This window comes from Cydia pomonella, chromosome 26, assembly GCF_033807575.1.
Source record: "Cydia pomonella isolate Wapato2018A chromosome 26, ilCydPomo1, whole genome shotgun sequence".
NCBI lineage: Eukaryota > Metazoa > Arthropoda > Insecta > Lepidoptera > Tortricidae > Cydia > Cydia pomonella.
Window position 1 is genome coordinate 2,805,422 of NC_084728.1, and position 58,856 is coordinate 2,864,277.

A 58,856-nucleotide genomic window follows, 5' to 3' on the forward strand; every position below is an offset into this window, starting at 1 on the left:
TGTTTCTAATTTGATACGCTGTTGACATTTGGTTGGAAACGCCTAATAAAAATAGTTAAGTTTACTCATTAATCTTTCTTCAGTATTCGAGTAATTAATTAGGATAAAAGGTATGTTATTAAGTTTCTCGGTGATTGAATGTTCAGATATCAAATCTAACTTATGGCTGTTCATTTATTTATAAACTCGGCAATCGGCATACAATGACAATTATTCGTTAAAAAGTTAACCTGAATGACTAGATATTTGGTAGCCTAGGTAGGTATATCTGTTTACTTTTACTTGACTAAACGCCACTTGCACCATCCCACTAACCCGGGGTTAACCGGTTAAACTAACCCAGTGTCAAATTGTACAGGTAACCATGGTAATGTATAGTCGTTAGATTTGTAGCTGGCCCCCAACGGCTTATCCTTTGTCTATTGTTAAGTAAAGCGGCCCGTGCCATTACCTGCAAAAAAGGGCCCTATGGGGCCTAAAGGGAATCCTATGGTAATTGAAATAAGATTCTAAATGAACAAATGGAAAAATAATTTGCGATTTCTTGTGTGGTCCCTATACGGTTACTGAGTGCCGACGAGTCGACCGCTACCGACCCAGTCTAAAATGTGTCCTCGATATGCGTAACAAAGACGCGTTATCGGAGAGCACACCTACACTGGTTTTTTGAGCGTTGGACTAGCCCGCGCTTAGGTGCCAATTAGAATTATACGACCGCTTTTTGCAGGTAGTGGTTTTAGTTAACAATAGACAAAAGATAGATAGATAGATAGATAGAATACTCTTTATTGGCACACCTCAGTAAAAATATACAAGAAAAATAAACCATTGATTAAATTTAGAGGCAGACAACAGGCGGTCTTATCGCTAAAAAGCGATCTCTTCCAGACAACCTTAAAAAATTAGCCGCTTCGGGCCAGCTTCAAATCGAACGACTATATCTCCAGTTAACCCCGGGTTAATGGGATGGTACAAGTGGCACTAAGGGAAATAAACTTCGAGTGTGTTTCATTTAATCAGATAAAAGACCCACAGATTACAGGACATAGGTGAAGGTCCAGTTATTATGGAACGAAACAATTGTAGGTAGGTGGGAAGGTAATGATTTAAGGTTTATGTTTCTTTGGGTCCTATATAAAAACCGTCCGGTCCTACACAGCCATGAAAAGCGCTGCCGCCCTACCTGACACTGTTTGAATAGTCTGTAATAGACTCAAAGGCCAATGATGATGATGATATAAAAACATGTCTGTTTTAAACGATTTTAATTTATACATAATTTCATTATTTTGGACGACTGGGAAAACCTAGAAAAATGTAAGGAAATTAGGTATAAAAAGTAAAGAAAAAAGTAAAGTGTAAGGAAGGTAGGTAGGTCGGTAGTAGGTGTAGGTAGGTAGGTAGGTAGGTGTAACTAGAGTTGGACCAAGCATCTTTACGTGGAATTTGCAATAACAAAGTTTAGCCAATTCATCATTAATAACAAATTTATATTTAAAAAAATATGACACATTCTGACACTCCCTCACTTTTTGGGGGCAAATTAAGCTTAGATTAGACGAACTCTACTTAGCGAATCTGACGTGAATGATGATAATAGTACATTTAAAAAATAGGCATTACAAATTTTTTCTGCATAATTTTCCTTATAAAAATAACAGAACCCTTTCAACCATGAATATTCTACAAATCAGCAATTCAAATTACTAAAACTTAACGACATAAACCTTTTAAAACAACAATAAACGCATTAAAACGAAATAAGACTCCGAATTCGAAATCCGAATCGAACCCCTAACGTATCGAATGAATGTCATGTCACATCACTATTCTAGTAACTATCAAAAAAGTATAAAACACCATCCATTTTTACTTCCAATTTCAACCTTATTGCTATCGTGTTATAGTCCAAACTCAAAAGCGCTTCATTTATAGAATTAACCGTTTTGCTTTTGATTTCACGGCTAGTTGAGTGCACTTAAAGTGCGTTGCTAATCCTAATAACACTACCATGTTTATTTTTCAGTTACCAAATTTACAAACGAATCTTATTACATTGTATTAAAGCACATTTTAGTATAATTATTTATTACGCGATGTGACATTAAATTGTGTATTTGTATTTCGAACACACGGGTAACTTTTTCAATTAGGATGTAAGACGTGAATTCTTAACGTTATTTAAACAAGGTTTAATTTTCATTAGCAATGAGTTTTAAAGGGGTATTAAGAAAGTTGGTGTTTTGGAGTCAATTCGCGCCCGTTTTTGGAAAATGGCCGACTTTTGACGTTTTTGACAGCCAGAAGGGCGTCAAACAATGATATCCGAGTCACTGCGCAAAGTATCACTTTGATTGTTTGCTATTATGTTAATATTTTTTACGCATTGATTTTTGTCTTCACTTCGCATTGACTTTTGTTGTATTGTAATTTTTTAAAATTCAATGTCAAAGAAGATATTTTGATGTCTCGTAATTTGTAATTGACATGTATAATTAGGGAAGATCTGTCAACAACGTTATTAGAAACGTTTCTAAATAACGTTACAATGTGATAATAATTTTACTGTTTTTCTATCCTTTATCCTTTGCGCAATAAGAATGAAAGTCAATTTAATGGAAGTCGGTCCGATAATCCAGTGTTTCGGGATTTCAGAATACCGATATCCATCTCTAATCTGTAATCTAGGTATTCTTTAGGTTTCTACTGTATCACTACACTTGAGACCGTATCCAAACAGAATAGCCCACCCATCCATCACAGCCTGTTTGAACACTGAATGCTCTGACAAACCGCTCGTTAGGCACTGCCGACTTTGTTAATTGTTATTTGGCACCAAATTAGACTGTGACTGCGGCGAGCTTGACGTGTGTATTGATTGCCTTTTGTCGCTGGTATTTTAATTCGAATTCTTGTTCTGACTAATAGGAAGAAGGGTGTAACTATCAATCTTGAAATAATAGGGTTGTTTCAATTTTTTTGAAACGCTTGTATTACTTTCTATATTAACTAAAACTTGCCCTAAAATTCAACTTTTATACTAAAAACGGCTTTAAATATGTTAAATTAACAAAATATATTTTGACAGATGCTTTCGCGCCCAAAACGCTCTTTGAAAATTGTGTGACGTCACAGTTTACGGTTTGACACATAACTACATACACACGTAGAAGATACGAACTGTCAACTGACATTTGTCATATGTTGTTTATCGCCTAACTGTCAACAGTGTCAATCCGAGAGTAATGACGTCATCAGAATCTTCAATGACGTTTCGAGTTTGGTCACGTGACGTGTGCCAAAAGATATTTTAAATTCAATATTTACAAAAATATAGTCATTACAGGTCCCCTAAAAGTAGTTTAACATGTTCTTATAATCTAAAAGAATTTATTGGGATACAATTCTGCCCTAAGATTTGTAGATGGAAACAACCAAACAACTTATAGTTTCGCCATTGCCGTCTGTCTGTGTCTGTCCGTATGTCACAACCATTTTACTCAAAAACTATATGATATATTTTATAACGATATATGGAACGAAGGTGTATTATGTAAGTCGCATCTTAGTAAGGTAAATAATTAAGCTGTAATAAATACTTTTTCAGTAAAATGATTTTGAATATATTCTTATTAAAATGAAGGAAGTGCCACGAACATTCGCTCTTTTGCTTGACTGGCTTTTTGTATTGTATGAAGGTACGGAACCCTCCATTATACGTTGCCCGACATGCACTTGGCCGGTTTTTCAAGTACGAATGTGCACAAAAAGAGGTATAGTAACAAAAAACAAAATTAAAAAAGTTATACATTGTTACTAAAAAAACGTAATTATTCAGCGTTATGGTCCGTTAAATTGTGACAATGCTCGTCGTTTAACTGGTCAATTAGTGGCTTGCTGTCTTGTGCTTGTGTCTCAAAAACCACACCGCGAGTTTCGTCAAAATTGCATAGAAATGTTAGCATGAAATTATGTCCAATATTCCACAACAGTAATCCGCCACAGTTATTGTTTTGTACTTACCTACTGCTTTACTTTCTCCCGTAAACAAAAATATATTAAGTATCAAAATATCCAGTGTCATCTTACACCCACATCAAGTTAATTTAAGTTACATCTCAATAACAATATACACTCATTTATTAAATTTTCCGCAATAACAACAACCACAAAACGAAAAGAACCAAAGAACAAGTCATTACTGGCAACCGAGCCTATCCGATCCCAACACCGTATTTTATAAGTAATTGGCTTAAAATGTGAGTACGAAACCAATCAAAATCACAAAAAACCTCACACCAAGCGGGCGAAGCAACCAACGGGTGGCTTAGAAACGGGCCCTCGTGCGCGGTAAATTCAAAATCCACCAATGATAACTTATTGCCTAGTCTCGGTCTCGGCAAGAATCTCGGCCCATTTTGGCCGAGAGCCGAGACCGAGATCTCGGCCCGATTTTTGGCCGAGAATGCCGAGACCGAGACCGAGACCGAGATCTCGGTCGGACCTTAGAGCGTAGTTATAGTGATGGTCTACTTTTAATTTGCGTATACATATATAAACATACCTGAGGGCTTGTGCACAAATGATGCGAAGTTCTATAGGGAGGAGGGGGGGTTACGAAAAAATCACGATAGATCACGTTGGGGGAGGAGGGTAAAAAGTAGCCAAAAAACTTCGCGTGATTTGTGCACAAACCCTAACACAATATAATAATTTTAAAATTTAAATTAAATTGCGAATTTTGTAGCAACTTTTGGAGCAAAGAAGTCAAATCTTATGGTAAATCTTTATTGCCTTGTAACATGTAAACTACGCTACGGAGCGTTAACGATTGGCATGTTGGCTACGCAGGCTGTTATTCGAAAAAATGCTGAAATTGAAGAACTCATAGCCAAACCGAATATATTTGGTGAGACCAAAGCACATCGTCTCCGTTGGCTTGGCCACCTCGAAAGAATAGGACAAATCCGTGCTGTAAAAAGAGCATATTTGGGTCGACCGACTGGACGCCGCCCTGTGGGTCAACTGGGCAGATAGAGTGGAGGTAGCTCTCCGTGAGCTTCGTCAGTGAAATCTAGCCTGGCGGGTATGCACTGAATATCGGATAAAATGGCTTGCTCATGTGTTAAAGGACGAAGTCCCATTTTGTGTCTTCGCGCCAACCAAAGTATCATTTACGCCCTTCTTTCCCCAGGCAGTTGCGTTGTTGGCGTTGGCACACATGTCAGGATGTCGGTGACAGGGCGTTTAAGTTTTATTATGGCGGCCAAATGAGTCAATTAAAGAACTGATTAAAAGTAAATAGCTGTAACGTATTTTTGTGCTGTGCTAGTGCACAGTCACGTCAAAAAATATCCATACGAACAAAGTCCCAAAAATATGTATGCACGAGTTACACCACCTTATTGCGCATATGTTAAGGTGTATACATATTTTTGGCACTTTGTCGCCCGTGTCTATTTTCAGACGAGACCGTACAATGTAAGTTGGGATTTGTGAGTTCCAATTTGCATATTTTAGAACACGTCCTTGTTAAATTCTTTCCCTTCTTATGGCCTAGGAAAATAGCTATGTAAAATAGATAGAATAAGACTAATGTCATTAGCTGTCATATTGTACTGACATGTATTACAGAGACACAAACATATACAGTGTGTCCCTAGCCATTGGACAAAGCCGAAATGTACATATGCGTTAGGGTATTTAGAACCAGTGTACAAAGTATCATAGCAGCCGGTGTAGCGGTTTCGATGAAATTAACAATTACCATTTTTCACTTTGGAGCAGCCGTATGTGCTAGAAGCTCCTAAGGTAATATCCTCAAAGAATAGTATGGAACCTTCTTCGACCATTTTGATTATCTTTTTTATTTATGACACTAATAAGCTTCTGACTTTTGAAAAACGTCATCATTATCAAATATTTCAAACAAATTGTCAAAAACACTGCCAAAGATTAAAACAGTGTGTTTCTTTTTGTTGTCGATTATTGCAAATAACTTTTGTTCGAAAAAAACATTATTTTATCTTGTGTTCTAATTAAAAATATATTAATGTCAGAGCATTCCTGAGAAGTAACCCTACGTGGGATTTCAGGGTTTGTCCAATGGCTAAGGTCATCCTTTACATTTAGATTAATTTATTTCATAATACAGATTATATTATAAATTGCAGGTAAAATAACATTTATCAATAATACAAGAAAAAAAACCAATACAATTATAACCTATAAAACTTAAAATCTAAATCTAAAAATAAATAAAAAGTGTGGAACACTTTGGCCAATCAAAGTCGGCACAGGGCAGGGATAGGTGCATAATATCGAATCGAAAAGTTACAGAAAACTTAAAACATTATTCTTACATAAAGGTTCAACCTATTCTGGTTGTTTATACTAACGGTATGAAATGTCCAATGTAAAGTAAACCATAAATGGCTCAACAATTAAAATCCGCGACTATACTAGTAACTTCCGATAATACATACCTATGAATAAAGCAATAAAATGTATAAATAAAATACCAAAACTGAGACAGCCTTTTAAGTGAAAAGATTTAGATGGCTCGGCAATTTATTATGGACGCGGTGAACTTTTGTCGTAAATCAAGGACAAGGAAAGTCGAACAGATAATTTAATTTGTCGGTTTTACCGGCTATTTGTGAAGATAATATTATTTAAACCTAATTATAGAGTAAAATTGAGTAAAAACGTTAATTACATAATTTAGAAACCGTTATGTTACTCTACACTACTCCAACTCAATAAGTAGGTAACTTAAGAACTTCCAAAATGATTCTGAACTAAAATATCTCACTTGGGTTATTCTACTTTTCGGGATAACATTAACAAATATTCAGTTTTAAGTAATACAAATTGCTGCTTATAATATTTAGAGAAAACAAATAGGTACTTTAGTTTTACCACGAGTTTGACACAGACATACAATACAATACAAATACTGTTTATTGCACACCTCAATACAGAAACAGTACAAATAATACAACAAATAAAGAAGAGGTAAACAACAGGCGGTCTTATCTCTAAAAAGCGATCTCTTCCAGACAACCTTTAGGTAACCGAATTAAAAAAAAATGTCATGTCAGTATGTGTTCCAGATGCAATAAAAAAAGTCTAGCACAGAATAAACACAAAACAAAACAATATATCATATACAAATATAAATAAAAAAGATATATAAATACATACAAATACAAATACAAATACAAATAATTTATTTATAACGCCAAGTTACATGTCATGTTCATGATGGTTTTCATATCATTAGGTAATTAATTAATTTTATTCAATTTAATTATTACACATTTAATTTAAGTATCTATGCTTTATACAAGTGACTAGATTATAGTAAATGAATAATATTTATATGTTAGGCAGATCAAAGAATTCGTCTATGGAATAGAATGTATTGCTAAGAAGCCACTTGCGCAATTTCAACTTAAAGGCCACCGCAGAAGCCGCATCTTTTTTTATTTCATCCGGTATTCTGTTGTACACTGCCGGGCCGACGACGTACACCGACCTTTCGGATTTGCGTAGCTTGTGTACGGGGGTGACGAGGAGGTGGGCGAGCTTGTTACTGCGCATCTCGCGGGATGGGTTTACGCCACGTTGACGGAACGTACTCAAATTGTTGTGCGTGAAGAGAGCTATCTGGTAGATGAACTCGCAAGGAAGGGGCATAATCTTGAACTCCTTAAATAGCTCTCTGCACGATGCATCGTCGGGCAACCCGGCAATGGCGCGCACAGCCCGCTTCTGCATTCGGAAAGCTCGCCCGGCGTCCGCGGCGCGTGCCCACAGTTCCACGCCGTAGGTGAGGAGACTGTGGACAGTCGCATAGTAACACGACAATACTACGTCGCGCGAAGCCGTGCTCGCTAGACGACGGAGCGCGAAGCAAGCGCGCCCCAACTTGGAGCAGAGCTCTTCTATGTGGTGGTCCCACTTTAGGCCACTATCGACATGAAAGCCTAGCAGCTTTGTCGTTTGGACCATTTGCAGCGCTGTTTGCTGGTCAGTAGTGACCCGGCAGGGTGGCTGGGATGTGCCATTAAGCTGGAATACGAGAAACATAGTTTTTTCCTTATTTAATGCCAGGCCATTTAATTGGAACCACCACTCCAGCCGCTGAACTACTGAATTTAATTTTATCTCCAGCTCCTGTGCCGTTTTCGCACTCACAACGGCGGCCACGTCGTCGGCATACATATATATTTCCGCTTCGTGAATGACACTAGGCAGATCATTGAGTAGCAGGCTGAAAAGGGTATTTGATAAACACGAGCCCTGTGGAACGCCCATCGTATTCATCATTTCGGTCGATTTAACCCTTCCGTTGTCGCCGACAACCTTTTGCGACCGATGTGACATAAAAGATTTATTTTATACATACATATATTAAAATACATATTATATATATAATAAATGCCAGCTATAAGTATGGAAAAGGAAAGTAAGACACCTATTCGCTAACGCCTAATGTCTGGATAACTTACTTTCTACACATCTCGCTTGCACTAATATGCTAGTACTACCGAGATGCATAGAAAATAAGTTACGAACACGTTAGCGAATATGCCAGTGTCAACTCGTGGTGCTATATACATTTGTGTAAATAAATAAATAAAATAAAATAAAATATAAATGAATTGTAGATCGGTCATTAGGTAGATGCACAGGTTATATAAATATAACCCTTTTTTACAGATAAGATCATAAACCTAAATTACCTTGAAATTCTTAACCTAACCTAACCTACCCTAATTACCACATTATGGAATAAACTGTTGCCCGTGGTATTTCCGGGCCGATAGAGTATAAGATCTTCAACCTTCAAGATATTAAAGGCAGGCAAATCCCAAGGCTCAGAAACCGGTTAAATTTCGAAACCGTTATCACGTACTTGGCGTAAAAAATAATAATTTCGGTTTCGCTCGAAAAACCGTTATTATTAAACCTGTTTTTTTGAGAACAGTTTTTGTCTTATCAACCGGTTTAGAACATTAAAAACCGGTTTCTTCCTGTGTCGGTGTCTATGTTTACATGGCACACCACTAGGCCGGCTAGTCGTTTCGTTTCTCGTCGAATGAACCGGTTTTTTAGGTTACAATAAAGTTCTTATAAAAGTTCGGAGGAAACCCGAAATAAACCGGTTCTGAGTCTTGGTAAATCTTATGGTATTGTAGTTATCATGGGCGGTAATTTTTGGCCGTCGAGCGTTTCGTCTGCTAAATAAAATAGCATATGTTATATATAAATACTTACAATAAATAGTAGAATGGCCCACATGTTATGACTCTACCCGCGATAAAACAATCCCATCCTTCAGCTGTCCGCCATCTTATTTTTAGAGCTCAAAGGCGCGAAACCGTCGCATTTCGCGCCCCATTGCGATTTCAGCGCGATTTTCGGTTCCATTTTCAAAGACGCTAAAATGTTGCCAGGGCTATAAAATAATGTTAGTCGAGCGTGTTGCCAGCGGCGGTGACAAATTGGTTAATTGCGTTTTAAAAATAGAATTCGTTTATAATTAGGGATGTTGACATGTGTGTTAATGTTTACCGACGTAGGGTTCACACTTGCGGCACTTGACTTGATGGAGTATAATGCTTTTTTATGGTTGCAAAAACGTATGCTGTCCATTTCGATGTGCTACATACAAATTGCTGATCATTTAATAATTGACGAATATTTTTTGTACAAATTATTGTATAAGGCAGTAAAAAAACGGTCAATACAAAAAATGCGACATTTGCCGATTTTTTACAAGCTTTTATTAACTTGCCCTGTTAGTATGTTAGTGTGTTATTCGGGTCAAAATAATTTTCGTTGTCTTGTTTTTTGTCCCCAAACAATGTAATGGAGTGGAGCTTTTTGTATGAGATGACATTTTGATTTTTTTTCATGGAAAATGTAAATAATATACAGCGAGAAACACAACACATGCAATTACACTCTTCCTTTGTTATTTATTTGATTAAATACAGAAATAAGCGCGTGGCAGAGTGGTCAGCAACAAGACCAAGAAAATAATGTTTACCTAGTTAGTGTGGGTATAATTTTTGACCCAGTTAGTGTGGGTCAAATTTAAGAAGAAAAATTTGCACGTCCCGATTTCCGATTGCGCTGTACACAGATATACAGGAGGTGGCCATGGGAACTCAAATTAATTGTGTTTGGGGTTGTTGGAATTGTCTAAACGAGTATTAGTTGCCTATGAAAATAAAAGTACAATCAACGATAAAAGCTTGTGCAAAATGATTTTTTTTAAATTCTAATTCCAAAACAAAATAACATTCAGAAATTTGTTAAACAAAACATAACTCACAATTCACAAAACACTAACTATCAATCTCAATCAATAAGGAAATAATTAAACAAACTATCAAAATTACAGATAATCGATCAACATTTATTCAATGCTACTCCAAAACAACTTCAATGCAAACTAAACTTTATCTTGTTAAAAAAACGGTTCATTTTAAAACAACCGGAATAACTTACTCACAATACAAAAGACACAATTATTTACACAAACGTAATCAATTTTGCACCGTACCTTATATACTTAAGGTCGTTATTAGCTTGGTATATTTCAGCAGATACGTCATTTCGCTTCAGGTTGTATAAGGGTGGCTCCCCACAAGCGTAGCTTCTGCTCGTTAACAAATTATACGTTTTGAGTGTTTGTGTGGACGTAGACTTAGGAATGGATAGAATGCTAAAGTTTTAAACTAGTCGTCTGTCGCGCCGATTTTTAATCGGGTGTCGGCGTCTCTGTTCATACTAGTCGTCTGTCGGGACGATTTTTAATCGGGTGTCGGCGCCTCTGTTCACACTAGTCGGTTGTCGGGACGATTTTTAATCGGGTGTCGGCGCCTCTGTTCACACTAGTCGGTTGTCGGGACGATTTTTAATCGGGTGTCGGCGCCTCTGTTCACACTAGTCGGTTGTCGGGACGATTTTTAATCGGGTGTCGGCGCCTCTGTTCACACTAGTCGGTTGTCGGGACGATTTTTAATCGGGTGTCGGCGCCTCTGTTCACACTAGTCGTCTGTCGGGACGATTTTTAATCGGGTGTCGGCGCATCTGATCACACTAGTCTGCTGTCGGCCACGACCGCAGCTGGTGCCATTTTAACGACAGTCAAACGAGGCTTCTGTACACGACGTACTTACGCAACAACTCTGCTTGCGCGCCAAAATGTGTATGCGCGATGCGATCAGCGAGCGGCAGCGACGCTCGGGAGGCACAGGGGGTGCGGCGCGGGCGGGGTCGGCCCGACATCCGACATCATGTGAACAGTGCCATCCGACACGATTTTTTTCCGGACGGAGGGCTGACAAAACACACGATATTTTATGTCGGATCCGACACAAAATCGTTGTCGCACGAGTGTAAATAGTTTCATATAAAATGTTCTGCCGCTACGACACACGATAAAAAATCGTCCCGACAGACGACATAGGTAGTGGGAACGAGGTCTTAGTGGGATGGTGCAAGTAGCGCTTACCGCTTACTTACTAGTCATTTGCCAAATTCACTGAGATTAACTGAGAAACCCCAACGTCTAAATTTAAACATGATCCACATGTAGGGAGTATCTTTCTTCACTTCTCGCTCTCGCTGTATTCGAGCGCAAGAGACAACGATAAACGTGTCTCTGTTGTACAACTTGTACTGTACAGTATAACAGTAATTCCGTTTGATACCTATAGTTTGGCAAGCCATTTCCGTCTGTAGAAAGAGGCGGCAAATTTAAAATCGTAGGCGTGAATAGAAAATTTGATTTCGTCCTTTTCTACTCAGAAGCTTGGTGTGCTAGAGTTTCGTAATTTGCAGCAATTATAATGCTTGGCATAAGATGGCCGATTAGGCCGTGATCCAAATTATAAACCCTGCACTGCACCTATATCTAATTATAAGTAGGGTTGCAATTAGTCGTTTATGTGACTGCTACATAATAAAAGGTATTTAAATACGAGTGTGGATTTATGAAACGAATGAAATGAGTTTCATAAAAGAATCACACGTGTTTTTTAAAGCCTAATTATGTACAGTTACACACACTTTAAGATAAAAGCATTAATATCCTGGCATAAGTCCTTACATTAGCCTAAAATTCCTAACATATCCTGGACGGTCTTTTCTGCATAAAAAAATATACATAAAAGAAATTGAAACATTATCTAGTTATTTGACAGTTGACATCAGTAAGACATTTTTGTTTCAGGAAACTTGACATTCATAGAGGGAGATATCGTTTTTAGTTCTCTTCGAAAAACATTGAAGAAATAATAAATCACGATTTTGATTTTTACTATCCTTATTTGTCATTGACATATATCTAAGGGCGAGCCTTTCGGGTAATAAGAATGGGGCCAGGGGGCCTACCGGGAAAACCGAACTTCGCAAATTGCGGGGATCTTTCTCTTTTACTCTCATTAAGACGTAATTAGAGTGACAGAGAAACATGCCCGCCATCGCCATTGATGAACTTCGATTTTCGCGGTTATAGCCCAGTACAGCGGTGTCACGCACACGAATTCGAGCCAATCGTGCAGTCTAACGCCACAACGCGATTGGTTGTTGAGTTCGCATCACGCGGGCGATTGGTCGCAACTAGTTGCTTTAGACTGCACGATTGGCTCGGTATTGGCACCACTGAACTAGCACCATTCTTAGCTCCCGTAAGGCCCGTTTAAGATATGTCAATGATATTTTGTGATTGACGTCTTGCGGCTTGACTGTATGATAATCCTGATATTCCTGAACAAACTTTTGCTTAAGTTATAGATTTTTTTTCGAAAAAAAAAACCAGCAGAGCCGAGGTTTAAAAAGTTATTTGACCTCCACATACATATGAAAGGTCAATTACAAACTTTCGTAACCTTAATACAATGTTTTCATATAAATAATTGGTCATGTCTATTCGTTATACAATCAGCTCCGTAAAGGGCATTCAATTAGTATGGCCATATCAAATAACTCATATCGCTCCGCCCACCAGCCCCTAATTGTGGACAAACTTGCACCAACATTTGTCCAAATGTTGAGGAAAATCATAACGAAAACTTTTCCTTTGTGAGAGTGATCTGACCATTCTCTGACAAGTCAGAGCCCCTAGTGTAAATTTATTCGATTTCGAAACGTGACGTACGCGTTTGCGTCAAGTCTCATTTAGTATGGGATTTGGGCACAGCGCGCCAAGCGGAACGTTTTGGAAACTCAAAATCTCATACAAAATGAGACTTAACGCAAACGCGTACGTCACGTTACGCCATCGAATAAATGTACACTAGGGGTACTGATTTCCGGTTCTACGGGAAAATTACATTGAAAATACGGGACAGGCCTAGGCCGTTTTTTATTAAAAAATTACTAAAATTTGGCGTTGTATAGGGTGACCAGATCTGATTTCCGGTTTTACGGGAAAACTGCATTGAAAATACGGGATCGAGGTCAAAATACGGGACAGGCCGTTTTTTATTAAACATCAATATTCATTTTTTTATTACTAAAATTTGCTATAACCTAATTGCTAAATTTCTTAATGAGAGAGTTTAATAAAAACAATATTGAATATTTAAAAACACAACAATTTTTATAGTATTAGGAAAGGAAAATGTGAAATAATCATCTAAATAACCTATATTTACAAACTTACATTTTCTCACTCACTCACTCACTCTCAACTCTCAAGTCTCTTAACCACGTCATTCGATCGAATATGCATTCGAGCGACCGCGCAGTGTTCACCGCTGTGTGCGAGAAAATACATATTGTTCGAATGGGTATTTTTATCATTAAATGCCATTGAATCATACAATTACGTATTGGTTTCGCCAAATTACGGGACAATGAAAAATTTGTCCCTGAAATACGGGGCAACCCGTAAAATACGGGACACCTTAGGGCTAAGATGGTCGCATCTTTATCATTTGTAACCATACCTGTCACGTTCTAACAAGTATGTAAGAGCGAAAGTGACGGGCATAGTGACAAGTGATAAAAATGGATCCATGCTGGCACCGCTGGTCACCCTAATTGTATATAATATAACACCGTAATATTTTACACCCGTCAGTTTACAATGTAACGTAGTAGGTTACGCTATACTTGCCGCAAAACTAACTGGCCACTAAGATCATAATGCTATCTCCTTTACCCTTGTTAAGACCAACCAAGAGTGAAAGAGATTGCATTATGACCTGACCTGACCGGCCCGATAGTTTTGCGGATAGTATAGTTTATAATCTACCTACCGTCATGCCGCTCGGTCAACGCAGGTTTTTGCCATGCCTAAAAATACCAATCGAATATACTCTGACCACGCTAACTTTGCATAAACTTGCCAGTAGGTAAAGGAACCCACTGATTACCAGTTCGCCGGACGATATCGGAATGTCAGTTATTCGCGATTGTCAACTTTTGCTAATAACTGTCAGGCCCGATGTCGTCCGGCGAACTGGTAATCAGTGGGCCCTGTAGTAGAAATAATACATGGTATGAACTTTTTTTTATAGAAAAACAAATTGAATGCCACTAGTACAACACGCCATGGCCGTGTTGGTCTAAGAAGGAAGTTAGAGAAAAAAAGTGTTGCCAGGCAATATGTTTGGCCACAGACAAAAAAAACAAACAATTTTTTGTTCTTGAACAGGCCCCTTAAGAGGGAAGAATAGCTTTTCGAATATAGCGAAACAACGGTAATTTTTCTATGAAAAATCATCATTCATTTCATTTTGGGAGAAACTGTTTTCCACTAACTAAATCTTAACAAATCACTTTAATTTTGATGTCGATCGCTTCAGCAGAATATATTCTAAGTTTATAGGTTTCGCTTTTATAGAAAAATCTTTTTTTTTGATTTTCAAATTTAGAAAAAACCTGGCTTTTTATTGTGGCAAATAATATACTAAAAAATCATACAAATACAAATACGTTTATTTCATTACTGTTTACATCAGTTCATAGGTACCAATATTAGGTAGGTAAGTAGTCCATCTTAGGTACAAAGTGGGTAAGTTTTTAACTCAACAATGTGCAACAATTTAATTGTGTAAGTAATGAAAAAAGTGCGTGTACAGCTTGCTGGATTTTAACCCGCCCTTGGTCAGTCAATTGAAGAGTTACCGGTATTATTGGTTGGTATTAAAATCATGGAAAATGGAAAATATTTAGAAGTGGAAAAACGTTTTTTCTTTTTTTATGAACGATCACTTAGTATACTTCCCTCATATCCGTATAAACTCCATTCTTGATGTATCACTTGGCATGAAAACTTAGCGTGGTCCGACACTGGCTCGTAATAAAAATATAACATTTGAAAGCCCAATGACGTGCACCAAATGTTGCCAGCCTGTCATTAAGTACAGTTCCAATATTCATTCGATAATATACCATAATTGGCAGGCAATTTGTGAACGCCCCCTTAATTCTAGCTTGTTCTGTTTGTTTTATAGGAAAATGTTGTACTTATTCATTGTGTTTGCCTTATTAAAAAAGGTTTAAACAAAACGCGAATAAACTGCATTTTAACGTTTCTAAATGTTGCGTTATGTCCTATACTCGCTCGCCAGAACCTTTAATTGCACAGTATGTCCATGGGTCGGAAGTTATAACTATCAAATATCAAACATTTATTCAGCAAATAGGCCACAGGGGCACTTTTAAATGTCCATTTTTACAAACAATAAATTAAAAAAAAAAAAACAATTACAAATATCGAATCTATGAAATAATAAATACTTTATTAGAGATGTATACTGTCTCTAAATAAGATGTAAACTGGCGTAACGAATGTCAAAGACCTGGGGGTTACATACGACGTCTCTCTTACTTTCCATGACCACATAAAAGGATTAGTTGGCAATGTTATAACCGACTTGGTTTCGTCATTTTTTTTTATACTACGTCGGTGGCAGACAAGCATACGGCCCGCCTGATGGTCAGCAGTCTCTGTAGCCTATGTACGCCTGCAACTCCAGAGGAGTTACATGCGCGTTGCCGAAACGCCCGCCCACCCCCAAAAACGGCTTTAAATATGTTAAATTAACAAAATATATTTTGACATATGCTTTCGTGCCCAAAACGCTCTTTGAAAATTGTGTGACGTCACAGTTTACGGTTTGACACATAACTACATACATACGTAGAAGATACGAACTGTCAACTGACATTTGTCATTTGTTTTTTATCGCCTAACTGTCAACAGTGTCAATCCGAGAGCTGTGACGTCATCAGAATCTTCAAAGACGTTTCGAGTTCGGTCACGTGACGTGTGCCAAAAGATATTTTAAATTCAATATTTACAAAAATATGGTCATTACAGGTCCCCTAAAAGTAGTTTAACATGTTCTTATAGACCAAAAGAATTTATTGGGATACAATCTGCCCTAAGATTTGTAGATGGAAACAACCCTATTCGAACAATGCTTAAAACTATAAGATGTCACAGCGATACGATACCGATCTGTCAGTGACAAAAGTGACATTTTGGTGACATTGAGGTGGTCGATCGTCCTACATTACCAAAACATAGATTTGAACCTTAATATTATCAAGTTACAGTTGCTTTTTAAATGACATTGTTGCTTTTACAAATCCCTAACAACGAGAGCCGACCGCTCGCATAAACAATGGCTTTTCGAGAGCTCGAACAGGGTTATTTTGCTGCTTAAAAACAGTGAGCAAAATCGCATTTTGGGATGGAATCTAAGTATATGTTATCTTTATCTAATAAAAATATTTTTTTGGGGGATGGTCCGGGTTTCCTTACGATGTTATCGTGTATCCTTCACCAAAAAGCTAGTGGTAAATATTATGAGCCAGGATTTCAACCCGCCACTCGCAAGCTCCGGATTGACAGTCAGACGTCAGATCCACTCACCCACCACCGCTTATATCTATAACTATGTTACACTAAATACACCCTAATAACCGTAATCTGTAACATTAACAACAACATCTAAATCTTCACCGACCACTGACTTCCCTAAGAATCTCTGTCTTCCCTTACAACATTAAAAACAATCGAAAACCACCCATATCTCTTTCATACAAAGTTCAAATTTCACTAGCGAAAGGTAAGCGTGTTTAAGTAACCACAACATTAAATAAAGAGGGTCTACTCGAACCGGTAATGGATTGTGCCGTGCGTAAAACGGAACGCGGCCACGCCCCTTCCGCTGGGGTGACAGTTGGCGATTAGTTTTTGGACTAAGGAAATAAACTACTTAAACTAGACATCCTTATTACGATTAATTAAGGTTTCGTAAAGCCACCGAACTATAGTTTGGCGAGCCATTTCCGTCAAGCCAAGTCGATAAAAAGGATTAATAGAATCAGGCGTTACTTTGCGGAAATCCATGCTAATTAAAACAAGAAATATTATACATATACTTTGCTAATCCGCGAGAAAATAATATGCTAGTCAATTAGTGCTAACCCGTTATACTTACTTGCGTATTTTTACATGCAAGTAATTAATGTAACTAGATTTTTCTCGCGGATTAGCAAAGTAATATTTCTTGTTTTAAATTAAGAAAAAAAGGTATTTCAAAATTAACGACACATTAAACAAATAACTAAATAAATAATGGAATAAGTACATATCAAACTAAAATTCTAGTAGCTATCTCATAATGTAGTATTTTTATCTCTTGAATTACCAAAAAAATTATGAGTAACTTCTAAAAATGGCGTGATTTTTGCTGAATATAGCATGTTGAATACAAGACGCAAGTTTTTGGCATCTCGTTCGTTTGAGTTTCTCGCTATGCTCAGCATTCAAAATAAGAATAATTCGTCACGCTCCTGATTCTGCAGAACTCAATATTGACCCTCGCAAAAATCGTGTTGCAGAAATACCAACTTTTGGGGCAGATTTGTGAATTTCGAGCGCTCATTCACCAGTTAAGGCATAATTAGAGTGCACATGTCCCTAATTTGCGAACTTCGGTATTCGCAGTAGACCCTCTGTCTCGGTGGCTAGCTAGTCACCTTATCACCTTCCAAGTTTATATAAAAAACTCAGAAAAGGTTAACTAGTGCTGAAAGGGATTTTACTGCAGTAGCGCCACCATCCCGCTTTTCCCATTCTATTTTACCTGTATTTTCATCGGCCACCTAATGAGGAGTATATTTATAGACGCTGCTTCACTAATTGGGTATATTTTAGGTTAATTTGACGTTAATTAGACGTATCGATGACATGATTTCTAAAGCTAATTATAACCGTACAAGAAAATATGGTTAAACTTTTCATTGCTGATAATGCCGTACACTACGCTAGTGTATGTGCATTGCAACGTTTTTGACACGATGCCCTTGGCAAGAAATTAAATAGCATGTTCTCAAGGAAGTATTGTTGTTTGTATTCTAATAAGGCTTTCTGAGCCCCTATGACTCCTAGGGGTCTCGACCTACAAGGTGAAAACACTACCATTCGATAAAGTACAAATTTTGACAATCGAGTGATTAAATTAATGGTGTGTGTGCACTGCTTGTGCAGATCTGGCGTCGCAAATTAAAGATAAAGAAATAATTGGTCGAAATGTAGTTAATTAATTTTAAATACACGTAAATAAAAATGGCGATATACCTGCCATCTTGTGATAAGTAGACGTAAATTAAATTTATGAATTTTTGAGTATAGCGCCATCTAGTAGCGAGTAGCAGTCTAGTTATGTCACATGAAGTATTCCATAGACAACGTTCACATCATATAATCCGTATGACAAAATATGACATTAATATAAAATATAAATATAATAAATTAATTATCATAAGATTATGGGTAAATCCGTTTTATTTTTCTAATTATAATATGTAATTTAACAAATTTTACAATAGACAGATATGGAATGACTTATTAAAAAAAAATAACGTCAAAACTGTCAAAATTTTGGAGTGTCATGTCAACGTAATATTTTCGTTTTTCGTGCAAACATAATCGTTGAAAATTGCAAAAAAATAGCAAAATAACACTGTGAAAGTTTGTAACTGTGCTAGAAAACTGTTGTTTTAAGTGTTTTCAAGATGCATTGGTACGGTGGCAGCATAGCTGAGGCAGTTACACTGTCTAAACAGAAAAATGCTATTTTTGTAGTTTTTGTTGAAGGTATAGAACATTTTAGTAATTACTTACATAAATTAAACCGTATACTACACACCTTCGGCCATACACTTTATTTGCCTATAAAACAGATGTAAAAAAACGTTATTTGATTGGGACACGTAATCTTTAAATAGGTTATATTAGTTCTAGATTTTCGTAGTAATTTCGTCATTTTTAAGTATTTTTTTGTTATTAATAATGATTTTACATATCACCGCTTTATTTAAACGCTATACATAGTGTTTATGGTTAAGGAAACAGATATTTAGAACATTTTGAGGGATGACAATATTCTTTGCTTATGACTAATCTTATTCAACATGTTACCAGTAACTTTATTAATTATTTCTTTTCCAAATTATATTGCATTGTTGTTCTCCAATAGCTGTAAAAAATACACTATGAATTGAACCAAATTGTTTTTTATTTTATTTGAAAATTGTACAATAAAATATTGCTAATGCATAGAAATTTAGTTTTCTTGCATTGCTGAAAGACCTTCAGGTAATTTTCCCCCGGTTTTAATTCTATGGGAAGACCGGTTATTAACCTGTTGTAAGCCAAATACTTAAATTTCATACAAATAAAAACTAATTTGCATTCCCTACTTGATGAATATGTTTTTGGGATTGAAAAACCTAGTATACACAGGTTTTGAAGTAGCAAGTGCCCTGGACTTCATGTGTCCATTGTTCAAGGATAGCTCTTGGTGTGGTTGGGTGCTAGGAAACAACACTTCTTTAGCAACAGAGTGGTCAAAGCTTGGAACGAACTCCCAGAGGAGGCCCAAAGTTTCAATGAGTTTAAGAATAAATTAGATAAGCAGAATGTGAATTCTACTCAACACTGTAAACATTATTGATGACTCGGATGATGGTTGCCTTGGTTGCCACTGATATCATATAAAAATAACCAGCCAAGTGCGAGTCAGACTCGCGCACGAAGTGTTGCGTACTATTATCTATAAAAACAGCAAAAATCACGTTTTTTGTATGGAGCCCCCTTAAATATTTATTTAAGTATTTGTTGTTATAGCGGCAACAGAAATACATCATCTGTGAACTTTCAACTGTCTCATTATGATGGTTCATGAGATACAGCCTAATGACAGACGGACAGAGAGCGGAGTCTTAGTAATAGGCTCCCGTTTTACCCTTTGGGACAGAACCCTAACAACTGTCTATATAATTTTGCAGGTGATAATGATCTGTCGTCAGAGATGACGTCAGTGCTGGATGATGCTGCGGTGCTGCAGAGGCTCGGCAACAGCACTAACTTCCTGGCCATCCGGCTGAAGAGTGGCTCCACGGACTACACACACTTTGCACAGATCTGTATCCTTTCTCAAAATTTTGATAACATAAGAAAAATCAGTAAAGAGAGGGGATATTTGTAATTTATACGTTGGGAAACTAAGTGTAACAAATATCACAAGAATTACTTTAAAATAAAAAAAATACCGGCCAAGTGCGAGTCAGACACGCGCACAAAGGGTTCCGTACCATTATGGCAAAAAAATCACGTTTGTTTGGGAGCCCCCATAAATATTTATTTTATTCTATTTTTTTGTATTTGTTGTTATAGCAGCAACAGAAATATATCATCTGTGAAAATTTCAACTATCGAACTATTTCACAGCCCAGTGACAGACGGACGGACGGACAGCGGAGTCTTAGTAATGGGGTCCCATGATACCCTTTGGGTATGGAACCCTAAAAAGAAGGCTAAAATAAGAGGGACCCTGCATAATACAGTAGCATTTTACATTAGTGTTTGTGTCAAATCCAGTAGTTCTGATTTTTTGCAGACTTGTTTATGATGTTGACCCAATGAATAATCCAAGTTTGTGACTTCAAGCGCTGAACCTTCAGGGGTAGGCACAGTATGATCTCGTGGCTGCCAGACCAAATCAGCTTTGATTGACATTAGGAACAATCGTGCCAAGCGGCATCGCCGGGGACAAAAGTGTACACTCACTGCATTTAATCTACGAATACAAGTTCGAAAAAGTTATAAATTTAAAAAGTTTATAATATACAGAGACAATTCTAGTCTCGTATTGTAGCAAGTTTAGTCTACTTTAAATAAATAAAGGCTATTTTATTTTATTTTATTTTTATTTTATTTCTTTAAAAACGCCTTGAGAAAGTACTATCAAAAACTAATCCTTTAGGGTTATAATCGCCTGAATTAAAAAAAAAATCCAAATTTTCGCGTTATTTTTTCGATTTTTGACAAAGTTGCGTTTAGCGCTCGAGATCGCCTACTTGGATTATTCATTGAGCCAACATCATAAACGAGTCAGCAAAAAATTAGAACTACCGGATTTTACGCAAAGGAATCCCGTTACAAAAGGCGACAAAGTTACTGGATTAGTAAGAAAATCTTTTATAATACATATTTCGTTTCCGTAATTTTTTATCTCCTCAAATTAACTCTCAACTTAATAACGAAATATATACTGCATTCTTAAGGAAAAGGCAGTCTTAAGGAAGAAATAAAATAAGTTTTTGGCAAAAAAAAATTTTGGTACAAGCTTTTATCGCTGACTGTACTTTTTCTTCCACAGGCAACTAATACTAATAAATAAATAAATTTTCAGCTTCATCGGAAACCGGGAAGTGGGTCAAATTTAACTTGCAAGATTTGTCCTATACATACTAACAGGGCAAGTTAAATAAAAGCTTCTAATGATGAATTCCTTATAAATAAAGTGAAAAAATATTGTAAGAGAAATTTCATTTCTTACTATTAGGTTTTTTCACAAAGTTGTATGTTTGTACTTTATGAAGCCACTGAAATGCAACCTTAACTTAGCAAGCAATCAGACCAATTCGTCCCCGTGCCGTCTCTATTCTTCATCGGCCGTAACGGTACTCCATTAGAGGTGGTCTGCGCGGGAGTGCAGCCAGGTAACCTGGCCACCAGGATCGACAGGATACTGGAGGAGCATCGTAAGTGTTTAAAGTCTAGTACACTTGCATATCTATAGAACAGAATAAATTATAGTACTACCGACACTTTTTTTCAAATACTACGTCGGTGGCAAACAAGCATACGGCCCGCCTGATGGTAAGCAGTCTCTGTAGCCTATGAACGCCTGGAACACCAGATGAGTTACATGCGCGTTGCCGACCCTAACACCCTCGTTGAGCTCCTTTTCCTCTAGGGTGCCTTTCGACCAGTGATGTGCTATGCTTGCTGTACTATGTTTTCATACATTTGAAACGCAGCTCCAACTACAGCTACGTTTCAAATGTACGAAAACATAGCATAGCACATCTTTGATCGAAAGGCACCCAGAAGTCTGCTCTATAAACTTGGAACACAGTGTTTTACTTTTTTTTTGTTTTTTTTTTAGACAAAGAAAAACCGGCGCCACCGCCGTCCAACATTAAGGAGCAAACGGCCAATTTGCTGGCATCTGAATCAACCCCCGCCCCCACACCAGGGGGGAGCAAAGTGCCTGCCACCGCACCTGTGAAAGAACCAGGTATTTATTTTTCTTTTAGTGGACAACAAACATCCATACAATACATCTTATAACGTGCGTGCGTGCGTGCGTGCGTGCGTGCGTGCGTGCGTGCGTGCGTGCGTGCGTGCGTGCGTGCGTGCGTGCGTGCGTGCGTGCGTGCGTGCGTGCGTGCGTGCGTGCGTGCGTGTGTGTGCGTGTGTGTATGTATGGATTAATTTATGTGTTCAGCCTATATCTTATGTATAATTAATAATTCACGCGGTACAATAATGACTCTGTATCATCATAAATTAGTTGTTTCAGCCATTTTGTGAGTTCTATCTTACACTTATACAACAGTAATGGATGGATATGAATTAGCTTATTTATATTATTGTAGAGAATCAGCGCAACAAAATAAAGATTATTCTTTAAAAATAGTAAAAGTTGCCCAGTATGACCACGCGTGCACCACGTAAATTATTGCAGGTGACTAAATAAACAGCCTTTAGTATTTATTTATTTTGATAGAGCCATCAGAACCAGCCGCAAAAATGGCCAAACTAGACGATCAAGAAGTGGTGTGCAACGATGGAGTTTGTATCCGCCGCCCGCGCGCCGACGGAGCCGGGCCTAGCAAAACTCCTGACGCACCACAAAAGGTACGTACAGTATTTTTATTGTTTATTTATTAGGAAAAGGTAAGCGTTTGACCACAATCTCACCTGATGGTAAGTGCCGATGCAGTCTAGGATGGAACATATACCTAAAAGATGTCTATTCACTCTCTTTTAAAAAGATCCAAGTTATAGTGGATTAGGGGGCGTTAAAATATTAGCCACAGAAGATGGGATCGCCGCCGAAGCCGATACCGATTGTGAGAGCGATTCTGATTTACCTTTAATAGAATGTATTAAGAAATGGAACCAAAACCCGTTAATAGATGATTAAATTTCTTGATTCCTTGAAACCACAGTTTAATGATTTATTAAATAAAACAGACAGATTTTTGGTTAAAAAATATCTATACTACCACCACTAGTTACTAGTTACGTAACGGAATTGAAGGGGGGGGGGGGGGGTCCCAGATAAGCGTGACGGTCCTGTTACATGAGGGGAGGGGGGAGTAAAAAAATTAGGAATTTTGCGTTACGTAATTTGTGGACGCCCCCTTAGCAGGAAGTGAATTCCACTCCTTAGCCGTTCGCATGATAAAGCTGGGTGCGTAGCGTTCAGTGCGAATCAGCGGCAGAGTAACGACGTAAGGGTGAAACGCAAGTCCGCGTCTAGTCCCACGGTGGCAGAACAGAGATGGGGGGATTTAATCATATTGTGATTAAAGGTTAGATTTGACATCTTCTGATGGGGCTTCTCCAGTGCCGGATTAAGACATTTTGGTGCCCTAAGCATTTCTAGACCATGGTGCCCCCTCATCAAGATTACATTGAATTTTCTTGGTAAATTGAATGACGTTTATTGCCGCATTACTTCTGAGAATAGAATTTTCAATCCGTCACATCATTTTATCACGGAAATTGACAGAACTGCAATAGTAATGTTCCAAGAGTAGGTAAGGTCAAGTGTAAGCAAATTCGAAGACCGTGCTTCGCATAAGTCCGGAGGCCAAGCCAACCATGGTCCAAGTGTAAGCGAAGACGTAAGACATAGGCAGTATTCCGCACAGGATTTTGCAACCTCTAGAGCATCCCTACGAAGCTCATTCATGTAAGGGCAAAGGCCGAGCTTCAGTAGGGGCTTAGCCATTGGCCATTGGTTTTCGTCAGAACAAGTACCAATGGCCACAAATGTCTTAAATAGCAAATTATTGTTTACGAAAACGGGACTTAATAGGGTAAGTTTTAAAATTACCTCTGACCCGACGTTTCAAGGACGGCGTTGTCCCCATGGTCTCGGAGAAGACTGTAAAGTCGACATCATTATTTTGACGTTGGAGGTAATTTTAGAACTTAATCAAACGCGAATAAGTCCCGTTTCTTTAAATAATAATGTGTCACAATTAGGCCAATACAATTAGATTTTTTCGACCTAAAAATACGTGTAATCCGAGTTTGCTCCATTCCAGAAGGTGTGCATAAATGTTTCCTCTTTTTCAGTTTTTTTGCTTGTAAATCGAAAACGGTACGGCCGACGGAAAATTTGTTCTCCGATCTGAGGATCTGAAATGTAATTTACCTAACTATGTTCTTGCAATAAAATATATTGATTGATTGATTCATTTAAGGTATCTTAATATGTATTCGTAGTACCTAAATTGTAAAATAGGTCGACATTTTTTATTTTTGATAAAATCATGTTAATAATCCGAAAACGCTTTCTTACCATTGTCTGATCCACCAAGTGCTATTGTAATTGATAGTGGGTTCCTTCTACATCGAGTGGTTTGGCAATCCAAAGGAAAAAAATATCTCCTAAGGATCCCAAAATGTATGCACACCTCCTGGGATAGAGCAAACTGGGATTACACGCATTTATGACCAAATAAATGTATTAAAACAATTTCCAGCTTGCTGGGAATTAATTCCTCAAAACGCTATTTTTGGATCTAATTTGATTGGCCTAAATCGTGAAGTATTTTTAAAGGCAACGTCTAAGGCTGAATGCGCGGAGCGTTCGATCAGCGCTTACGGATGAGGCCAAAGGTCGAGCTGGAAGAAAGCAAGGCTTGAATTTGACCAATGGCGAGGTATGAATAGCTGGACGTCCGGAGCGTTCGATCGTGGCGCGTTATCATATAATACAACTAATGGCGAGGTGTGAGCAAGGCAGCCCAGCTGCGAAAGAGGACAGCATGGATTTGGATCCATGGCCAAGCGAAAGTGGGGCAGCTTGCATAAAGTAGAAGGCCTGGCGTCGCATAAGACCTAACGCCGAACTGCAAAAGAGTGGCTTGAAATCGAACCTATGTAATCACGGTCCTCCTACTGCTCGGCCTTTGCCTTAACTCGAAAGCGCAACTTGATAAGATGCTTTTGTTTTTCGGCCTTCGCAGGGCCCTTTATTACACTTTGACAATTAGGTCTCAGGATCGCGGCTCTGCAGCAACTCGGCCTGGCCGACACATCTGGTGTGCAAGAGACCAAAATACGCTACAAAATCGGTAATCTACGTCGAGAAAATCGGTTGGCCACAAGCCCGACGGTAAGATTTTTTGGCCATGAGCTTTGATGGCCTCCGCGTAAGGTTGGAGATATGCTTATGTCCTCACTCTCTTACGACCCTTCGTTATTAGATGGGTACTTGCACACGTATCAAAAAGTTTCGTGTACATAAGTACTACACTACGACTGCGATGCTGATGAAGCCTGCGCGTTTTTTTTTCCTATGATTTTGATGCCCCCCTAGACGTGGTGCCCTAAGCAAGTGCTTATTTTGCTTAATGGTTAATCCGGCACTGGGCTTCTCGGCGGTGAAAAATCGATCTAGCTAAGTCTTATCTCTCATCATTTTGAGTTTATACACCGTGTTTTTATTGAATTCCGTTAACTTCGGGGTGTCGGTAAATACGTTTAAGGAAACTAAATGGCATAGTTAATTTACGCAAAAAACTTTTTTTTTGTTAATTATTTTAATTTTTATAAAAAGTAATTAAATGTTGCATATAGCGTTGTTACAACACGGACATTACATTGAACTCAACTAAACAATTGAAAACTGTGATATATCAATGTCATTTCGAACCTCGATCGTCCGAGATAGTACTAATAAATATGTAAACAGACCCTAAGGCAAGTGTATACGCTCGTAAGGGCTTTATAAGATAAAAATAAATTATTGATTATCTCCGAAATGGAATTAATTAGAATACCGGTGTCTTTGAGAAAGGTACCTACTTAATTTAAGCTCAGGAATGCATCCTTGAAATTAACGGAAAAAAAAACACGGTGTATATATCCATTCGTAGGAAGGTACCATAGACCTTTTATACTACGTCGCCTGCCTGATGGTAAGCAGTATCCGTAGCCTATGTACGCCTGCAACTCCAGAGGAGTTACATGCGCGTTGCCGAACCTAACACCCTCGTTGAGCTCCTTTTCCTCTAGGGTGCCTTTCGACCAGTGATGTGCTATGCTTGCTGTACTATGTTTTCATACATTTGAAACGCAGCTCCAACTACAGCTACGTTTCAAATGTACGAAAACATAGCATAGCACATCTCTGGTCGAAAGGCACCCAGAAGTCTGCTCTATAAACTTGGAACACAGTGTTTTACTTTTTTTTTGTTTTTTTTTAGACAAAGAGAAACCGGCGCCACCGCCGTCCAACATTAAGGAGCAAACGGCCAATTTGTTTTTTATACTACGTCGGTGGCAAACAAGCATACGGCCTGCCTGATGGTGAGCAGTCTCCGTAGCCTATGTACACCTGCAACTCCAGAGGAGTTACATGCGCGTTGCCGACCCTAACCCCACCCCCCTCGTTGAGCTCTGGCAACCTTACTCACCGGCAGGAACACAACACTATGAGTAGGGTCTAGTGTTATTTGGCTGCGATTACCTGCTAATTATTCCCTCTATTTAAGGAACCTGAAGCGAAGTTGGCAGCATCAGAGAGCACTCTGAGCGCAGAAGAGAAGATGGAGAGAGCTAAGGCTCTTATCGAGGCTAAGAGGAAAGAGAAAGCAGAGAAAGAGAGACAGGTAAAGATGATTGAGCGTTAAGTTTTTGGCAAAAATTACATTTTTGGTACACGACTTTGGCGCTGACTGTACTTTTCTTTCCACGCGTAACTAATACCATAGAGAATTTAATATAGAGGCGTATTGTCAAAGTAAATTGTCATCTTTCGACACAGGACTAAAAATTATTGACCTGTGTAATATGTAGTGCTGTAATAAAATAAAAATGTTTTTTTTTTTTCTTTTTTTGCAAATTTTTTTTGAAAACCTGAAGCATTTGAGGCTTAATTTTTGGTGAAAGCACTACATATTACACAGGTTAATAATCCAGTAAAAGGAAATTAATTTTTTCGCTAAGGACAAGTTGGCCATGCTTACCCGGGTATACCCTTTGTCTTGATTTTCCGAGACACGTTTTTTTCTTACACTTTGTCTTATACGGTGTTATAAATATCTTTGCTAATACTCATCGAGACAATTCTAAGAACCCCAAACACAATTATTTTGCGTTGTTTTATCACTGAATTCCCATGGCCACCTGTCTCCATCATCAGATCAGCTTCATGTCATCATAATATTGCATTGTCATCCGATTTACATAATATATATGACGACCGATCTGGCCAAGTGGGTCCCTGCCTATGAAGCCGATGGTCCGGGGTTCAAATCCCGGTAAGGGCATTTATTTGTGTGAGGAGCACAGATATTTGTTACTGAGTCATGGATGTTTTCTTGTATACACGAGGAACCCGAAACAATTTAAGCACGGATGCAAAATAAGGAAAAAATGTTATAGGTTTATGTAAATTTTGCCAAAAAAACATTTTTTTGTTTGTTTTTTTTTTGTACCTAAAACTCAAATGCCATTTGTAAAACTATCACTTAAAATGATTTTTCCCTTTTTTTTCGTAAAACCTAATTGCAAATTATTGTTTGTCACTTTCTTACGAGCTTTTATTTACTTTCACCTGGCCGTTGTCTGTTTGTAATCAAATCTTGCAAGTTAAATTTGACCCACTTCCCGGTTTCCGATGAAGCTGAAAATTTCCATACATATGTAAGTCTGGTGACAATGCAATATTATGGTACCATCGAGCTGATCTGATGATGGAGACAGGAGGTAGCCATAGGAACTCTGTGATAAAACAACGCAACCTAATAGTGTTTGGGGTTTTTAGAATTTGCTCGATGAGTGTTAGTTGCCTGTGGAAAGAAAAGCACAAGTCAGCGATAAAAGCTTGTACCAAAAATGATATTTTTGCCAAAAACTTATTACATCTTTCAGTAAGGTTATTTAGACTACGCCCCATAATGGGACCATCAAAGAGGCGTTTTGCACTAAGTAAACATACGAATATGTTTTTTAAAATTAGTTTTAACTCTGAAACTAGGCGAAATCCCGAAAAAAAATGTGTTCAGGAATACACTGTTAAAATCTTTCGGGTTCCTCGTATGACACCGTGTATAAGTATTTATACGTATGAATATAATCGCCTTGTACCCACAGTACAAGCTTTGTTGTTAGTTTGGTTTGGGGCTGGTTGATCAGTGTAAAATTGTCCCCAAATATTTATTATTATTTATAAGTAAAAATTTAACAGGAGGTTTTTCTTGTGTTTATCATATGGTAAAAAATATTGTTTGAAGCATTTTTGAAGTGAAAACTTCTTTAGCGGCGCTGTGCACTTTTTGTGATGGGGAAAAAATGTTTTCCTACTCCTCTACTGTTATCTGTCATTTATGCATTCATTAACACGAATATAAGAACATACATAAAAGGTTTCAAGAAAAGTCTATATTGTCTATTCCTCATAACAGCACTTGTGCTTTTAATCGCTATAACGTTACTGCGATTAATGGCTACCAACCTAACAAAATCAAAACGAGTACAGTTTTAAACTAAGTGCATTGCTGCCAACTTACAAAATATTCATTTGGTTTCATAGTAAAAATAATTACTTCATAAGTCAGAAACCCGCATGTGACACCCGTAATATAGCAACACCCATAGATTACGAAGACCGCTTAGCGTTGCTTGTTAGTCTCCGTAGGCTACGGTGGCCAAAATTGAGAAAAAACTGTCCAAAAAATTAATTTAGCAAGTAGCAAGTACCAGGGCCTCATGAGTTACGAGGAGGTGTCGCCGACCGGCCGGCCGCGGCCCGGGGCGGGCCGGGCGCGTAACAAGGTATGCTCGCGTATCTTGGCTATATACTTTTTCTTTGTTTACCTAAATTAAGATTTATTTCTGTTGACTCGTAGGAAATAGTACATTACGATACAAGTGCGAAAAATAGGAAATTCGAAACGAGTGGCGATAAATTAAAACACGACCGAAGGGAGTGTTTTAAATCGACACGAGTTGCGAATTACCTATTCGCACATGTATCGTACAACGTTTTACAGTACATATGGCCCTTTAAATGTTCGACACAGTAACATAATATGCTACTTCTCGCACTAGTGCTATAAAGTAGCCCCATATGTACTGTAAAGTATTGTATGCAACGTTGTATAAGTAGGTCAAAAAATGCTCGTGGCGTATTCCTTTACACGTAACTGTAACTCACGCCACTCGCCTTTTTTGACCCTTCTTATACAACTGTTGCATAACATACTATAAACTGACCTGTCGCGAGTTTAACATTTTTTCCCCATCACAAAAAATGCACAGCGCAGTGACCGACAGATTCGTCAGATTGAAAATTCGTAAGGCGGACACGTGACCAGATCGAAAAACTGTTACAATGTCATTGAAGCCAGTAGACCGCCGGCGCGGCGTAGAAGAGGAAGTATTGTATTTTACCACATAAATGATAGTACTTTTATACTGATAATTAAAGCAATTTTTTTTTTCATCAGCTCTCTTTTCTTTTCTGTAGCTAGAGAAAGAGAGGGAAAAAGAGCGACGCAACATTGGACAAGGGGTTGCGGAGCTGAAAAAATGGCAGGCAGAGCAGGAGCTCAAACAATTGCAGGTGAGTGAATCAACTAGGTTTGTGTTGACCGGTATGGCCTAGTGGGTGACCCTGCCTTTGAAGCTGATGATCCCGGGTTCGAATCCCGGTGCGGGCATTTATTTGTATGATGAGCACGGATATTTATAGATACTATGGCGCACCACATACAAGCCGCGTGCGGTGCGTTTTATGAAGATAACCTTCCCCAATCTTTGTACTATGGCGTTAGGGACCCCCATAAAATTAAAAAAAAATCAAATTCAGAAACACCCGACGACCGGTTTGGCCTAGTGGGTAGTGACCCTGCCTACGAAGCTGATGGTCCCGGGTTCAAATCCTGGTAAGGGCATTTATTTGTGTGATGAGCATGGATATTTGTTTCTGAGTCATGGGTGTTTTCTATGTATTTAAGTATTTATAAATATTTATATATTATATATGTCGTTGTCTAAGTACTCTCAACACAAGCCTTATTGAGCTTACTGTGGGACTTAGTCAATTTGTGTAATAATGTCCCATAATATTTATTTATTTATTTAAAAACATGATATCCGCGATCCCGGGCACGCGCAGCCATCTCGCTAACTCTCAGAGTGAGAGAAAAACCTAAACCAACCGGGCCTTAATACATTTTTTTAATACTACGTCGGTGGCAAACAAGCATACGGCCCGCCTGATGGTAAGCAGTTTGCGTAGCCTATGGACGCCTGCAACTCGTGAGGAGTTACATGCGCGTTGCCGACCCTAACACTCCTCGTTGAGCTCTAGCAACCTTACTCACCGACAGGAATACAACACTATGAGTAGGATCTATTGTTATTTGGCTGCGGTTTGCTTTGTTTACCTTTAGCGCTTTCCCACTTGCATGTCTTTCAACTTGACTTCAATGTTGGAAATTACTTGACAATAAAAAAAAAGTAATTTTGTATTTGTATTAACAGGAGGAGCGTAAACGCGAGAAGATGGAGAACGACCTCGCTAGACAGCGCATTTTGGAGCAAATCGCACAAGATCGTGCCGAGCGACGTGCCAGGGAGTCCAGGGACGTGCCACAGCCGCAAGAGTGCCATCGGAGAGACACTACCGCCCCAGCCAGTAAGTACTGACACTGGCATACTACAGGCATTAGATTTTTTAGAAAATTGGACACGACCGCGCCGAGCGACACGCCAGAGTCGTGCCACAGCAGCAAGAGTCTGAGAAAAACTGGCACTGTCAGTAAGTACTGATATTGGCATACTATAGACAACGCATTTTGGAGCAGGTAATACAACACCGCGCCAGAGACGTGCCACAGCCGCAAGAGTACCATCGGAGAGAAACTGCCACTGTCAGTAAGTACTGACACTGGCATATTTTAGACAACGCATTTTGGAGCAGATGGTAGAAGATTGCGCCAGAGACGTGCCAGAGAGTCCAGGGACGTGCCACAGCCGCAAGAGTACCATCGGAGAGAAACTACCCCTCCAGACCGGGATGTATACACCGTGTTTTTGTTGAATTCCGTTAACTTCGGGGTATGGGTAAGTACGTTTAAGGAAACTAAATGGCTTTTTTTTTTGATAGCCTACATTGTGTCCCACTGCTGGGCAAAGGCCTCCCCTGTTTTCCGCCACTCGTCACGGCTTTATGCATGCTCCGGCCAGTCGTCTCGCCATCTCGTTTTTGGTCTTCCTCTGCCCTGGGGTGATCTGTGGTGCCCATTCGGTCCCTATTTTGGCCCATCTGTCCGGGTGCATCCTACAGATGTGTCTCGCCCAATCCCATTTGAGCTTTAGCATAGTTAATTTTAAAAAATGGATAGAATTTATTTTTATAAAAAGTAATAAAATTAAATGTTGCATATAGATGCAACATTTAATTACTTGCCACACGTTGCGTTGTTGTAACACGGGTATTAGATTTAACTCAACCAAACACTGAGCCGTGACCCTTTTGTCCTGCTGCAACGCACACAGTATGTAGGTAGGTACTTTTATTTTATTTTATTGTTTATTAATTATGCCTATTTTGTTGTCTCAATTTTCTTTTGTGCTATTTTTATTTTGTTCCTGTAATAATTTGTGTTCTTTATGATATTGTGTGTTTTTGCAGCTGCCAAATAAATGATTTATCTATCTATCTATCTATCTATCAAACAATTGAAAATTGTGACATACCAATGTCATTTCGAACATCGATCGTCCGAGATAGTACTTACGTTTAGTAGCAAATGTATAACTCGTATTCATTACGTAATGATCATTGTTTAGTAGGTAAAGGTCCTAAGGCAAGTGTACACGCTCGTAATTATCGATTTACTCCGAAATGGAGGTAATTAGAACACCGGTGTCTTTGGAAAAGTTGCTTAATTTAAGCTCAGAATTCCCCCTAGATATTAACGGAAATAAAAAACACTGTGTATATCCGTTAGTTTATAAGAGCCTTAGAATTAAATATTTCTTTAAACGTCATAATATATTTATTGTCTAACAGCATCCGGGGACGGAGCCCTACAAGCTCGCGTGCAGTTCAAACTACCGGACGGCACCACCCATACAAACCACTTCCCTGCCGAGGCAAGGCTGGCCGAGGTGCACCGATATGTCGCCGATAATTTGGATGTAAGTTGTATTGTATAACAGCAACTCAGGAGGGCGCTGTAGCTCACGTATAATTCAAAGTACTTGTCGGGACCACCCATGCAAACCACTTCCCTGCCGAGGCAAGACTGGCTGAGGTGCACCGATATGTCGCCGATAATTTGGATGTAAGTTGTAATGTATAACAGCAACTCAGGAGGGCGCTGTAGCTCACGTATAATTCAAAGTACTTGTCGGGACCACCCATGCAAACCACTTCCCTGCCGAGGCAAGACTGGCTGAGGTGCACCGATATGTCGCCGATAATTTGGATGTAAGTTGTATTGTATAACAGCAACTCAGGAGGGCGCTGTAGCTCACGTATAATTCAAAGTACTTGTCGGGACCACCCATGCAAACCACTTCCCTGCCGAGGCAAGACTGGCTGAGGTGCACCGATATGTCGCCGATAATTTGGATGTAAGTTGTATTGTATAACAGCAACTCAGGAGGGCGCTGTAGCTCACGTATAATTCAAAGTACTTGTCGGGACCACCCATGCAAACCACTTCCCTGCCGAGGCAAGACTGGCTGAGGTGCACCGATATGTCGCCGATAATTTGGATGTAAGTTGTATTGTATAACAGCAACTCAGGACGGCGCTGTAGCTCACGTACAAAAATTCAAATTCAAAAATTTATTCTGCAAGTAGGCCTCAGGGGCTGTTTTACAAGTCAATACAACATTATAGTAACATCATATAGTGACATGAAAAATACATAAGAACATTAATAAATAGTTCTTGGGAAATCGATACTATTCAACTTTGTGCGTTTTCTCGGCGTGTGGGTATCTGCGCGGGCGACGAGGGGCAGTCGCCGCTTGGCCGTCGGACGGGAAACCTGTGTCACTCGACGCGAGGCGTGCGCAATTATTCTCTTCAGAGATTATGACTTTTCAGAGATTTGAGTGATAGGACGCTGTTTATTTAAGATTAAAGGGAGTGAGTGAGTTTTAAGTGAGCTATAGGGAGCGTGCATGAACTGTAGGAGGCAGCACAGGAGCCGTCAGATTTTTGGCGCGAGGCGTAAATGTGATGTTTTTTGTTCCGATGTAGCCCACAAGATGGCAGAACCTACTATGCACAAGAAAGCACGTGACGTGTAAATGTGCATGTTTATGGTTCCGATTCAGGCCACTAGATGGCAGACCCTCCAACGCGCACGGTCCCTATCAGACGCAATAATTTGTTTGCTTGTGCAAATTTAAGTTGTAAAGGTGAAGAATGAAGAAGGGAGGTCGAGGGAGTTTTGAAACGCGAGGTCATTCAGATAGAGGAAGGCTTTAAATCTTAGAAATACAATACAATACAAATACTCTTTATTGCACACCTCAATACAGAAACAGTACAAATAATACAACACATAAAGAAGAGTTAAACAACAGGCGGTCTTATCGCAAAAAAATAAAAACGTATAAAATACGTATGTAGTTCTTTCATTATTCATCATTATTGTTTTGCATTAACTAGGTATGTTTTGTTTCCAGCTACCCACCGCCCAATTCTCCTTATGGCTGGCGTTCCCTCGCCGAGAGCTAACGGACACAGAAGCGACACTCCGGCGACTCGAACTGGCGCCGTCCGCGGCGCTGCTCGTGTTGCCGCGCGCCGCCGTGCCAGCGCGACCGTCGACCGTCGGCAACATTATAGGTGAGACTTGTTTTACACAACAAATATCAACTAAGTTGATATCAAGACTAATATGTGAATTAAAGTGTCGTTCCCGCGACGAGACTTAACAGACACAGAAGCGACACTCCGGCGACTCGAACTGGCGCCGTCCGCGGCGCTGCTCGTGTTGCCGCGCGCCGCCGTGCCAGCGCGACCGTCTACCGTCGGCAACATTATAGGTAACACGTGTTTTAATTGAAAAATATCAACCAAGTGTCTCTGAAATTTGATCACAGTTGACAAACGCATGCTCCTAGCGACCGGAGCGAACTTCAATAATTACCTTAAGTCTCTATTTCAATACAACGGCGTTACCCGGGACCGTCAACTTCGCTCTTCCGGCAATATCTCTCTATCTATCCCTCTTCACCGCACTGGGTTCATGTCGAATTCGTTTTCCGTGCAGGCGGCCCGTCTTTGGAACAGACTTCCCTACGGCATCAAAATAACACAAAATAAGTTTGGTTTAAAAAATCCTTACGTGCTTTCTTTGCTAGCAGAATGAAAAAATAATAATGTATGTGTAAGCTCTCTGTATTGTCGTTATTTATGTATATATTATAAGAAATATAAGTATGTATATTTATGTATGTATGTATGGTATGTTATTGTATTATATTTGGTTGTTGTTGCTAAAGTAGCACCGCCCACAATCTCTCTGCTTTGCCTAAAGGTTGACTGGTAGATACCTCATGGCATTAAGTCCGCCTTTTGTACTATAAGGTTTTCTTTTGTGCAATAAAGATTAAATAAATAAATAAATCATCTCTATCTTTTGGGTATTAGTAAAAGCCAAAGAAAGTATGATTCTATCTGTCTATGTTTGAAAAGAGACAGTACTAAGCCAAATGCCATGCCAAATTAAACCCAGTAATGTTTTATGAATAACGTTATTTGTTACAGCCATTGTGTCGCAACTCCTGTCAACCATGATCTTCGAGCCGTCTACGCGTCTGTACACGTGGCTGATGTCGCTCGTCCCCGCGCGCGGCGCGCCGCCCGCGCCGGGGGGCGCCGCCCCCTCCGCGTCCCCCGCGGGGGGCGCCGCCCCCGCCGCCGCCGCCAGGAGGGGCAACGTGCATCGGCTAAGGGGGGAACGGTAGGTTACATTTTCAGAAATATCATTTACTATTTTTTTTTCTTTTATTTATCTAGGGACTTCTAATCTTAAAATTCCGCCAGTCCCATTGCTCCTTAAACTAAATTACAAACCAAGGAATATGAGGTTTATGAGTGCTAGGATAAGTAGGAAATTGATTGAGATAGGAGTTTTGTGTGTATTTTTTTTTTAATTTTATTTCTTTTTAGACGGTTCAAGAATTTGCCTTCTATTTTCTTTACATAGCGGTATTCGCTCGATCGACTGAATCCATTGTACTCTTCGATATTGAACCGCCTAAATGAGGCTTTACATACATTACATATACTAAATACATATCACTTACATATTTTTAGCAATTTAAAGTTTTTGATTGATTTCAACTCCAAGTTACGAGTATTTTTGTTGTAATAATAATTAGTGCCATTTTTTAAATATATTTTTGTTATATCTAAACTCGTCTAATTAAAAAATAATTTGTTATCCACACGTATTCCCAAAAACCTTTTGATCAAACCCAAAAAATGTTTTAAAAATAAGCCGACAATTTCGAATCGATCTTAACACATTCACTGGCAGTAATCTGCTAGGGCCCGCGGATTCTGTTTGTCACTGTATTTGCGCTAAAATTTTGTGTTTAGTATGATTTTTAAATTAATATCATCATCATATCAGCCCTTTATCTGCTGAGCATCGGCCTGTCTTCGAGTACGCCACTTGTCCCGTCCTGAGCTAATCTCATCCAGAAGTGACCTGTAATCCTCCGAATGTCCTCAAAGCAGTCACCACTCCGCCTTAGGGTATGCTTGGTTGCCACCGACGTAGTATATATATAAAAAAAGTAAATAAGTATTGTCAAGCCGTCACTTATACCCTATAACATGTCATTCTTTTTCAGACCCGATGATGACAACAACACATGGAATGGGAACTCGACGCAGCAGATGTAGACATTTATTCAGCATCAACAATATTAAGAAGTAAAGACACAATATATGGCGACCAAAATATCACAGAGTATAGAAATAATACCATACTTTGTAAAAGGGGCTATTCTAAAAATGAAAAAATAGGTTATTCCCACTTGTTACCACCAAGTTGTTACCAGTGGTAACTACTGGGATTTTTTTCCCAGTTACCAGTGGTAACTACTGGGATTTTTTTTCCCAGTAGTTACCACTCAAATTTTGTTAGAGTTCAATACTAATTAAAAACAATATAAATGGTATTGTATAAATACAGTATGTATATATTAACTAAAACCATTTACTCAAACCCGTTAATGTATATGTCATACTGAGTAACTTACTATGGGACCAACCCCGAAATAACGAAATAAAATTTGGCTATTTCGTACATTTTAGCTGGTCAGGCGTTGAAGTTTTCTATGAAAACGTTTTTTTTTCGCTCTTTCGCTGTTTGAGTAAATGGTTTTAGTTAATATACATACTGTATAGAGTGCTTAAAAAAAATATACAAGTCTATTCGTGTTTCCGTAAACTGCCTTAGTGATATGAAAAAAATACAGTTTTACCGATACAAGTGCTAACACTAAAATTAACGAGAGAAATTAACGATTGGATGAAATTTATCTTATTAATTGTAATTTGAATTCAGTCTTAAACCGACATATCATTATTTATTAAAGTACTCTATATTTATACTATTCTATTTATACTGATTTTATAAGTTTACAACTTTAACAAAATTTTGATGGTAACTACTGGGAAAAAAATCCCACATTTTACCTGTGGTAATCACTGGAAAAAATAAATCCCGGTAGTTACCACAAACTCTGTTTGGTTCGGTGTGGTGGTAACTAGTGGGAATAATCCGAAAAAAATAAAAATGTGCCTACAGTACAACTTTTGATATAATGAATTTCGTCATCATACATACCTAAATGTGTTTAATAAATTTAATAATTTGAATGAAAAATCGAAAGTAAAGAATTAAGTTGAATATTACTAGACGAGGGCACCGGAGTTGATCAGATATACATTAAATTTCATGTAAGGGGCAATGATATTATAAGGGCGACTTGCAATCCGCAGGTCGCGAGTACAAACCCCGGCACGTACCATCATTTTTCGGAACTTGTACGAAATATTATTTCATATTTACCAGTCGCTTTCCGGTGAAGGAAAACGTGAGAAAACCGGACTAATCCCAAAGGCTTAGTTTACCCTCTGGATTGGAAGGTCAGATGGCATTTGCTTTCGTAAATGCCTACGCCAATTCTTGGGATTAGTTGCCAAGCGGATCCCAGGCTCCCATGAGCCGTGGCGAAATGCCGGGGCAAACGCGAGGAAGAAGAGAATTTTTCATTGAGTAACAAATATTCCATACATTTTTTGGATGATTTTTTACGTTATTCAGTGAAATTGTGTTTTTATTCTACAGAAATAGTTAACTTTATATGTACAGACAAGTGTAAAAATATGGGTGTACACATCTTACTCAAAAATATGTCCCATAGCATCTTATTCCAGTGTAATAAGAGCGTAGTACCATATTTATGAGACGCTTATTTCGATACATATTTTTGCACTTGACTGTACCACAGAAAAAGTAATAGTACTACCCAATGGTACTACAGGGCCGAATCATGCTGTCCCTTTCTAATGTATGGCACTATCCCTTTCGGCTATTTAGGGTTGTCAAAATTCAAGTTATTATCTTATCTGTGGCCGTGCACGCAAAGGGACGTCAAGTTGTGCTAACCCTAATAATTGCTCGTAGCTATGCTGACCCGAACGGAGCCGAGATGGCCCGAAAGTATCAGTTTCCCCCCCTTTTTTGTGCCCTAAATTCTATCGAAATCTGGGAAAAAAAAAAAAACAACAAATTAAAAATCGGCCCATGTATACCTCAATTTGCAATTCATTCAATTCAATAGATAGTGTCGAGTTTGCATATAAATATTATATTATAATATAATTTATTTTATTTTTATTTAGGCATGCACTTATTGGTTGATTTATCACGGAATTACAGTTTTCTAGTATAGTTATAAACATTTTTAATGTTTCACGTTGTAATTTATGGATAACAATAAAAAATATGGTTATTTGGAAATCCTGTTTCATTGTATTATAAGTTATTGTGACCCTGCTCAATTTATACATAGAGAAATATAAGTAAGGAAAAAATGCTAACTGCATCAGTCCATGCATCTGTTTTCATACCAAAATGCGAGCTATTTCGTAGTCGGCATCTAGCGGCAAGTAGTGGATTTATCAGTACTGCTACTTGACACCAGATGTCTCGAGTGTCGATTGACAAAAATGTATTGCTAAAACAATTTACAGCTAATATTACAAGGAGTTGAAAATTCAGTGCCTAATCCGGTAATAACTTATAATATTAGCAGTAAATGGTTGAGCATTAGACTTTTCGTTCGTCGCGACATCTATTGTCAACTAGCAGTACTGATAAATTCGCTACTTGACACTAGATGTCGACTACAAAAACTCGCGTTTTATGTAATAGTCGTTCGATTTGCAGCTGGCCCCGACGGGCTAATCCTTTGTCTATTGTTAAGTGAAACCGCACGTGCTACTACCTGCATAAAAAATGGTCCGGCCACTTAAACCGGTTATTGAATAATATTGATAACGGTTATTTATCAATAACCTACCTATCAGTGTCAATGGGGTTGGCAACTGTCAAAGGTTTGCATAGATGGCGCCATCATAGCTTGCCCCTGTCTCTAGTTTTGTTCTATGAGATTTGGCTTAAAGTACTGGAATCCAGGTCACAAAATTCCAAAAAAAAACAAGAATTTGACACAATTCTAGGGATTGACAGGGCAAGCTATGATGGCGCCATCTGTTTAATACTTCGACCGGCCAACCCCATTAGAATTATACGACCCTTTTTTGCAGGTAGTGGCACGTGCCGTTTTATTTAACAATCGACAAAGGATCACGAGTAGCTCGTCGGGGCCAGCTACAAATCGAACGACTATATAAGAACTTATGTTAGCACTCGTTCCTTACTTTTTTTTTTACTACGTCGGTGGCAAACAGGCATACGGCCCGCCTGATGGTAAGCAGTATCCGTAGCCTATTTACGCCTGCAAGTCCAGAGGAATTATATGCGCGTTGCCGACCCCAACCCCCTCCCGCCCCTCGTTGAGCTCTGGCAAACTTACTCACCGGCAGGAACACAACACTATGAGTAGGGTCTAGTGTTATTTGGCTGCGATTTTCTGTAAGGTGGAGGTATCCCCAGTTGGGCTCTGCTCTAGATCTGGAATAACATCCGCTGTGCTGTGCCCTACCACACAGAGCGAGATGACATTCACAATGCCCATACCCCTCTTGTGGACGTAGTTTGAGGACGTACCCGGGTCCAAGGACTACTTATTTCTCTATGGTTTCACATGGTTTATATCAGGGGTCGCCAAATGGCGGACCGCGGTCCGCATCCGGACCGCCGACCCATTTTGTGCGGACCGCGAGAACACAGCAACTTTTGTACTACAGAGTACGTAATTTAAAATAAAAATGTATCCCCCGCATTATCTTTGTTGACGTCAATTTGAAAACGGCCGGGCGAAGTCACTAGCTAAGATAGTCCAGATAGTCCGCAACAAAAAATGACATTTTTCTCATTGATATGTAAAAAATACCTTTGTTATTTCTGTAATTACATTTGTTTAAAAAATATTTTTTCTATAAAATGTTGTGCGGACCGCGATGGTCATTTCATTTCTTAATACAGACCCCGAGCGAAACTAATTGGTGACCCCTGGTTTATATGAATGTCTTTCTCATAACGGAACAATGGTGTTTCGGACATTTGGAAGGCGTTAGCGGAGGCGAAGCCAAAACATAGAGGCCCTTTTGATTTTAAATTTAGGGCCACTCCACACAAGCGTCTTTAGAGCATCGGCGTCGAGTCAGCGCTATGGAAAATGGCGTCGCTGCGCAGTGACGCCAATGTTGCGTCGAGCAGCCATACAGTTGACTGTAGGCTCCTCAAACAGACTAACATTTGTTCAGCGACTTTTAAAAATAACTTATTTTTAAAAGTTATTGAGCAAGTGTCATCGTTTGAGAAGTAGGTACCTATGGAGTGTGGATTTAAGAGGAGAGAAATCTCTTATGATAGAACTGTTGCAAAAGTGTCCAGCTGGCAGCTATAAATAATAGTTCCAAATCTCTCCTTAGTAGCGCTAGAGTAGCTAAGAACCTAGGCGTTATTGACGGAGCGAAGTGTGCTGTCTATGATTTGATTTTTTTGTTCAAGTACTCTAGGTATTGTAGCGCCACCTATTTAAGGTTTTCTGATGACACTTTTTGGTATATGGAGATTACTTTCCTATAGGTACCTATAGTTCGTGTCATACACGATGACGCGTAGATTAGTCAAATCTAACCTCATGACATTACCAGTCAAGGCACGCGCCTTCGTGAATGGCATGATCTATACAATCTAAATTTTAATTATTTACTCGTGTTACAGGCCCCAATCGGTATAACGATTTGGCTCTGTCGGTGTAATATACACCGTGTTTTTTTTATTACCCTTAATTTCCTGAGCTTAAATTAAGTAACTTTCTCAAAGACACCGGTATTCTAATTAACTCCATTTCGGAAATAATCAATAATGTATTTTTATCTTGTAAGGCCCTTACAAGCGTATACACTTACCTTAGGGCCTGTTTGTATATTGATTAGTGTTTAGTACGAGTGTATACATTTACTACTAAACGTAAGTACCATCTCGGACGATCGAAGTTCGAAATGACATCGATATGTCACAGTTTTCAATTGTTTCGTTAAATTAAATGTAATGCCCATGTTACAACAACGCTATATGCAACATTTAGTTACTTTTTATGAAAATAAAATTTATTAATTTATTTTGCGAAATAACTATGCCACTTTTTTCCTTAAAAGTTACTTACCCATATCCCGGAGTTAACGGAAATCAATAAAAACATGGTGTATAGGAGGAAACCAGTTACGAAAAGGAAAATAGAAAAACCACATAATTTATCGCCTATGGCTGCAACCGCAACATAACACATTAAAAATTAATTGTATTTTTTTAATAATCTGTAATAAAATTTTAGAATTCTTGTAACTTTTCGATACAGGAAACACGCGAAAGATTTAAGAATACTATAAAATGTGTGTGACCCAACCAAATGTGATACAATCTACATGAAATCCCTAATCTTGATTATTGACCTGACCATAAAAACTGGTCTGAAGTGAAATGGACAACGCATCTTATTAAAAAAACGAACTTTCGAAAAAGGAATCCGCTTAATACACCACTACAAGCTGACACGTACCTTAGACGAATACTTGTAGAAATCGGAGATCTTCAAAACTGGTCGTATTAACAAGCGTTTTGCGTTCTATGAAATAGCTGTTAGCTCTTAACTATATTGAGTGAGAGTCGGGTTTTGAGTGTTTTGATGAGTGGTAGGTGTATATGTAAAATTGTTTTTGTCTACTGTGCATTGGTCTGTCCACTAGCGGCCTACTTTTCACGGTCAAGCGCAGCTGTGTTGCCAGTAGAGTGATGTTTTTCCGGAATGATGTTTTTTTTAATGTATCTTAAAGGTTATGTATAAAACTATAGGTAACGATTCAAAAAATACATCTAAAAATGTATCTTACCTATACTCTCGATTGTATAATGGCCAATAAATCAAAATATTAATAATACATTATTAAAACTGGCCAATATCATTGTTAAGCCGAATTAGGTATGCTGAGAATCATGTCATTATTTCTTTGTGTATTTAGGTACAATATAATAAAAAAATGTTATTGTTATGACACTTCTGAAACATCGTTACAACCCGCACAAATTTTTTTTTCACATGGAATAAAATAGGAAAATTCTCGATTTTTTGTATGAAAATCGAAATGTTCCATTTCCAAAATGTAAGTTCCTTTGTATCCTGGTTTTCCTGTATAACCGAGAACTTTTCCAACTGTTTGGTAAATTCCCGCACCTTGCACATTTGTACCTATATACTTAAAAAAAAATGTTGATTGTGTGGTTTTATGAAACCACGATGCAAATGAAACCTTTTTCGAATTGAAGGCATTTAAGTAAAAAATTTAAACATTGCGAATTGGCCTAGTGGGTAGTGACCCTGCCTATGAAGCCGATGGCCCCGTGTTCGACTCCTGGTAAGGGCATTTATTTGTGTGATGAACACAAATATTTGTTCCCGAGTCGCGGGTGTTTTCTATGTAGTATGTATTATTTACCTATATAATACGTATATACATCGTCGACTAGTACTCATAGTACGAGCTTTGCTTAGGGGCTAAGTCGATTTGTGTACGATTGTCCCCAAATACTTATTTCTTAAATGTAATTGCTACTACATACAAATATAATACGCTTACACAACACACGCGGACACAGTTGACTAAACATAATTACTAAAACAATACAAACACCTATTGTTTATATAACCAACCTTGTCACATATTATAATGTACCACACTTCAGTAACTTTTGAGGTCGGTCATTGATTTGAGAAAACTGGCAACACAGTCTCACGCACATCACTTGCCCGTCCGTCGCGGCACGCGATCGTTGTCTCAAATTAAAAAGTAAAAATTCAAAATGGCGCGCGTTTTCCGCGCTTTTCGCCGGCCGTTCTTTTTTCAAACTCGACACGAATCTACTATGGCGTCGTTGACGAAGGACGAGATTTTGATACTTATGCGACCGCCTTTTACGAATTGGAGCAATATTATAAGAGAGGCGGAGAAAGTTGTGGGATATCCTACTTCGTTTATGAATCTGAGGTGCCTGTTGAGTGACGAGTTTGCTAATATGGCGCTGTATCTAAGGAAATTGGTGAGTTTTTTATGTTTTCAGCCTTACATCTATTTTATAAATAAATAAATAAATATTATAAGACATTATTACACAAATTGACCAAGTCCCACAGTAAGCTCAATAAGGCTCGTGTTGAGGGTACTTAGACAACGATATATATATAATATATAAATATTTATAAATACTTAAATACATAGAAAACACCCATTACTCAGGAACAAATATCCATGCTCATCACACGAATAAATGCCCTTACCAGGATTTGAACCCGGGACTATCGGCTTCGTAGGCAGGGTCACTACCCACTAGGCCAGACCGGTCGTCAATATTTTATGAATTCATATCCTTGATCCTAGTCAATTTTATATGACGACCTGTCTGGCCGAGGTTTTTTTCGCCAAGAAGTAAAAAACATTTTTTTTTCGGCAAACTGCACGCACTATGCAATGGGTCCTTTGATGTAAAAACTAAAATCCGATACCGTGGCCATCCCATCGCCATCCCGCCGCGCCATGAGCCATCCGACACCACTACCCTCTCTACACGCTGGCCCATCTTAGTGGGCCAGTATGATGGCCCATCGTGTAGAGGAGCCATAAATTTAAATAAATAAATAAATAAATAATAAAAGAGCTTTATTTCTTCCACACATACTTTAAACAAAATAAATATAGAAATTAAAATAAAATAATTTAACTTAAAATTTGACTTAAAAAATATGTGGGCCCCTTTCGGGTAAAAGCCTCCCCCAAGCTATTCCACTTCTCTCTATCTTGGGCTGTCTCTAGCCATTTTGGACCCGCTGTTGCTACTAATTCGTCAGACCATCTGCCACATGGTCGACCTCTGCCTCTAGAGCCCTGTGGCCCAGGCCATTTTACGATTCTTATGGTCCATCTGTCGTCTCTATATCTGGCCACGTGTCCTGCCCATTTCCACTTTCTCTCGAGTGAGAATGTTAAGGCGTCTCTAATTTTAGTTTTTCTTCGGATATCATCATTCCTTACTCTATCCTTTAATTTTAAGCCTAGTAGGCTTCTCTCCATTCGCTTCTGCGTTATTTGTATTTTTTGCCTGGTTGTGTAATCGAACGTCCAAGTTTGACAACCATAGGTGAGGCATGGTAGTATTTCCGAATCCATCACTATTTTTTTGGTAGGCAGAGGGAGTTGTGATTTAAAAATTTCTTTATTTGCCCAGTATTTCTTCCAGCTAATTGCTATTCTTCGGTCGACTTCTGTAGAGTTTCTATCTTTGCTGAAAGAGATTTGTTTTCCCAGATATACGTAGCGCTCGACAAACTCAAGAGGTATATTATTTACTAAAATTGGTACATTGTGTGAATTTGTCATTACTTTCGTTTTTTCAAGGTTCATTTCTAGTCCAATTTTTATACTGGCTTCATTAAGGTCGTTTATCATGGTACTTAATTGTAATGGGCTTTCCGCAAAAAGTATAATGTCATCAGCGAACCTTAAGTTACTTAAAACTTTTCCCTTTATATTTATCCCTCGTTTTGACCATGGCAAGTTCGCCATTATATGTTGTAGCACGGCTATAAAGAGCTTAGGGGAAATCGGGTCCCCTTGCCTCACACCTCTGTTTATTTTAAACTCTGTGCCTAATCTGTCTAGTCTCACCCGGCTCGAACTGTTGCTATATATATATTTTAAAATGTTTATATATTTTTCATTGATATTTTGTGTTCGTAATGCCGTCCAGATGCTGCAATGAGATATGGAGTCGAAAGCTTTTTTGTAATCAATGAAAGCTATATACAGTGGTCCACGAAATTCCAAGTATTTTTCAATCACTAGGTCTACTACTTGAATGTGGTCCACTGTACTAAATCCGCTCCTAAAACCGGCTTGTTCTATCGGTTGGTGATTGTCAATGTCCGATGATATTCTTTCTAAAAGGCTTGAAGAAAATAACTTGTAAAGACAGGACATGAGACTTATAGGACGGTAATTTCCAATATCCTTTGGATCGCCTTTTTTATACAACAGTACGATTTCCGATTCTGTCCATGACTGCGGAACTACTTCTTCATCCAATATTTTATTCCACAGCAGCGTTATAGGTGTTAAGAGTAGAGTCTTTGCAAATTTAATACTTTCGTTGGAGATCCCGTCAGGTCCTGAGCTTTTTTCTGACTTGAGCTTTGTTATTTGTTTTAAAACTTCAGATTCCGTGAATTTCTGAACTGAAGAGGTACTCGTGCTTTTTGAAATAACTTCTATTTGTTCAATTGCCTCATGTTGACTGTAGAGTTTTTCATAAAATTCCGTTGCTGTTTTTAAAACTTCCCTTCGAGGTTCACATACGACAGAGCATGGTTGTAGCGACGGAATCCATATTTTCGATTTATTCAGTTCCTTGTAAGCTTTTTTGCCGGATCTTGATATTTCAAGGTACTTTTGTATTGTATTTATTCTGTGAGAGCTATAGCATTTTTTTATTTCCTTGTTAGTAGCTTTATACAAACTTTTAAGTTCTTCTTTTTCAGATTTGTTCAGTTTTGGTTTGTTTTGTAGAGTGTTTCTTTCTTTCATAAGTTCTAAAGCTCTTTGTGACAAAATATTGCATTTTTTGTGTCGTTCCGTACTCTGTAAGCTTTTAGATATAGAGAGCGTAATTTTCTGACAATATTCACTTGCGCTATAATTGTTGCAGGTCGATATCAGTTCTGGTATATAATTACTTAGGTTGTTAGTATATTTGTCTCGCTCTTCTAATGATTTCAGCGTTGATGAAGTGTTTGAAAACCTGCGCCTGCTCTTTTTTATTGTATTTAAGTTTACCGTTGATCTAAGCATTCTGTGGTCAGACCCGAAGGGGACTGAACAAAGAACCTCATATTTAGAAAACAGGTGTGGTTTTGTGGTTAGAATATAGTCAATTTCATTCTTTGAGCTTTTGTTGGGAGAGATCCAAGTCCATCTATTTGATTCTTTTAGTTTAAACATGGTATTAATTATTTTTAAATTGTACTCGAATGCGTATTGAATAAGTCTTTCGCCGCGAATGCTCCTATCGCCATAACCATTAGGGCCGGTAATTGAATGCTCTTGTATTTTAGGTGTCCCAATTTGTGCATTAAAATCGCCCATAGAGATTATATATTTAGTAAAAGTAGAGTCATGAGCTTTCGCCATATCTCCGTAGAATTTATCTATATCTTCTTGAGATGAGCTTTCAGTAGGCGCATAGGCCTGTATTATAGCGAATAGTGTGTCTTCCAACTGAATTTCGAGTACACAGACTCTTTCCGATATTCCTGTAAAAGTTTTTATGTTGTTCTTATATTTTTTCTTGATTAAAAAGCCCACTCCATACATGCCTTTGGTTTTGCCTATATGGTAGAAAATATAGTCTTCGTCTTCGATAATATTCTCTCCTAATCGTCGGACCTCGCTCAATCCTATTATATCGTGTTTGATGTTTTGTAATGCCGTTTTAAGCTCTATGAGCTTCTCTTCTGTCGATAGTGACCTTACGTTGTAAGTGCAAATGTTGAAAATTACTTTCTTTGGGGGGTTTTGGTCGAACTCTCCCGCGGTGACCAGCCGTGTTGGGAGATTATTTTTGAAATGTGTGTTTAACTTCTGAATTTTTTGGGGGGGCGCCGTTAATTGCTATTTATCTATATTCTGTTGTCCGTGCTTGTTTTGAAAACTTAGGGCATTGTTTATATTAGGATCTCGAATAACAAACGAGTTCATGTCTCTTTTGTTCTTTTTTACTGGTTGAGTTTGTGTAGTGCAGGCCGTGCTAGTACTCGCCGCTTCTTGAGGTGAGGCGGACAAATTTCTTTTGTTATGACGCTTGTCTTGCGGGCCCTGCGGCTCCAATTTTCCCAGTTTAACAATTTTGTCGTATTTTATTACTGCTCTATTGCCCAATTCTCTTTCTTTCTCTACCTCTGCTTGCAAGATCTTTCGTTTTTCCAAGATTTTTTGTGGGTAGTCTTCTTTGATATAGTATTTAGTTTCTTTTAGATTTTTGGCGTTTTTCAAAATCTCAAGTTTTTTGCCCATAGTTGTAACGGTCAAAATGACTGGTCTCGTTTTTTCTCCTCTCTTCCCTAGTCTCCTTACACATTCAATTTCAGTGTCATTGCAACGTACTCTCATCGTATTATTAATTAAATCAAGTATTGATTTTTGCATAAATTTAAATACTACCTAATAAATACTGTAACGGTTTGTCATGTCATCTAAATTAAGAAATTTCAGCTCAATAAAATGCCATCAAAATAACAATATTATTTACAGGATTTGAATCAAAATACATATAATGTCTCTTCTTCTTCCTCGCGTTTTCCCGGCAGTTTGCCACGGTTCTTGGGAGCCTGGGGTCCGCTTGACAACTAATCTCCAGTATTGGCGCTGGCACTAGTTTTTACTACAGCCACTGCCATCTAACCTTCCAAACCAGAGGGTAAACTAGGCCTTATTGGGATTAGTCCGGTTTCCTCCCGATGTTTTCCCTCTCCGAAAAACGACTGGTAAATATCAAATGATATTTCGTACATAAGTTCCGAAAAACTCATTGGTACGAGCCGGGGTTTGATCCCGCGATCTTCGGCTTGAAAGTCGCACGCTCTTACCCCTAGGCCACGGCCACCAGCGCTTATAAAAAAAACGCTTAAAATACATATAATATAAAATTATACATATAGGAAATACCAGCTAAGGGACTCGGCTTCTTCACACTTCAAATTTGAGAATTTTTATAAATAGTAAATAGGTATCTCCGTCGCGCTGACGGGGGCGGCTCCTAAATACACCGTGTTTTTTTTTGATTTGCGTTAATTTCGAGGGTGCATTCCTGAGCTTAAATTAAGTAACTTTCTCAAAGACACCGATATTCTAATTAACTCCATTTCGGAGATAATCAATCATTAATTTTTTTCTTATAAGGCCCTTACGAGCGTGTACACTTGCCTTAGGGCCAGTTTACTTATTGATTAGTGTTTAGTGCGAGTTCATACATTTGCTACTGAACGTAAGTACTATCTCGGACGATCGACGTTCGAAATGACATTGACATATCACAGTTTTCAATTGTTTGGTTGAGTTAAATGTAATGCCCGTGTTACAACAACGCTATATGCAACATTTAGTTACTTTTTATAAAAAAAAATAACAAAAAAAAATTTTTTTTTTGGAAATTAACTATGCCATTTAGTTTTCTTAAACATACTTACCGATACCCCGGAGTTAACGAAATTCAATAAAAACACGGTGTATAGTGCCATAATTAAGGACAAGTGCAGCTCAGGCGAAATATCCTGCGTAAAAATATCAGAAATCGAGGTTTTGTTCTCGACATTTTCCTCTTCCAAAACTTAACCAATCGTAACAAAATTTTGGTTACGGAATGAGAAAGAAATTATCTGTGTCTGACCGTTTTCATTTTTGCGTTTATTGTTGCCAATTTTGTATGCTAGGCGTCTGTTTACGGCCATTTATTTGACCGTTTTTAGCGCTTTTGAAGTCACCTAGTTCTTATAAAAAACAAGAATCCAGACAAATCCAGAGAATGTCGAGAACGTTTGTATAGAAAATGACCACTAATGTTTCCCCTTATAAAAATACACGGAGTGAAGTTAAGTAAAAGAGGCTGCCAAGGCCCTTAAAATGGCGGAAATACGGGGGTCTCGACGCCAATTACAACTTGGTTCCTTTCGGTGTCGAGACCCTCGGTCCGGGGGGCCTGGGAGCTCAGAGCTTCTTTACAGATTTGCCCAAATGACTGGTTGATGTTACTGGGGACAAAAGAGCTGGCAGCTTCCTCGATCAACGAATAAGCGTTGCGATTCAGCGAGGAAATGCTGCCAATATCTTTGGCACTATGCCCCAGGGGGGCCCATGGGTATCTTTAGATATAGATTTTTAGTTTTCAACACAGGTCTTGATAACTTCGAACACACTCGACTTAAAGATCTGGCCGCCAAACGCCAACTCCGAAAAATTCGGCCCAAGCCCTCCATCATTACACATACAACGCATCTGGGCAACTCTACTGTATTTCGTGTTGTCGGACTTTCAAAACCAAGTTTGGATTCGCAAGCCACGTTCGCGCACATGCACATGCAATAGTTAAAACCCTTTTTAGGGTTCCGTAGCCAAATGGCAAAAAACGGAACCCTTATAGATTGGTCATGTCCGTCTGTCTGTCCGTTTATGTCACAGCCACTTTTTTCCGAAACTATAAGAGCTACTGTTCAAACTTGGTAAGTAGATGTATTCTATGAACCGCATTAAGATTTTTACACAAAAATAGAAATAAAACAATGAATTTGGGGGTTCCCCATACTTAGAACTGAAACTCAAAAAATCTTTTTTCATCAAACCCATACGTGTGGGGTATAATGAAAAATCTAAAAAAAATATATGATATACATTACCATGCAAACTTCCACCGAAAATTGGTTTGAACCAGATCTAGTCAGTAGTTTTTTTTTAATACGTCATAAATGGTACGGAACCCTTTATGGGCGAGTCCGACTCGCACTTGGCCGCTTTTTATTTGTCAGGATGTCGCTGTCGACGGATACGTCTGGGTGGACATCATCATTGTACCTATATTTATATTTATTTTACTCTGTTTAAGTTAATATGTTCATTAAATAAAATAATTATGTCTATAGTAAAAGAGTATGTATGTAGACTACGAAAGTGGCTACTAACCTTATCTTTGTATGACGTCGATGAGTTTTTTAAACTACAGTGTAGATAGGTTATTAAGGTACTATGAAGTTGTATTAACTTATATTATGTTGCGTGTTTTTATATGAAATGAGACTTAATGTGAATGAGATCTATATTAAATATTACTCTTTGACATTGTCATGTTTGTTTTAAGTACTATTTGTACCTATTATTAAGACATTTTGACCTATAACTTTGGCGTTATTAATAAAGTTTTGTATTTGTATTTGAGTACAATATAAATCGGAATGAAGAATCCATTTCGTAAGCAGTCTACTTTCACGACGATATGACGGTAATAAGTAGGCGGGCGTGAAAGTGGTTTCGTCGAAATAGGAACTGTTATTGTTTACACGCTTATAAATAAATAGTTTCGTTTTTTAGACAGTTCATAAATAGAATAGCGTTTTTTTCAGCTTTTATGTGATTTAATTGTTTATTTATGCAATATAGCTTTTTCTTTATTTTTAGTACTGAATTCTAGTCTGCTATATATTTTAGGAACATCATTTAAATGTAGGTAGTTCATTTTTTTTCTCCTGTAGAAGTATTTGACTTAAAATAGGTATGCTTCAATATAAAAATAAAAAATAAAAATCACTTTATGTCAGACTAAAGTCCATATAAAAATATAAAAGAATTCTAATATAATAATATTAAACTTAAACTAAGAGTTGCTTCAGTCGTCTTATGACTAGTCTTATTTTTATTTTTAAATTGATTTGACAATAAACTGTCACTGTCACATACCTATCACTTTTTGTTCTCACTATAAAATAATAATAATAATAATAAACATTTATTTCAGACCAAATTGATCCATATATGGTTAGTTACAGCGTTACTATGGTTAACGGATGACCAGTACCGAAGAATGGGGCTGTATAGGCTCTCGGAGACGGTCTTAAGTATTCGATTGTCTGAGTTTCTCAATCTCTCCCAGAAACCTGCTATCCGACATCTGATGATGGCGAAGAAGTCGGGCACCCCTGCCTCCACGAACATGCTCGATGCGCTGCTATACCTGGGTAACTTCAGTAGAATGCGAAAAGCGTCATTGTATTGAATCCGCAAAGTTGAACATGCTTTTCTACTAAAGTTAACCCAGAGTTGGCAGGTATACAAACACTGACAAAATTCTCGAAACAAAGTCACTTTGACACTGTTTGTACACCTTGCAAATTTGCGCGTGAGCATGTTACACCTGATAGACAGAGCTCGTCTTTCTCGTTCCAAGTCAAGGTCATCTTTTAAGTCACTGCTCAGGATATGTCCTAGGTATTTTAACTTATTTACTACCCGCACCGGTGAGCCATTTAGAACTAGTTTAGGTATCCCATACCTACAGTATAAAATGGATAAATAACTTTTTAAAGTACGTACCTATGTTACGAAGAAAAACGCATACTTACTTAAAACAAGTATGATGTCAATTAAAAGATTGCTTACGAAACAGTTAAAATTTCAACGTGTTTTCTAAGAAATAAATAATTAACTAAGGTTAATGTAAATACAATTTAACGGATCCCGTCGCATTTTTTTAATTTCATTTATTTATTGACTAACCCCGACCTGCTCTAACCTGTGTGACCTATAAAGCAGTGTTTTAAATAACTTCCTAATACTTTTTAATTTTACTATTCCAGCTTGGCAGCAACCACCTCGTGATGCAGACAGCAAAGAACGTCCTCTATGGAGACTCCAAGAACCTTCAACCCTGGGGGCTGATCATCCTCCTTCTCTCAAAGTCAGTCAAGACCTCATCAGCATACACACTACAGTCCAAACAGATAGAAGAGAAGCAGAGACTCCTAGCTGAACTGACTGAGATGATGAGAACAGGGCATCTTATACATAAAGGCATTGTTAATGTCCCATTCGCTAAAAGATCCAAAAGCACAGAATCAGCGATTTTCGGAAACAAAATAGCATTACTCCTTGGAGATTATATCTTAGTAACAGCCAATGATATGCTCGCAAAGCTAAGGAACTCTGATGTCTCCTACATAATTTCCTCAGCTTTAAGAGACTTATCCGAAGGAGAATTTTTCGGAGAACGCGATGAACAGAACCAACCTATTCCAGGAAAACCTAAAGCAGTTGTCGATGATTTAGACATCACTTTTGATACAACTACAATCTCAGTTGATGATGTCTTGGGGAGACCAAGGAAAGAATGGACAATCAGATCAGTTTATAACGGTGCATCGTTGCTTGGAAGAGGATGCCAAGCTGCGATGGTCCTCGGCCAACAGAATAGGGAAACTATCAGCTTTGCGTATCATTTTGGATGTCATGTCGGTCTAGCATGGCAGGCTGCTGCTGAAAACCAGACTTTAACATCGGACAGCAAGGACCAGTTTTGCTTAGCGAGTGCCCCTGTTCTGTTCGCTTTGGAAGAAAATCCAGGTCTATACCAGATAATAGACCAAGCGAAAGGAGACTTAAAAGACGTCGACTATGAAGATCTTAAATTTAATATTCTAAAGACTGATGCTATAAATAAAACTCAGAAGCTGTATGAAGATCATGCGCAGAAAGCCATAGCTTATATTGAAAGTATTGGACAGAACGAATCGGTCGATATGATTAAGAAATTGATAAACACTTTCTAAAGACGTTATGAATTTAAAGGCGTTAGGAAAGTACCCTAAAGATGTAGGTATTCGTGTTGTGACTTAATATACCTATTTAATATTATTATGATCTTGCCAAAATCAGAATGAAAATATTGACTACAAAATACTTACTTATACTGCTGTGGTGCAGCGACCCGAAGTGGATGTTGGCCTCCGACACCGAAGACCGCCATGCTTCTCGGCCCAAAACCGTTTCTGTCCAGTCGACGTCGCCGCTAAGGTCTTTTTGCCAATTTAATTTTAAGGTCTTTTTGACGAAGTGCAAAAAGACTACAAAATAAAAATAGATTTGTTTTTTCTATTTGCGTATAGATGCGTAAATTTTTGGTTCAAAACTTTAATTTACATACTATAGGAGTGCCCCAATGTTACACGATGATGTATTATACTTATTTCAAATGTTTTTCAAAATTGTGGAAATAAATAAATAAATAATAAATAAATATTATAGAACATTATTACACAAATTGACTAAGTCCCACAGTAAGCTCAATAAGGCTTGTGTTGAGGGTACTTAGACAACGATATATATAATATATAAATATTTATAAATACTTAAATACATAGAAAACACCCATGACTCAGGAACAAATATCCATGCTCAACACACGAATAAATGCCCTTACCAGGATTTGAACCCGGGACCATCAGCTTCGTAGGCAGGGTCACTACCCACTTAGAAAAAGTTTTAATTTAAAATACTATGTGCTCAATATTATTGTAAGTTATTTATATGTAACCATCATTTGTTTTTAAATCTTGCTTATTGGCATAATATAATTTATATTTGTTGATAATAAACAACTTATTTAAAACAAATATTATTTTAATTCACAAATTATAAACTATTTACTCAAAGATTGACTGGAAGAGTTCCCTTATATCCATATTGACGTTACTGAAAAAAAAAAAATGGTTTGCCAAAGTGGCAAAATTTTCGTAAATTTAAACGCCTTGAATTGTTTTTCGAGCAATTTCGACAATCTGCGTTAACCATTGACTGATTAAGAGGGAAGAATAGCTTTGGAATCCTAGTGAAATAACGGTACTTTTTCTATGAAATTCCATTTTGGGAGAAAACGTTTTCCACTAACTGAATATTAACAAATCACTTTGAAGTCTTTTGAGGACTTTTTGAGGTCGACCGCTTCAGCATATAAGTTTCGCTTTTTTTAATATTTTTTTGTACTTATTGTTTATTTTGAAAAAAGGAAAGCCTATAAACCTAGTTTTTCATTGTGTCAATAACATAATTAAAAAATCATAAAGAATGGAAAATATTTAAAAGTGGTAAAACGTTTTCTCTTTTTGTATGGACGTGCTATACTTCCCTCTTAACTGGCCGAAGCGATCGAAACGCAACCGTCACTGTCGCACTAATATGGAAGAGTGAAAGAGAGTTTCGTTGTCGTAGCGATAGCGGTTGTCACCTTGGCTAGGCCGGCAGAGGTAAATAAATAGAGGGTTCGGTTATTAGTTATTGGAGTTTATTGAAGTTCACCTTAGGGCCTTAAGGCCGATATCGGCCTGTCAGTTATTCGCAAAATCTGACAATCGCGAATATCCGACAGGTCGATATCGTCCGGCGAACTGGTAATCAGTGGGAGGCTTTAGCACACTGCTGCGCACTTTGGAAAGACGTTCAGTGCTGCGATTTTTCACTGTGCACATGCAATGGTATAACACATTGACTCCGTCTCCCCGTACGAAGACGCGAATCGCACGACGGTTCGCGATTTCGGACGAAGATGTGGCCCGATTCGAAGAATGAGATACGATAACGATAAGATATTGATTATTTTATTTACAATAACAATATACATAATGGATATATACCGATGATTACTATAACTAGCTTATATCTAAAATAGGCCCTTGAGGCATTGTGCCAAGAATGCTGGCAAATACAGTCCTGGTTTAGATAAATTCTCATTTAGATATCGTTTGTATGCGGTATAATCGACAGAAGCAGCTCGATTCGGGCAACCAATGTCTCTTTGACGTTAGAAATATCGTAGATAGATCTTAATGGGATCACAGCAGAATCGAAATAAACGTCATTTTTGACATGTCGTTTAGTTATCGATCTTTTAAAGATCTTTCCAACATCTTAAACGTGTCTTAATCATTCTTCGAATCGGGCCGGGTGTTTGCCGCAGGGTAGCCATCGAGCTAGAGTATCGTACGGATTTGTGTACGTACTTACGTAGACGCGATTCGCGCATCGCAGCTGACGAAGATATACTGAAAAAACCGCACCATCGTACTTACCATCGTCGCCGCACGCGAATTCTTCACAATTCGGAACGACGTAACATTATCGAACGGTACGCCTCCGAGTCAACAAAGCCTAGTTAATAATTCATGGTAAATAAATACTTACATGTCATTATCATTATGGTAATTTAATGTTAACTCGTGTTACCCTACCGCCTCTGCCCTACATAGGTACTGAGCTATGATAAGAATGAATCAAGAGTATTAGGGCGTTTTATAGAAATAACTTTCTTTTTTGTTCGAAAAACTAAAATATTTTTTATTGTGTTTTTTTGACTCGGAATCACGAGGTATATTTATAAAAAAAATATATAAATACTTACATGAAATAATATTCTTAAGTTTTCGATATTAATTTTAATAGTCAGTTTTCAGTTTTGGTCTGTAGTTTTTTATGAATAGTTTTTGCGTTGTAAATCGATAGTCCTCGTTACTCAGTCCCAGTAGAAATAGGTAGGTAATCTGTACCCCTAGTGTAAATTTATTCAATAGCGAAACGCGACGTACGCGTTTGCGTTGTCTCATTTTGTATGGGATTTTGAGTTTCCAAAACGTCCCGCTTGGCGCGCTGTTTCTAAATCCCGTACAAAATGAGACTTAACGCAAACGCGTACGTCACGTAACGCTATCGAATAAATTTACACTAGGGGTTCTGAAAGTTGATGGTTTATTAAAAAAAAGTTAATGGTACCCACACTTTTTCTGAAAATGCCTTCATACAAAAATCCATTGATTATACGAAGATGTGTCAATTCTAAGGCTGTGTTCACATTAGATGAGGACCGTGCATAGCGCTGTCACTAACACACATCTGGGGGCCTACCGCGAAGCCCGCAATTCGCAAATTGCGGGGATCTTTCTCTTTTACTCTCACTAAGACGTAATTAGAGTGACAGAGAAAAATGCTCGCATTTGGCGAACTTCGATTTTCGCGGTAATAGCCCGGAGCGGCATGCGGATTCGTTTCAACGTGAGAATTGCGTAAACAAATCACTCTCAATTGCTCAAAGGTTGACTGGAAGAGATCCCTTACAGGGATAATTTCGCCTTTGTACATTGCCAACATTTTTTTTATTGTATCTTTACCTGTCCCTTATGTACGATAAAGTGTTTACATACACATACATACAAATTGTGTTTTTTTTTAGATTTTACATAGATTTTTGATTTTTTTTATCGAGCGAAAGACAATATCTCAGAATTCGAATCGATAGTTTCTCGAGAAAGGCCTTAATATTGCTAATTCCGTTTTCTGAATCCACTGCACCTTACGAGGGACGTACAGGACGTGATCGTTCATACAGAAAGAGAAAACGTTTTTCTAATTCTATTTTCTTCTCCACAATTTTTTAGTATCTTATTGATACAATGAAAACCTAGGTTTATAAGGTTTTCCATTTTTTTTTCAAAACTTGCAAAACAAAAAAAAAAAGCGAAAGCTAGAGTATATTATGCTGAAGCGATCGACATCAAAATCAAAGTGATTTCTTAAGATTTAGTTTGTGCAAACCGTTTTCTCCCGAAATGGAATTTCACAGAAAAATTACCGTTAGATTCGAAAAGCTATTCTTCCCTCTTAAGTATTGTGTGAAACTTTTTGTTAAGCTATTAAAGAAAAGTAGATACATTTGCGATAAGCCGTTACTTTTAATACAGACTAGATCAGGTACGCAAGGGCGGTTATCAGTCTTCTATATTAACTAGTCTCTGACTACTTGTTTGATGACGTCAAATACAAGGTGACATCCAATATTCGGACTAAATATAGAAAAACATGAAAATTTACGTAAACGTCATGAACTGAAAACAAAAAATGCTCCAAAAAAAATGCTCCTCTGGAGTTGCAGGCGTACATAGGCTGCGGAGACTGCTTACCATCAGGCGGGCCGTATGCTTGTTTGCCACCGACGTAGTATTAAAAAAATGCTACTTTAAAATTTTATTTTAATTTTATAAGATTTATTTAAATGCTATGAATGCATTATTCGTAGCCGGGGTCAAACGTAAAATTTGTAATTGAAAATTTAATAAAATAAATTAAATATAACATTGCGTACAGTTTTCAAACTTTTTATTTCTTATAAACATCAGTACCCCTAGTGTAAATTTGATCGACATCATAACGTGACGAACGCGTTTGCGTTAAGTCTCATTTTGTATAGGATTTTGAGTTTCCAAAACGTCCCGCTTGGCGCGCTCTTTCTAAATCCAATACAAAATGAGACTAAACGCAAACGCGTACGTCACGTTTCAAAATCGAATTTATTTACACTAGGGGTACTGATGATTAGTCCTACAAAAATAAAGAACGAGATCTGTTAACTGTGTTTTGGAAAATAAATCACTTATTTAATTTTTCATGTTCACAGAAGGGTTGCATACAAATTTAATCAAATGAAACGAATAGCTGTTGCAACGAGACTGATTTATTTTTCAATGTCACAGACAATGACACATGTACAGTTCATGTATCGTGTATAACAGATGGCGCTAGTAGTAATTAACTTTAGATTATTTAGATACATATTTTAACATTTAAGTCATATCTTTAATACGCATAACAACTTGTCATAAATTATCATTGCGCATACAAATGAAAAGTCATATTATATTGTGTCATACATTTTTAGCTATAATATTTGATGACATACAATGTCATAATTATGTCATAACAGTTGTCATATATTTTTTATGCATACCTAACGAACCTAACCTAAAATTTTATGCGAATTTAATTAATGACTTCAAAAATTATGACATAACTCATTTATGACAAAAACCCAGTTATGCTTAGGAATAATTCAGACTAAATATTTTTATGACTCGCAATATTATGCATAAAGTGTTATGACAATTAAAAATATGACAAGAGTTGTTATGCGACCAGAGGGAGTCCCCAACAGAAAAGCTAAATTATTCTACACAAGATAACAAAACAATTTTTCTGAGTCTTGTTGAGGGTGGCACCCCTACATCAAAAGTGGGGATGGTTTTTTTTTTCGGTTTAACTCTATAGTGTGGGGTGTCGTTGGATAGGTTTTTAAAACGAATAAGGGTCTTCCATAACCATTTTTTGATAAACGTAATATTTTCGTAAATAATCGTAAATAAAAAAAGGAATGTTTCCCCCTCTTATCCTAACTTCTGAACCATGGGTCCGAAAAATATGAAAAAAAATCGTGAAAGTAAAGCTTAGTAAAGACTTTCAAGGAAAACTTTAGCGAACCTGATCGGTTTAGCGTTTGTGAGTTTTTGCAAAATAGACTTTTTGACAGACGGGTAACTACAGAACCCTACACTGAGCATGGCCCGTCGTGCTCTTGGGTGTTTTTAGGGTTCTGTACTCAAATGGTAAAACGGGACCCTATTACTAAGACTCCGCTGTCCGTCCGTCTGTCACCAGGCTGTATCTCATGAACCGAGATACAGTTGAAATTTTCGCAGATGATGTATTTCTGTTGCCGCTATAACAACAAATACTAAAAAGTACGGAACCCTCGGTGGGCGAGTACGACTCGCACTTGCCCGGTTTTTTTTATATTTGTTCAACAGGTCGCTTATTTTAAACAAAAAAAAATGAGTTATGATGAACAATTACGAAAATACGACGTGTTAAATTGTCTATTTTTTGTCTCTTTGTTAACTTAAACACCCTGTAACTCCTAAAGTATTGATCGTGGAGTAAAAATAAACATATCCAATTTTATAGGGAATTTTATGGTAAAACTTTTGTGAGAAGTAATTATAATGCTGTTCGAAAAGATATTCGAGATATGAACAGAAATCTGAAAAGATACCTTCAACCCCCTCC

At 38.0% G+C, this 58,856-nt stretch overlaps 2 protein-coding genes and 1 long non-coding RNA gene across 4 annotated transcripts; all 3 read left to right on the top strand.

Annotated features, from left to right (window-relative positions):
* Positions 1–18,767: 18,767 nt before the first annotated feature.
* On the top strand, positions 18,768–38,661 carry LOC133532158 (UBX domain-containing protein 4). 2 transcript variants are annotated; one of them, XM_061870702.1, is made up of 13 exons: positions 18,768–19,144; positions 20,338–20,475; positions 21,970–22,095; positions 22,503–22,634; positions 23,127–23,257; positions 27,136–27,252; positions 30,114–30,209; positions 31,133–31,257; positions 31,500–31,525; positions 32,667–32,794; positions 34,301–34,463; positions 35,388–35,583; positions 36,482–38,661. In XM_061870702.1, exons 1-13 carry the CDS (start codon positions 19,063–19,065, stop codon positions 36,531–36,533), a joined length of 1,512 nt encoding a protein of 503 aa, XP_061726686.1. In that variant the 5' UTR covers positions 18,768–19,062; the 3' UTR covers positions 36,534–38,661. The 2 variants fall into 2 exon arrangements, with proteins under 2 accessions (XP_061726686.1, XP_061726684.1); XM_061870700.1 differs by lacking the exon at positions 31,500–31,525 and having other exon boundaries at positions 31,133–31,286.
* Positions 38,662–40,444: 1,783 nt separating this feature from the next.
* LOC133532180 (uncharacterized) lies at positions 40,445–41,025 on the top strand. Its single transcript, XR_009801660.1, has 2 exons — positions 40,445–40,654; positions 40,918–41,025. It is a non-coding gene; the product is annotated as an uncharacterized LOC133532180 (long non-coding RNA).
* A 1,671-nt stretch (positions 41,026–42,696) lies between these two features.
* Positions 42,697–53,185, top strand: LOC133532055 (all trans-polyprenyl-diphosphate synthase PDSS2-like). Its single transcript, XM_061870546.1, has 2 exons — positions 42,697–43,428; positions 51,776–53,185. Exons 1-2 carry the CDS (start codon positions 43,192–43,194, stop codon positions 52,742–52,744), a joined length of 1,206 nt encoding a protein of 401 aa, XP_061726530.1. The 5' UTR covers positions 42,697–43,191; the 3' UTR covers positions 52,745–53,185.
* Positions 53,186–58,856: the final 5,671 nt, after the last annotated feature.

What these genes read in the sequence shown, in the direction of transcription:
- LOC133532158 (XM_061870700.1), top strand. Translation starts at nt 19,063, where the DNA reads ATGCATTGGTACGGTGGCAGCATAGCTGAGGCAGTTACACTGTCTAAA. An exon ending in TTTTGTAGTTTTTGTTGAAG is followed by an intron (nt 19,145 to 20,337) that starts GTATAGAACATT and finishes ATAATTTTGCAG; the next exon opens with GTGATAATGATCTGTCGTCA. An exon ending in AAGCAGAGAAAGAGAGACAG is followed by an intron (nt 27,253 to 30,113) that starts GTAAAGATGATT and finishes TCTTTTCTGTAG; the next exon opens with CTAGAGAAAGAGAGGGAAAA.
- LOC133532055 (XM_061870546.1), top strand. Translation starts at nt 43,192, where the DNA reads ATGGCGCGCGTTTTCCGCGCTTTTCGCCGGCCGTTCTTTTTTCAAACT. An exon ending in CGCTGTATCTAAGGAAATTG is followed by an intron (nt 43,429 to 51,775) that starts GTGAGTTTTTTA and finishes TTACTATTCCAG; the next exon opens with CTTGGCAGCAACCACCTCGT.